The 67,550-nt window shown below is 52.5% G+C and overlaps 22 protein-coding genes across 22 annotated transcripts; 10 read left to right on the top strand and 12 right to left on the bottom strand.

Annotated features, from left to right (window-relative positions):
• Positions 1-178: 178 nt before the first annotated feature.
• On the bottom strand, positions 179-1,018 carry J4E86_006393 (uncharacterized protein; the record flags this gene model as incomplete). Its single annotated transcript, XM_051446922.1, has 2 exons — positions 179-412; positions 464-1,018. The coding sequence occupies 2 exons, from the start codon at positions 1,016-1,018 to the stop codon at positions 179-181; spliced, it is 789 nt and encodes a 262-aa protein (XP_051301407.1).
• Positions 1,019-2,883: 1,865 nt separating this feature from the next.
• Positions 2,884-5,388, top strand: J4E86_006392 (uncharacterized protein; the record flags this gene model as incomplete). Its single annotated transcript, XM_051446921.1, has 1 exon — positions 2,884-5,388. One exon carries the CDS (start codon positions 2,884-2,886, stop codon positions 5,386-5,388), a length of 2,505 nt encoding a protein of 834 aa, XP_051301406.1.
• A 586-nt stretch (positions 5,389-5,974) lies between these two features.
• Positions 5,975-7,206, bottom strand: J4E86_006391 (uncharacterized protein; the record flags this gene model as incomplete). Its single annotated transcript, XM_051446920.1, has 2 exons — positions 5,975-6,773; positions 6,833-7,206. The coding sequence occupies 2 exons, from the start codon at positions 7,204-7,206 to the stop codon at positions 5,975-5,977; spliced, it is 1,173 nt and encodes a 390-aa protein (XP_051301405.1).
• A 2,935-nt stretch (positions 7,207-10,141) lies between these two features.
• J4E86_006390 (uncharacterized protein) lies at positions 10,142-11,087 on the top strand (the record flags this gene model as incomplete). Its single annotated transcript, XM_051446919.1, has 2 exons — positions 10,142-10,245; positions 10,295-11,087. 2 exons carry the CDS (start codon positions 10,142-10,144, stop codon positions 11,085-11,087), a joined length of 897 nt encoding a protein of 298 aa, XP_051301404.1.
• A 3,000-nt stretch (positions 11,088-14,087) lies between these two features.
• On the top strand, positions 14,088-16,370 carry J4E86_006389 (uncharacterized protein; the record flags this gene model as incomplete). The annotated part of the gene is made up of 3 exons (XM_051446918.1): positions 14,088-14,382; positions 14,434-15,942; positions 15,994-16,370. The coding sequence occupies 3 exons, from the start codon at positions 14,088-14,090 to the stop codon at positions 16,368-16,370; spliced, it is 2,181 nt and encodes a 726-aa protein (XP_051301403.1).
• A 1,714-nt stretch (positions 16,371-18,084) lies between these two features.
• J4E86_006388 (uncharacterized protein) lies at positions 18,085-19,090 on the top strand (the record flags this gene model as incomplete). The annotated part of the gene is made up of 2 exons (XM_051446917.1): positions 18,085-18,800; positions 18,859-19,090. The coding sequence occupies 2 exons, from the start codon at positions 18,085-18,087 to the stop codon at positions 19,088-19,090; spliced, it is 948 nt and encodes a 315-aa protein (XP_051301402.1).
• A 3,632-nt stretch (positions 19,091-22,722) lies between these two features.
• J4E86_006387 (uncharacterized protein) lies at positions 22,723-24,560 on the bottom strand (the record flags this gene model as incomplete). The annotated part of the gene is made up of 5 exons (XM_051446916.1): positions 22,723-23,166; positions 23,218-23,368; positions 23,423-23,591; positions 23,646-24,312; positions 24,366-24,560. The coding sequence occupies 5 exons, from the start codon at positions 24,558-24,560 to the stop codon at positions 22,723-22,725; spliced, it is 1,626 nt and encodes a 541-aa protein (XP_051301401.1).
• Positions 24,561-29,849: 5,289 nt separating this feature from the next.
• Positions 29,850-30,531, bottom strand: J4E86_006386 (uncharacterized protein; the record flags this gene model as incomplete). The annotated part of the gene is made up of 2 exons (XM_051446915.1): positions 29,850-30,032; positions 30,130-30,531. 2 exons carry the CDS (start codon positions 30,529-30,531, stop codon positions 29,850-29,852), a joined length of 585 nt encoding a protein of 194 aa, XP_051301400.1.
• A 1,371-nt stretch (positions 30,532-31,902) lies between these two features.
• Positions 31,903-32,473, top strand: J4E86_006385 (uncharacterized protein; the record flags this gene model as incomplete). Its single annotated transcript, XM_051446914.1, has 2 exons — positions 31,903-31,944; positions 32,009-32,473. The coding sequence occupies 2 exons, from the start codon at positions 31,903-31,905 to the stop codon at positions 32,471-32,473; spliced, it is 507 nt and encodes a 168-aa protein (XP_051301399.1).
• Positions 32,474-33,515: 1,042 nt separating this feature from the next.
• Positions 33,516-34,322, bottom strand: J4E86_006384 (uncharacterized protein; the record flags this gene model as incomplete). The annotated part of the gene is made up of 1 exon (XM_051446913.1): positions 33,516-34,322. The coding sequence occupies one exon, from the start codon at positions 34,320-34,322 to the stop codon at positions 33,516-33,518; it is 807 nt and encodes a 268-aa protein (XP_051301398.1).
• A 3,454-nt stretch (positions 34,323-37,776) lies between these two features.
• Positions 37,777-39,768, bottom strand: J4E86_006383 (uncharacterized protein; the record flags this gene model as incomplete). Its single annotated transcript, XM_051446912.1, has 1 exon — positions 37,777-39,768. One exon carries the CDS (start codon positions 39,766-39,768, stop codon positions 37,777-37,779), a length of 1,992 nt encoding a protein of 663 aa, XP_051301397.1.
• Positions 39,769-40,783: 1,015 nt separating this feature from the next.
• J4E86_006382 (uncharacterized protein) lies at positions 40,784-41,225 on the bottom strand (the record flags this gene model as incomplete). Its single annotated transcript, XM_051446911.1, has 2 exons — positions 40,784-40,896; positions 40,961-41,225. 2 exons carry the CDS (start codon positions 41,223-41,225, stop codon positions 40,784-40,786), a joined length of 378 nt encoding a protein of 125 aa, XP_051301396.1.
• A 955-nt stretch (positions 41,226-42,180) lies between these two features.
• Positions 42,181-45,272, bottom strand: J4E86_006381 (uncharacterized protein; the record flags this gene model as incomplete). Its single annotated transcript, XM_051446910.1, has 3 exons — positions 42,181-44,582; positions 44,643-45,000; positions 45,063-45,272. The coding sequence occupies 3 exons, from the start codon at positions 45,270-45,272 to the stop codon at positions 42,181-42,183; spliced, it is 2,970 nt and encodes a 989-aa protein (XP_051301395.1).
• Positions 45,273-46,944: 1,672 nt separating this feature from the next.
• J4E86_006380 (uncharacterized protein) lies at positions 46,945-47,805 on the top strand (the record flags this gene model as incomplete). The annotated part of the gene is made up of 1 exon (XM_051446909.1): positions 46,945-47,805. One exon carries the CDS (start codon positions 46,945-46,947, stop codon positions 47,803-47,805), a length of 861 nt encoding a protein of 286 aa, XP_051301394.1.
• Positions 47,806-48,021: 216 nt separating this feature from the next.
• J4E86_006379 (uncharacterized protein) lies at positions 48,022-48,904 on the bottom strand (the record flags this gene model as incomplete). Its single annotated transcript, XM_051446908.1, has 3 exons — positions 48,022-48,331; positions 48,379-48,789; positions 48,840-48,904. 3 exons carry the CDS (start codon positions 48,902-48,904, stop codon positions 48,022-48,024), a joined length of 786 nt encoding a protein of 261 aa, XP_051301393.1.
• A 219-nt stretch (positions 48,905-49,123) lies between these two features.
• Positions 49,124-50,839, top strand: J4E86_006378 (uncharacterized protein; the record flags this gene model as incomplete). Its single annotated transcript, XM_051446907.1, has 3 exons — positions 49,124-49,202; positions 49,355-49,662; positions 49,709-50,839. The coding sequence occupies 3 exons, from the start codon at positions 49,124-49,126 to the stop codon at positions 50,837-50,839; spliced, it is 1,518 nt and encodes a 505-aa protein (XP_051301392.1).
• A 368-nt stretch (positions 50,840-51,207) lies between these two features.
• On the top strand, positions 51,208-52,271 carry J4E86_006377 (uncharacterized protein; the record flags this gene model as incomplete). Its single annotated transcript, XM_051446906.1, has 2 exons — positions 51,208-51,228; positions 51,276-52,271. The coding sequence occupies 2 exons, from the start codon at positions 51,208-51,210 to the stop codon at positions 52,269-52,271; spliced, it is 1,017 nt and encodes a 338-aa protein (XP_051301391.1).
• A 4,347-nt stretch (positions 52,272-56,618) lies between these two features.
• On the bottom strand, positions 56,619-58,325 carry J4E86_006376 (uncharacterized protein; the record flags this gene model as incomplete). The annotated part of the gene is made up of 1 exon (XM_051446905.1): positions 56,619-58,325. One exon carries the CDS (start codon positions 58,323-58,325, stop codon positions 56,619-56,621), a length of 1,707 nt encoding a protein of 568 aa, XP_051301390.1.
• Positions 58,326-60,736: 2,411 nt separating this feature from the next.
• On the top strand, positions 60,737-63,802 carry J4E86_006375 (uncharacterized protein; the record flags this gene model as incomplete). Its single annotated transcript, XM_051446904.1, has 1 exon — positions 60,737-63,802. One exon carries the CDS (start codon positions 60,737-60,739, stop codon positions 63,800-63,802), a length of 3,066 nt encoding a protein of 1,021 aa, XP_051301389.1.
• A 304-nt stretch (positions 63,803-64,106) lies between these two features.
• On the bottom strand, positions 64,107-64,793 carry J4E86_006374 (uncharacterized protein; the record flags this gene model as incomplete). The annotated part of the gene is made up of 3 exons (XM_051446903.1): positions 64,107-64,499; positions 64,601-64,657; positions 64,722-64,793. 3 exons carry the CDS (start codon positions 64,791-64,793, stop codon positions 64,107-64,109), a joined length of 522 nt encoding a protein of 173 aa, XP_051301388.1.
• Positions 64,794-65,364: 571 nt separating this feature from the next.
• J4E86_006373 (uncharacterized protein) lies at positions 65,365-66,042 on the top strand (the record flags this gene model as incomplete). Its single annotated transcript, XM_051446902.1, has 1 exon — positions 65,365-66,042. One exon carries the CDS (start codon positions 65,365-65,367, stop codon positions 66,040-66,042), a length of 678 nt encoding a protein of 225 aa, XP_051301387.1.
• A 196-nt stretch (positions 66,043-66,238) lies between these two features.
• On the bottom strand, positions 66,239-67,069 carry J4E86_006372 (uncharacterized protein; the record flags this gene model as incomplete). The annotated part of the gene is made up of 1 exon (XM_051446901.1): positions 66,239-67,069. One exon carries the CDS (start codon positions 67,067-67,069, stop codon positions 66,239-66,241), a length of 831 nt encoding a protein of 276 aa, XP_051301386.1.
• Positions 67,070-67,550: the final 481 nt, after the last annotated feature.

Raw genomic sequence — 67,550 nt, 5'->3', positions numbered from 1 at the left:
AGACGAGGTAGATGAGATACCGAGCGACAGAGAAACCGATCGTTGCGATTGAAGCACGGCGCCCTGCAACCTATAGACACGCACGAACTTGGGCTGAAATGGTTCCACATCATATTTCGTAGGCGTCGTTGCGATGGCGGCAAAACCTGGTGCAATGAAGTTCCCAAATCATCGTGTTTCAATACTGACCCATTTCAATATCTGAATTACTCTTCCGCGGCCCCACCTTTACTGTCGACCCTCCCTCCTCATCCATGTCGCCATCGCGATACATCCGCATTCTCCACTTCCAACAAGCCAGCGTCAAAGCAGTCAAAGGAACTGATATGACGAAATAAAGCCAGAGCTGTTTCGAGAGCACAAGGTTGCGAGACTCCGAGTCGAAATCGACGAGGTTCATGCCAAACATGGTCTGCAAGTCTTCAGCTGTATTCAGTCTTTATAGCTGCCATGGAACACTTACCGCAACGAATGAAAACGGGAGGTAAAATGACGTGACCAGGGTGATCGCTCTGATTGCGACAGAGTCCTCTCGTGCCGATCTGCCCATGTCGAACGTGTTCTTGCTCTGACTCAGGTTCAGTGTATCCAGCATCGACTGAGTAGTTGACTGGGCTCGCTTGTTCATGTATAGAACCTGACCTCTGTATGATGTGGCATCCTTGCGAAACTGGGTGAGTGCCGCTCTTATGACTACGGCAGTGTCATCTCTTCCTTTGCTCGCTCCAGAGAAGACATTGTTGGCTTCTTCGAGATCTCTCGTCAACCTTTCGAATGATGCTAGGATGGGCTCTAGCGGCAAGATGTTCTTCTCAATCGCACGGACTTCTTTCAGAGTTTCGAATGTAACCAAGGACTGTGTAAGCGACGTGCAGGCTGGCTTCATATCCTTTGTATCGGTCAGTGGATATTTCAAAATATTCTTATTATCGACGGGAGGACTCACTAGATGAAGAAGCTTAGCCTCGTGGTACTCAAGATAGTCACGCCAGGAGCTGAGATGTGTGGATATCAGCATTGAGTGGATCACCATAGGGGTTGACAGTAGCCTAAGTCTGGCTTGTGGTTGTTGTAGCACCTGGTGAAGGTAGCCCTTGAAGTGAGCAACCGGGCTTGGATGTATAATGAACACAACCGATCTTCCCCGCTTCCGCTCGACAAGATGGTAAATTCCTGTTTGTCGAATGCGCCATGGGCTTCCTGTTTTTACGGCTTTCATTTCAGAGTACTTGTATACCCAACCAAACTCTACAAAATTTGTTACGACCTCACATTTGGATGTCGATGAGGGTTGACATACCATAGCGATTTCCATTGAAATTTGATTGCGACGCGCTCGAAAACCCCTCTTCCGTGGGCAGGTACCGATCTTTGAAACACCCCAATATCTGAAGAAACCCAGGGCTGAGGTGGTAATGATCCATGAGAAGAGATATCATGTCGCTGCTAACGCCGAGAGGCGCGAATGTGTCTTTCTGGTGAACCTCACTACCAACATCATCAGTCTGAAGTCGAAACGACTTGAACCCACTCACTATATCTCCAAAACACTACCCTGCCCAAATGGACCGTTCGCGCCATCATCAAAGTAAGCCGACAGTTGCGAAGAGCTAGTAAAGCTATGAGTAGATGGAGTATGCGACACGTCACATGCGAAGCGAGTTACCTCGAGCAAGTGGCTGTCCTTGCGCTTCGAGAATAACTGGTGGCAGCCGAGAATGCGGGTCTGTATCTGTGATGTTGAAAAGACGAGTGCTTCAAGGTCATTTGCGCTGTTGTCGTCCTGCTGAGTGCTAGAAGACATATCGGAATCGTAGATTGCAGGGCGAGGCAAGGCTTTGCGCAGAGAAACTACGTGATGTGTACAACAAGTATGTGTTCGGTCCTAGCCTTCCCAAAGATGCGAAATGACTTTATCCAATCCTGCGGGAGCCCCGCACTGCCTCAACGGGCTGACAGGCACAGCGCCTCAGTCTTTTGCATCACTGCCAGAATGCCTCTCGTTAGCGTTCACCGGTCGCGAAAGCAATGGACGCATTGTATTACCTCCAGTCATCCTAATGATGTCAGCATACCTAGGTAGCGTTGTGAGCCGTTCTGGGCGACTTACCGCCGTCAAAAGCTTAGGAGCCTCAAACGTTAAATATTCCTCTCCAGCTCGTTGGATGTTGAAATTGATATTATCACCGAACTTGTTTTTGAGGAACCTTTGTAGCTTGTCACGGCTGTAATACCGTTGGAGGGCTTGCTGCTGTATCATGGCTTGGTGGTGGCGAAGCTGAGACAGGGCAGGATAGCATCTGCCTGCCGCTGGAGGACTTTATAACCTGCTGTATGTACAAGGCTGAGGTAAGATCGATTCGATCTCGATTAAGCCGAGGGATGTCTGCGCTGGCGCAAGCCCACCTGCATACATAGGTGAGTCCTGCTCATGATCTATACGCCGGTATAATGATGTCAAAATGCCCGCCTGCGGCTGGGCAGGCGGGTATTCGAAGGTGGGATAGTACATGCTGTGCCCAGGTGTCTTGCCTGCCGCGACGCCACGTTGCTGCGGATCGAGCCTTAGAAGTGGCGAGCCTGGCGACACGCGGGCGGCGGGGCCCCGCGCAACGCGGCCCCTTGGCGACGAAGGGATGACGCCGTTCACATGGGCGATGTTGCCTACAGCCCAGCAGCGTCTTGCTGCATCGCTGCCCCATAGTTCTGCTACGTCCTAAATCATACCCCAACTTCGCTGCCAGTGGCTCCCGTCTAGTAACAAGCTAACGAGTTTATTGTGGCCTCTCTCTGCGTTGCAGGGACCATCGCGCATGGCCGGTTCCACCAAGCGCATCTTTCCTGCATTCCGGCGCGGGTCCCGTCGCGTGCTACAATCGAAGAATGTTTGATAGTCGACTTGCTGGACAGGCCGGTTCGATGAGCACCAGGCCCAGTTTCTCAACGTCGCGGACCAGCGTGTCCATACCACGCAAAGTCCAGTGTGAGGAGCTGGCCCAGAAATTACAAGACGCTGTCGAACGTACTACCAAGGACATCTCAGCAGATGATGTGCAGCGCAGCGCCTTCTTGCCGAAACCCGACCTTGACCAGATACTCAACGATAGGTCGTTGGAGCTCTTGTTCACAGAGTTGGTCACTGAGACTTCTTCCTTCGGAGGTGGCGTGTTCTTACAAGCTAGTGCTACCAGTACTGCTGATGAAGAGAAGGGCTCAGATTCTGTAAATGACGACATGCAGGTGTTCATCAATAGTTGCATTGACGCAACGAAGCGCAAACTACCGGATGAATCATCCTGGAGAGCTCTACTTGCTCTGCTTTTGTACCAAAACAACAACGAATTGCTCTCGTTATTCGTGGAATGGATGGTCATTATGTTCGATCATCCTACAGCCAAGTCTGACAATCTTATACCGTCTGATGAATCGATACCGTTCACGAAGGCCACGCTCCAAGAATACAAAGTTCCAAACTGGTGCCACAGACTCATACTTCTGGATCAAGCATTATTCAAACCGATTATGATCAAGAAGCTGGAGCATCATGACATCACCACCAGCGAACGCTTACCTTTCATGGGCAGGTATCATCCCATCAAGAGCGGCTCTCAAGGCCAAGTGATCAAAGCTGAGATAGCACAATGCCACTGGGAGATCCGAGAGAACGATGACCAAGAAAACTCCGATTTCATACCTGGTAATCCGAATAGCACGAAACTCGTGGCTCTCAAAGTCTTCAAAGATCTGGAACCTATGCGCGATATGCCGGAGGCCACTCAGGACTTCAAGATTGAGCTCGGCATCTTGGAAGAACTCAGAACGTACAAGACTAAGCACAAAATGATAATGCTGCATTTGGGTAGTATTACGGAGCTCGACGGGACAGGAAGGCCGATCAGACACTCTATCATCTTCGAACTGGCAAGTTTCAGTCTGGGTGATCTCCTCAAAGACAGGAATCACCCTCAGGAGTCCGTCATACCGTCTCGTTTGCTTGCTAGCCTTGTGGACATTGTCGAAGCCTTAGAATGCTTGCATGATAAGCTCGAAACTCTCCATCTCGACATCAAACCTGACAACATCCTGATCTTCGAGACTCGTTCTGGTTCCGGAGACGAAGAGCAGTATGAACTGATCTGGAAGCTCAGCGATTTTGGCTTAGCTCGCAAGAAGGCTGCGAAAAAGCCAAAAGCTGGATCTACACAGACCTCGACAGCGACTTCTCGAGGATCCACTCTGCCTGCAACAAGACCGACCGGTCTATATCAAGCCCCGGAAATCCAAGAACAAGAAATTAGTCAAGCGGGTCGGGGTAGCGATGTCTGGTCCATAGGCTGTATCACGCTCACGGTACTTGCGTTCATATATGGTGGACCAAAGGAAGTCACAGACTTGGAAAGTTGCCTGATGGTCAGATTCCAGAATCTCGGCGGCAGGGAGCCTTTGTTTTACATAAGAAGCGACTCGTACCCATGGGGACACCGAGATTCACACATCTATCGCTATCTACAAAGTCGGGATCAGGACGTGGATGTGATACCTCACACAGCAGGACCGCTTCGTGCCGCTCTACACCCCAGTCTCATCGACTGGTCCAACCTGCTAGTCGAGGACTCCTACGCATATCGAACCGAGCAAAGGTTCGTGCTATATATACTCAATGTGATTATCGGTAAGGTTCTTCTGATCGATCGTAGCAGACGAATGGGAGCATCTGAGTTGCGCGACAGACTTGCCTACATTCAGCAAGAGTGGGAAAAGTACGATACCGCATCTGATCCCTATGTCTATCCGGATGCTTTGGCAGATCTGGATCCTGCACGAAGCAGCACCGTTGAGCAACCGCAAGGCCCAATAGTGACCACGCATCATGATCCGAATCAGGAACCGACTGGAAATGGAGCGCCACAAGGAGGCCTTACTCAGGAGCAAAATGCCCAGATGCAAGAAGAACTTTGCTCCGCCATTGAGCTAAACAATGCACCCAACGTGCGATTCCAGCTCGAACAAACCCCTGAGATATTAGGCCAGCTGTGCCCTCGCGCAGGGAGATACCCCATTCATGTGGCTTTGTTGAACAACGCCTATGAGACCCTCGATGTCCTTCTTGAAAAGGCGTCGCTCGAGATCACGAACCTGTCGTGTAAACGACGAACTGCGCTCGATCTCGCACTGGATTCGGGTAAGGCCGCAGCCCTTGACTGCATCCGAACTCATCGCAACAAGTTTGTCTTCCCGCCCGAGCTCTACAAAAGGCGCAAGGACGGTCTTGGGTCAGAAGCGAGAGAGATTGCGGATGATTTGTTTAATACCAAGAAAGCTGCGACTCCTGGAAAAGGGAAATCCTTTGGGTTCCGCAGAAGCAAGACATCTGATTCGTCTACATGACTTTGCGACAGGGGAGAAGAATCGCAAAATTGCTAGCGGTCAAAAAGAAACAGAATGCGATGTTGTTAGTCGTAGAGAAGGTATCGGCACGCGAGCCTTACACAGTGTCTCTCTTCCAGGGACCGCTGAAGACTTGCAGCAGCTAGATCGCAATATCAGGCTCAGGGCTCCAAAAAGATCTGCCTCCAAGCAAAGAGATGCGAGGCTCTCTTGCTTCAGCGCGCTGGTGTTGGTAATGCTGCATTGGCAAAAAGAAGTCAAAAGTGGTTACCTACCTAACTACTAATCCGCCGGTACACTGCTTGTATATGGCTGAGCGGACGGGAAGCCTAATTCTCAGTGTCCTGTGGTCGTATGTGAAAGAATGGGTTGATGGTTGGCCATATATTGTCGATTTCGCGGAAGCGGTGAAAAGAAACGAAATTCGGCGCTAGTCCTCGCTGCCATCACACCGCTTTTGCCCCTGCAACTTTGTAGGTCCAGTCGGTGATGCAGTGTAGGAAGATTGATAGATTCGGTTGCTCATATTATACCCATTTCTCTTTTATGATACATAGTCTTCTTGGCGTCCATATCCTTCCTCTAATTACTTCTGCAACACCGGCCATCCCTTGACGTACTTGATCGGATTCCATCCCAGAAACTTGAAGTTGTCTCGGTACAGCGGGTCGAATGTCGTGTTGACGTAATGGTAGTACAGCACATCGCTTCCACGGTAGTCGGAAATCACCGCCTGTCCTCCGGGTGCGTAGGTGTTGCCGTGACTGCCGTAGACCATGCTACCACCACCCTCGGCGAGATCCTTTCCATTACGGTCCACAAAAGGTCCGCGGGGCGACTTTGAGCGACCGACAAAGATGGTGTATTCAGCTCCAGGCGGGGGCAGCGCAGCAGGGTTGTAGCCACAGCACAAGCCCGCTGAGTACCAGAGGTAGTAGAAGCCCTGCTCTTTGTTGTAGTTGATATACGGTGCCTCTTCGGCGGATGCGCCGCCCCAGGAAAGAGACATGTTCGCGTACGCCTGCTCCTTAGTCGGTAGCGCGGGATCATAGGTATAGCTCAGCTGACGGGCAGTGGGGATCTTGACGGATTTGAGGTCCTTGGTCAACTCGAACTGCCAGAGGTTGGCCCACCAGGAGCCGTAGGAGAGGTAGCTTTTGCCGGTCTTGGCGTCTTGGATGAAAGCCGCGTCGATGGTGTTGGTCTTGCTTAGCGGGAATGGAGCGTCGGTGCTGTTGGAGGACACGACCATGCCGTGGTCAGTCCAGGACCCGTTTTGTAACGTCTTCGAGGTAGCAAGCCCAATGAATGACTCTGAGACGCCGAAGTCGGAGACGGTGTAATAGCAGTAGTAGGTATCGCCGACCTTGTGAACATCGGGGGCCCTGCATTATAGTGTTAGTACACAATTCCTTGTGGTATTTGCAAAGTAGCTGCTTCTTACCAAAGACGGTTTGCCTGAGCGGGATCATCAATGCTGCCAGGCGGCTCCAGAACTTGAGCGACAACCTCCCAGTACCCTTCCAGGCTGTTCTTCTTCGAAGCACGGGAGGTGGTTGCCAAGCCATGAGAGGAGAATGAGTAGTAATGGCCGTCTGGTCCGAGCACAACACTGGGGTCATGAATGTGGACACCACCAAGCGTGCCGTTCAAGTCCTGACCGGTGATCTTGCGAGGCGCGGGCCAGTAATCCCTGGAGTAGGGGTCTTTGACTGGTTTGGGCGAGTTGTAAGATGGCGAAGGGGCGGCGAAGGCCGGGGTGAAGACAGATGAGAACCCTAAGGCGAGAGCCGTTAGGCTGGCTTTAGTGGAGGACATCCTGGGTAGAAGGCGAGCTGGTGCGGAGATAAACCTCAGCGATGGTCGGGAAATCTCCTTGTCTTATATAGCATACCGCCATCCGTCTATGATGCAGATCTGTCTCTCGCGCCTGGGCAGATCTTGTGTGCCATGTGTGAGCGAATGGCGCCTCATGCTGCCCTTACAGCGAAACCCTTGTCGCGAACCACGATCCGTCCGGTCGGGTAGTCTGAGATGGGTAACGGTTCCTGGAAAGGGAAGGCAAAGAACCACTCTCCGCAAGTGACGTTGCAAAGGTGGAGATGGAGCCTTGGGGTAGGAAGTTTACGGGAGGCGGAGGATTTGGTTCGCTCGAATCAACGGCCAGCAAAACCTGCTAGTGGGGCCTAAAGTTGGCGACCTCTCGTCGTCTTTAGACCCTGACATTCGGAGAGCGCAGACGAGAACGGAATGCGCAGCAACGGCAGTATAATTTGCCAACGAGAGTCGGGATGTTGTGGGGAACGGGAGACAGGCTGGTCGCTACCTAGGTAGTCTTCTGTAGCCGCGAGGACCTCGCGACCTTGCCATTCCAATATCCCCATCTGATATCTTCCGGCCGAAAGCGGACTCGAGAACGGATAGCGATGTATGCAACGAAGCCTTGAAGTACAATCGGAATAAGCGAGAGGATAAGTTGTAGCGATTCTCCAGTGGTTTTCACGTGTTTGGAGATGCAGAGCGGATGGACTGTGTGGTGGGCACGGACCTTACACTAGCGGGATTTGTAGATCGATGCCAGTATGAGTCTGGCCGTGGCTGATTGATTCCCGGTCTTGTCACTCTACCATCACAAATCACCTCACGGGCATCGCATCGTTGCGACCACTCGATTCGGAAAGACCAGATATCACAGTTCACAGAAAGCTCAGAAATGTTTTTCGACCCTTCCAAGGTTCCGTCAGGTCGACCTAGGCAGGTAACGAGCACAAGTAGGTGGCCTCAGCCGAGTCCACCTACTCAGCCTTGAGGCCTACCTACTCAGCCTTAAAGACATGCATTGCGCCCCTTGTAGGAATGCACTAGTATAAAGCCTAACTGTAACATAAAGGCCAGCATCTATTGTGCTCTAAAATTATCTGTCAACTCGCCATTTGCATTTTGCGACACTTTAACATTACAGGCAGCATTCAGCATAAATGATATCGCTTTCCCTAAACTGCGCGATAACTAGACCCTTGACGTTGTTAACATCCTAGCCTTCTTAGGCGAGCATAACATCAAAGCTTGCAGCCAGCAGATCTGCATGTCGTAGACGTGCTTCCTACCACGACTAATACCCGCGCCTCAGGGTCTCCTTGCGCAACAACCAAGGAAACTTAAATCCAAAGAGGATACACTAGTAATAGGGATTTATACAGGCGTTACTAGGCCTAGCTTACACTATTTCAGTCAAATGTTATACACAGATTAGCCTGAGCTACTACTATTTACAACACGTGTAGTAAAGATATAGTAAGATACCAAGAACGAAGATAGAAGCCTTAGAAGACGTCTACTTCAACCAAGATTATTCGCGCCAATAAACACGATCGCTCTCTTTAGCTGCGCATTAAGCTTTAGACTAGTAGCATAGGCTCTTGTGCTTAGAGATGTAGTTGCACTTACTAGGATCCTAGTTATAAGTTTTACGACACCTCTACTCTGTGTTAGGATGCGTTAGACGCTATAGATTCTGCCTGTTATGCCGAAAAGTGCTGAATCGCTACTAGGTACAGTTGTTATCAAATCTCCAAACGGATCCTTTACGGTTGTGGAATGCGACGAGCAGATCGGGCGTCTTCTTTACTTCCACCCTGATACCATCGACTATGCGGTCAGCTCCTTCACGGGGCGAGGCTTGAGCGGGACCGCGGGCGGGCTTACCCTTGTGGGCTCCATTGTACTATTCGGTAATGCCGTATGGACAATGAAAGCAGCACTTGCTGTCACATATACGGTCTTAAATACTTTATATTGGATCGCCGCAATTCTTCCGCTCCGCTTGTCGTGGCACATCGATCTGGAATTAGATTCACCACAAACCAATAAACATGAATGCTGGACACGATGCCTTCAGACAACCATCTACACTACACAGAATATTGACTGGGCAAGGGAATGGGTGCCAAGGACTGATGTGTGGGACCAGTGGCTGGAAGAAGCACAACACATGAGTAAATGCGTGCAACGACCCGAAGACTGGGATGCGCTGGGAGCTATGATGGACCTCAAGGAAAGGCCAAAGATTCAACAGGAAGACTAGCTAGATATACAGTGTTATGTGGAAGAATAAGGGGGGTGATTCAGGCAATTGCGATATTGCTACGCGGGTAGAAGAGAATGAGCCTCGCGGTTGCTTGGTTTTCGCTACAACCCAAGAGCTTTTGAAACCATAGCTGACCCACGCTGATATGCTCTTGCAGGCAAGGGAGCTGGATAGACATCAAGATGTCCAGTAAGGCGGCTAGTATAGGCCAAACCAGGACCTAGGCGATGATCACGTACGACACCGGAATGGACAGTCGTATGATTAGCAATGTCCATGTCTATCTCGTATCAAAGTCCGGAGCGGGCCTTCGTCGGCCGATTACAACACTCCGTCATCGCTCGAGCCCTGCCAAGACACGACCCAAGATACTATACTATTAAACGTCGCGGACGCTAAGTGTCAAGAAATGAGTCTGTGACTAGTCTCATTAGTCAGTCGTATGTTCTCCCAATTGTGGACTGGTATTTAGCGGATTACGATACCCGGGTACCTATCTTCAGCATGGCAAGAATTTCGAGCTACGGAGGATCTACTGGAGGCTGGGCGGAGCTTGTCAGCCTCCAGATTGCGGAAATCGGAGATTAGTACAACTACGTGCCAGCTCCCTCAGTTTTCACGGTTTCCATTGTGAGTTGAATAACGGCGGTTGGGAAGTTCGTCACAATGGTGAACCCTACCTCAGTGCTCGTCGCAGCTTCCTTGCTCATCAACCCTCTTGTCGCGGCTTCGAGTGGAAACAACGAGTATGACGCGGAATACTCTCCCAAGTAATGCTATACCCGCAATCTTGCAGTCAACCATACTCATCTCCCACAGCTACTCAACACCAACCGCATACACCAACATAACATCCATCCTCGACAAAATCCTGGCACGCGGCTACCTAAAAGTCGGCACAACCGGAGACTACAAGCCCTTCTCCTATAAAGTAACAAACCAAACCGCACTTCCCGCCGCACCAGCCATCAACACCACGTACATCGGCGCCGATATCGACTTAGCGCAGTCGCTTTCCAACTCTCTCGGCCTCCCACGTCCAGTTGAGTTCGTTCCTACCATCTGGGCGAACATCACCACGGACCTCGTAGCACAGAAGTTCGATGTCGCTATGAGCGGCGTTAGCATCACCTTGGCTCGCGCACAGAAGGTCTTCTTCTCTACTGCGATTCAACGCGTGGGCAAGGCGGCCTGCGTGCGATGCGCGGATCTAGAAAAGTTCTCGTCGTTGGAGGCTATTGACACTGCGGGTGTCAAAGTCGCTGTTAACCCAGGCGGTACGAATGAAGCATTTGATCGCGCGAATTTGAAGGCTGCTACTATCGTTCTGGTGCAGGACAATAATGCTGTTTACAAAGCTGTTATGGATGGTGATGCCGATGCGATGATTAGCGATATCATCGAGGTTGAATTGCAGGTTCGGTTGCATCCTGATGTGCTCTGCATCGTCAACCCCAATGCGACTTTTACGTTTGAAGAGCTGGGTTATATGGTTGGACGGGATGTTGTGTGGAAACAGTATTTGGATATGTTTGTGCACATTCAGCTTGGAAGTGGTGGGTGGAATCGCACGTTGGAGAAGTGGATGTCGTATAAGTGGCCTTCGGTGTAGATGAGTGTGTGGAAGATAGCTATCGATGGCGAATACACAGAAAGCTGCTCAATCACGAAGGCCAGAAACGTAAGGTCGATAGACCAGGCGCAACAGGAAGCGGGTGGTAAAACCAAATATCAGATCTGGGATTGAATGATGATAGTGGTGGCTGCATTTGCGTCAGCACTAGAACTACCCATGCTTACTGCGCACTGCCTGTACCGTCACTCACTGGCCTATCAAAGCGCCTCTCAGTATCCTTACGCCACAGCGGTGGCCTTTTGGTGATGGCGGCGATGACGCATATCTGTGTCTGAGCTGGTCAACGAAACCTCCATCTTCGCATCATAACCCTCATTCGACGATAGCCATATTTTGGAGAGCGGTTGCAAATGGTCACCCAACAAACGCAAGAAGCTGCCCAGAATGACCCAGCACCTTTGCTCTGGCATGTATCCGTCAACAAAGACAGCAACTCCACCATTCTGTTCATACACGGCGCTTTCGTAGACGCCCACGACTGGGAACTGGTCGTACCCTACATCCAAGACTACCATCTTCTTCTCCCAGACTGCCCTGGACACGGTCACTCATCGCACATATCGTTCTCTATCGAGACATCCGCAGAGCATATCGCGCGTCTGATAGAGGCACAAGCTATCGGCGGTCGAGCCAACGTTGTTGGCCACAGTCTCGGTGCTTCTATCGCTGTCTGCCTTGCTGCGAACTACCCTCATGTCGTCGAATCGATGTTTATCTCTGGATACAGCGAAGCGCCTGTTTCCAAAGCTCCGCTACTACCTTACCTGCTCTGGGCCTCAAATCGCATTGAAAACGCTGTCCCACGACCTTGGATTCGCTGGCTCATGGACGGTACAGATCTCCGCCGCACAAATAGTCCTTCGCTATCGCTTTGTACACAGATTGCGCATACCGACGGCGTAGCGGCGCAACTTCGACCGTGGTCTGCACGAACATTGATCGTTGTCGCTAATAAGGGTGGGCTGGTCCCATCTAACGATAGCCCGGAGGCTGCTCGAAAACTCGCCAAGATGGGGAATGGGAATGATGCCACGACTCTTGCTTATACGCATCCAGGTATGAGGCATCCTTGGAATAGGCAGGCTCCTCGTCTGTGGGCAGAGACTGTTGTGGCGTGGGTTGAGGGGAAGGAGCTTCCAGCTGGCTTTGTGCCACTGTAGGCACTTCCAAGGTTAACGGGAAGGCACGTGATACTTCTGCTTCGCGTTGATAGCAGCGACAATTCACTGGTTGTAGAAGGTATAGCATGTGGTTGCGTAAGAAGAAGGCACGACCTTGGTCGCTAGCTCACGTGACAGAATGCATCTCAGTTGACGGTCATCGGTACCAGAGTGCACTATCATCACAGATCACCTCGATCTGTTGCGACCGACGGAACGGAGATGAGAGGTATAATCCAGAGCGCTATACCCAGGTAGTGAAGGAGCGACACTGGCGGGCGTATGAAATTGCACGTGAGATTGCACCAACATGGGCGGATGATCAGGCGCCCGAACCTGCATGGGAAAGATAGCAGGAAGTCGAATCGACGATGAAAACAGTGAGGACGTCTCTTCGTGAGGTTTGCACTTGGCTATAGTGTGGCGCGCAACCGTGGTGGCTGTTGTGTAGGTCTTGGTGGTCTCACTGTGCAGATGACGAGGGCGCCTGGCCACGGCTGATGTGACGGCTGGCGGGTGCTGGGGCTAGTGATCGGCTTAATCACGCAGCTCTCGCGGTCTCGAAGCCTTCAAAGTTTCTAGACCGCGCAACTACCAGACGCCGATCGCACAGCACAAACACAAAGACAGAAGGTGTAGAAGAGCTCCTCTTCTGACTGCAGCAAGTTTGTCTCCTTTCAAAGGGGTACTGTCATGACAACAAAGACAGATGCAGACTGTTGAACCACAACAAAAGTATTTCGGGCCTACAGTATACGAGGGAACGTCATCCCTCGAAGCAGCACTTGGTCTCTTTGGGCAGCTGCAGTGTTCAAATTCTCACCTAGTGGCCGAGCATCTATTTTTACCACCCTGGGGTGCTGCACAGCCACGCTGGCGCCGTCCATGGGGTCATCGGCGTAGGCTACCAAAGTGAATTTGATGATGATGAACTCCTATGATTCTGTGTGCACAAGAGATGATGATGGCGAGATAAGCTCTTTGTGCACGGCTTGAAGCTTCAGGCAGTTCTGCGACTCCGCATCGATGACACGATGGTTGACTTGGCGACGGCAACGGTCTCGAGCGGACCGGGGTAGTTTGATAGGCCCGCCTTGCACGGCAGCAGTCTTCAGCTGCCAGTATACGACAGTAGTGGTGTATTGGCGTGTGAGGGCAGCGTGTCTCGCAGTAGCAGCAGATAGTGATGACCTAGCGATAAAAAGCATTCCTTCCCCAGCTCGCGCAAGAGTCCCTGACAGCTCCCCAACGTCAACCCCATCTGCATCCCATCGTGTTCTCGAACGCGGCCCAACACCCATCATCCTTCGATAGCGTCGGATCCAGCGACTGCGCCATCGCGGAATTAATCGAGGCTAGCGCCGCGCGTCCCTTCCTGATTGGAGTGAACCCCCTTGGCTGTCGCCGCACGGTTTCAGAAGAGAGGCAGATTACCGGCTTCAGCGCCTCGTCCTCATTTCAACCACATCGCTCCCTCGTTCGTCAGTCGTTTCACTTTTGCGTCCCTCGTACCTGCCGACTCGACCCCAAACCCTCTTCCCGGCTCGCCGCTTCCTCGACGCGCCTTCCCTCTGGACGCTTGCCTTTGTTTACCGCTTTCCATCAGGCACGAGAAAGGTTGAACCTGCGGCCGACCCCCGTTTAATCTACTGCTTGTTTCTTTTGCTACACTCGCTTTTGTCAGCAAGCACCCGCGCATACCAACGTCGCCCGACCCTTCGCTGCTGCGACCGTCGCTCGCTGTCGACACCCGCACCTCGAGAACGCCCCCGGGCGCACAACACCGATAATGAGGCCCCACGCGACATACTCGGCCATGCTCGCACCTTTCATATTACTGGCATCGGCGCCACTGAGCGTACTGGCTGCCGACATTCTCAAGACCAACGGTTTCAGCTCCTGTCTGGAAGGCACAGGAGACATCAAGGTCAACAAGCTGAATATCGAGTTCGATCGTTCTATCAAGAAGGTCAAATTCGATGTGTCCGGCACCAATGAGGTTGAGCAGAAGGTCATGGCAATCCTCACTGTAAACGCATATGGCAGAGAGTTGTACAACAAAGAGTTCGACCCTTGCGATGGCGAATACAAGGTCGACCAGCTATGTCCAGGTACGCATATAGCGATGATATGCGCATAATGTACAAGCTAACATGTAGCAGTTCCCAAGGGCACCTTCGGCGCACAGGGCGAGCAGAGCATCCCCGACAGCATCATGTCCCAAATCCCCAGCATCGCCTTCAACATTCCCGACATCGACAGTCAAGCCAGGATGCAGCTCAAGGCCAAAGATGGAGGCAAGGACCTGGCCTGTATTACCTCTCAAGTCAGCAACGGACAATCACTTTCTACAGCAGGAGTACAATACATCGCCGCTGGAATTGCTGGAGCTGCCTTGGCTGTTACCGGTCTGGCTTCGCTCGCTGGCGCTGGACACCCTGGTGCGGCGCAGTCCAGTCCTACCTTCGGCGACGTCATCGGATGGTTCCAGGCCATGGCTTTGAACGGCATGATGAGCGCTGACGTCCCTGGTGTATACCGCAGCTGGTCCCAGAACTTTGCCTTTAGCACCGGTCTTATCTACTGGGAGGGAATGCAGCACTCCATCGACAACTTCCGTAAGAGCACCGGCGGCAACCTCACCCAGAGCAGTGTCGAATTTCTCAAGAACGCTACCCTCGTACACGTGGACCAGAACATGACCTTGACCAAGCGCAGCTTTGACGTCCTGTTCGCTCGCGATGAATTGAACACGAACGTCAACGATACTGCCGAAGAGGGAGGTGACAACAAGGTCATTGTCTACGCAAAGGACATGCAGGGCTTCATCCAGGAGTACACCATTCCTGACCGTAACGCCTTCATGACAGTGCTACTCATCTTCGCCATCATTATCGCTGCCATCACCGTTGGTATCCTCCTTTTCAAGGTCATTCTGGAGACATGGGCACTATTTGGCAGCTTCCCGAAAAAACTGACAAGCTTCCGTAAGCGATACTGGTGGACTCTGGCCAAGACGATTACCAACTTGATCCTCCTGCTTTACGGTATCTGGGTTCTCTACTGTGTCTACCAGTTCAAGAACGGAGACTCGTGGGCTGTCAAAACACTCGCTGGTGTCACTCTAGCTGCATTCACCGGAGTGTTGGCCTTCTTCACCTGGAAGATCTGGAGCACTGCGGACAAGTTCAAGAAGATGGAGGGAAAGCCCGACGCTCTCTACGAAGACAAAGAGATCTGGCGCAAGTACAGCATGTTCTACGAGAACTACAAGAAGAGCTACTGGTGGATCTTCGTACCGGCCATCATCTTCATGTTCGCTCGTGGTTGCGTTATCGCAGGAGCAGATGGCCACGGTCTCGCACAGGCTGCTGGTCAACTCATCGTCGAGTCGCTTCTCCTTGTCATGCTTCTCTGGGCTCGTCCGTACACGCTCAAGTCTAGCACCTGGATCAACATTACCATCTCGGTCGTTCGCGTCTTGTCGGTCGTCTGCATTTTGGTCTTCGTCGAAGAACTTGGCATGAGCCAGACCACTAAGACCGTCACCGGTCTGGTCCTTGTCGTTGTGCAGGCTTCCCTCACTGGTGTTCTTGCTATCCTCATTGCAGTTAACGCCATCATCATCTGCTGCAAGGAGAACCCTCACCGTAAGAAGAGAAAGGCAGCTGGTAAGTCTTCTCCACCCCCTGCTTGCCGACACCCTCTAACAGCCTCTGCAGAGAAAGCTCGTGACCTCGACACCCTTACTCCTCTCGACGCACGCAACTCGCTACTCATGGACCCCCAAGAGTACAAGCGAACCTCGCTTCCATCGCCGTTCGGTCCCCGCACCGCCGGCTACGACCGCGTTCCTCTCGCGGATCAGAACACCGCATACAACGGTCCCGGTGGTCGTTCATTCGGAGACGACCAAGGACACTTGCTCGCCGATGCATCCACATTCGGTCGCACAGCAACGCATGAGCGAAACTTGAGTCGCGAAAGCAGTCCCGGGCGCGAGGCGGATGTCGGCTTCCACCAACCACCCGGCTACGTGGCCAACGCGCCATGGCAGCCTCAACAACCACGAGGCCCTCCCGGCCCCTATGCCTACTAAGCCAGAGCGAAGACCTAAAGAAGCGAAACATCTCGCCATCTAGGCATAATCTCCTATTTGTTTTGTTCCTATGTCTGCATCGCGGTGGTCGCATTTGACAAACCATAGAGCGGTCAAACCATATCCTCAGTCATCTATCTCCCGCACACGGACCGGGCCATACCTGCGCTCCACGTCTGTGTATTTACGAATCTTTCCTTGTGTTCATCGAGTTTTTTTGTGTAAAGAAAGATCTGATACAAGCTCTTGTAATCTCATGCAAAGCGGTAAGCCTGGGGCTCGCGCACACATACCACTATCTTTTCTGCTATATCGTCAAGGTGGAGTGAAGGAGAAGAAGGCTGGAAAAGGGATGGAGTGAGGGGAGTTGGAAATGGAATGGGAACGGCAATGTGAACTAGGATGTAGCGAAAGATGTAAATATCAATACCCAACTGTTATATCGCTGTTTCATGTACCTCTCCGTGGTTGTGAGTGTTGCCTGCCCAGAGCATGCCATGTCTTGAGATCTTACTACACGCAGCTCGGCGGCACCTGGCCTAGAATCGTCCAGAGCACGTGCGATCCTAACTTTCGCCGATAAGCCCTGCAGGCAGAGAGCTACCCAGCCGGCCAGCTGAACACTCGCTGCAGTCCCAAAATGTTGGGACACACTTCGCATGCGCCACCCCTGAGCCAATACATCCTAGCGACGTACCTTGCCTGCGCTGCGACATGTAGTATCTGAATAAAAAGACGACGCAAAATTCTCGACAGCCCGACGCAGATTTGTACCTGCCGATCCCTCAGATCGCTCGATGTAAATCCTAATTCCATCACCCTCGTCCCACCTAAAAACCACGCTTTTCCCGGCGAACGCCTCCGGCAAAGTCGATCTCCCGAGAATTTACTTTGGGTCGTGCCTTGTCCCCTTTTGTGGCGCGGGCTTATGGGGCGCTTGTACCTGCGTCACGGCAGGCGTCACCACAAGTTCCAAAACCTACCTAGCACAACGCCACTACGCTTTTCTGAGCGGCGCGGCAGCAATCTAGCCGGCTCCCAAGATGCCGGTTTATCTCTTTTCGATAGATGCTAACAGCCATGGTGCAGGTGTAGCGTGGGTGGGCGGTGGGGTTATATTGTTATCTCCAGCCTCGTAGCGCACCTAGGCATCTTTTTTCTGAAGTACCTGAGTTCATGACGTTTGACGGCGTTGGAAGCTAACAAGTTTTTGACTCGTACGGGTATCTATTTGGGAAGAAAGGCCCTCGCTGTGTAGCTGATCGTTCGTTTCCTGTTCTCTTTTCCGGACTTTTCGACTTGTGTACGATACCCGGCTTGTTAATTGTCTCGCCTTGGCCCGGTTGCAAAGGCGCTTTTGTGGCTTGCGTAACGACTCGCTTTTGAGGTTTCTCCTGACAGCTTTGGAAATTTTCCTGGCTGAGCTGGCTAGAAGAGGTGGAAATTTCCTGGAAGGTATTCTTGCTTCGTTACCTACCTGATCGCCTCCTGCTGTCTACTTTGTCTTTGCCCATTGCGACGAGCAAAGAGGTATCTTGAGGTGTCCCTGAATAACGACACCCAATCGCACGGCGACCAGACAATCAGCAACGGACCCCTTCGCGGCCTATCTTCGTATCGCTGGTACCGAACACCAAGATCCACTTCCAAAAAAGTCGGATTTCACACATCGCTACGTCCGAGAGCACTTCACCACACGACCCTCACAGCAAAGATGCGACGAACCGCGCTTCTCAGCGCCGCAACGGTGCTGCTTACGAGCACAACCTCCACAACCGCACAATCCACGGCCTCAACATCGTCAAAACGCGGCCTCGTCTACGTCCCCTCCGATGACCACCCCGACGACGACAAGATCTGGACCACCGGTCCATCACCACCAACATGGTACTACAACTACCAAAAAGACCCCTCGTCCGCGTATAAAGATAACCCAGACATGCAATTCGTCCCCATGCTCTGGGGCGCCTCTGACAGCGACACCGGCACCCCATTCCTCGACTCCGTAAAGCAGCAGATCAAAGACGGAACGAACATAACCGCCGTCCTCGGCTTCAACGAGCCCGACGGCGGCCACAGCACCGGTGGCTCCAACCTCGCAGTCACCACCGCCGCCGCACGCTGGAAAGCCGAAATCGAGCCCCTCAAGGAACTCGGTATCAAACTGGGTGCCCCCGGTGTCACAGGCGCAGAATCCGGATGGCAGTGGTTAGAGAACTTCTTCAACGAGTGCGATGGCGGTTGTAACCCCGACTTCATCCCTGTGCATTGGTATGGCAATTTCGAGGGTATGATGAGCCATATTGGACGCGTTACGACGATGTGGCCGAATATGACGGTGTGGGTTACGGAGTATGGGTATCCGAATCAGCCGCTTGAGGAGACGCAGAGTTTTTATAATATGAGTGCGCAGAGCTTTGATAGTTGGCCGTGAGTATTCGTCTGATGTCGCTTTTGGTAGTGATAATGTTGGCTAATGCTGTTTCAGGAACATCACGCACTACTCCTACTTCGGCGCTTTCCGATCGGATGTCAGCAATGTGGGTGCGAACGCTGCGATGCTTACCCAGGACGGCGAGTTGACGGATATCGGATCGTGGTATATGGGCGGTGCGGCTACGAATAACATTCCTGAGGCTTCTGGTGCGTCGGCGGTGGGGGCTGCACCGGCTACCCTTGCTCTCAGCTTGGTGGCGACGTTGTTCTCGTTTCTTGCTTAAGGCTGCAAAGAGAGGCCTTTAGCTATTATGCTAACCAAGGTGTCTTTTGGGCGCAATGCTCATGCGGGTGTGAGAACACTGCTGCTTGCCCAGTCTGAAACGGCATGATGACGAAGTGCAGCTAGCTAGAAACGGCTCTCGTGGGGAACTATAGCATTGCGAAGGCGTTCAGGGTTCGAAATCGTTTAGACATCGTAATAGACCGGGTCTTCCCTATTAACAATGTGCTAAAGGACGTTATGAATATGGACTGTCCTTAGTGATCGGCCTTTCAGCAGACACTATTGTGTAAGGCTACTCAGAGTCTCTACCGGGTCAAGCGGGGACTTGATCCCGTGCAACACCGTATGAGCAGGCGAACCAATGTGTCATCAGACTCGCAACTGGAGGCAGATAATCGCAACGTCTGGGCTCATGGGCTGCATCCATGTGCCCATAAGACGGATAGAGGAGCATGGGGCGCAGCTGGGCCCGCAGATCGGCATCGCGGGGAAGGCCCGCATGTGCGGGCACCCAAACCTATGATCTATACATACATCACAGATTTGCACACGAACTCCAGGAGTGAGCACGGATAGTTCGCAGAATCTCTGAGTTACCCTAGCTTCCTTTTTCTAAGTTTTCCGACTACTTCTGCGACCGTTATCCTTAATGGTAATGTACAAGGCTGAGAGGCTGTAACCATCCCGAGGTCTGGTAGGGCTTCACCTACAAGGCTGGAAAAAGTAACTACCCATGCGAATTTGACAAGCCGCTCGAGACGAGAAAGTTCTGAATAGAGGGTGCATTCATCTATACCTAGGTACCGTGCGTTGAAGTTCCTCGAGCTGACCAGAGTAGGTATGCGCGGCAATGCATCCTGATCCTACAGGGCGGATGTCGACACGGCTTCAACAATTTTCAGTTGGATAGGCTGCGCGTTACGGCTTGACGCCACATCCACTCGATCGTCTTCAATCGTAGCCCCCACAGAGTGCGAGGCGCACTGCCACCCAAGAGAACGCGGCTCGTTGCGCCCTTTAATGGCCTGCCGTCCCCGCTCGCACATCCTGATTCTTCTCTCATTGCAACATGTCTTCCTTTGCGTCTGCCAGAAGTGATGACAGCGAAAATCACTCGGTCGAGCGTCCGCCAATCGCGTCACACCCGAAAGTTGACCGCAATGTTTATACTGCCATCAGTGTCTCTGATGAAGGGCCTTGTGACAAGGCTGAACGAGCCGAAGAATCTTCAGGCAGTCATCCATCCACCACGTCCGCTGCCCACTCAATCTTCCGCCGATTGCACTCGCGATGGGTTGATGGTTGGGCGGCAGAACTTATGAGCTGCGCATTGTCTATCATTGCGATGGCTTCTCTCGTGGCGACGCTTTGGTACTTCGATGGACGTGTCATCACGGAGATGCCGCTCAAGATCTCGATCAACACGTTAGTTGCCATCCTTGCTGGTATCACAAAGTCTTCCCTTTTGCTTCCAGTCGCGGAATGTAAGTAGCTTGAGCCTACGATTCCTGTACATAGAAGCTAATTTAATTAAGGCATTAGTCAGTCGAAGTGGTTGTGGTACTCAAAAGCACGCCGCTTAATCGACTTCGAAGGGTTTGACATTGCGAGTCGTGGGCCTTGGGGATCGTTGCTGCTCCTCTTTCGGTTAAAACACCGGTACGTCTTGACTAGTACTCTCGTCTTGGACATATCTAATTGTCTACTTCTAGACATGTCGCTGTACTTGGCGCATGGATCACCTTGCTTGCGCTAGCCATCGATCCTTTCACACAGCAGATCATTCATCCTGTAACGTGTGATAGAGCGGTCTTTGGGACTCTAGGAAAAGTTCCTCGTGCAATCAATCTAACTGGCGTTGATGAGACCATCTACGACCGTCAAGGTGTGGAGATGAGCATGCTGGCCAGCATATACACTGATCTCGTCGAGGGTGATCGGCCGATCGATGTGCAATGCCCTACGGGGAATTGTACATTTACGCAGAAATTAAATCCACACGTATCTTACCAGACTCTCGGCTTCGAGTCTGCGTGTGTCGATGTCTCCAAGGAAGTTCGAATGGAAAACTCTACGAAAAACCTCGAGGGAGTAAATCAGACATGGTCTATCCCTAGAATTACCACTAACGAGACCTTAAAACTGATACCGGATAATGCTTGGTCCGAACGATGGCCAGGTACCCTCTGGCGCATCGGTGATGAGACTAGGCTATTAGCTACAATGAATGATGATCACGGAAAGGTATATTTCCCAGAATATTGGACGGCGAAGCAAAACGAACCCCCGATCGTCAGCTTCACGACGCTGATGTTGAACGTCGACAGAAGTAACTGCGAGGGGGCTTTTTGTGGAACATCAACAGACGTGCCACTTGCCGTTGAGTGCAAATTCTGGCCGGCCATTCTCACTCTCAAATCGCGCATCGACTCGGCAGATCTATACGAGACCACCGTGGATTCTGAGCCCCTCAATTACCACGCATCACCAACCTACGACTATTACTACGACCGTTGGGACGCAATGCCTGCTCAGGTGCTACGTGACGGATTCTGGGAGCCATGCACCGGTTCGAGTTTGGAAACCCCAGACAAACCGGTCCTCAACATGACGTGGTATGCACGGGACTGCGTTTGGAACATCGATTGGCATGCAGTTGCCGGGATCCGTCAAACCTTCACACGAATGTACCAGAATCAGACTTTGTGGAATGGAACCATACCCGGAACCATAGGTGAAGCATGGCTCAAAAGTCTTTACCACAACGGGCAGTCCAATCTCTCTATAGTCGAGGAATATGCTAGTAAGATAGCTCGAGCGATGACTAAACAGACACGACGGATCAGGGCATCCATAGATCCAGAGTATGGCTTCGCTAAGGGGACTGTTATGGAGACGGCAACGTGCATTCAAGTTCGATGGGCCTGGATCATTTTTCCCACAAGCTTGATCGCATTCACGATGATCTTCCTCGCCACGACCATTTGGAAAACATGGAGGAGCGATGGGAGCGGCCGGCGCTACGGTATCTGGAAATCTTCAAGCCTGGCAGTGCTACTTGGTGGCTTGCAAGAAGAGGCGCGGGGAAGTGAGGTTCTAGAGAAGAAGAGTGACATGGAGCTCCGTGCGAAAGAACTGAAAGTCTCTTTGAGGCCTGTGGATGGTGGTTGGAGGTTGGGTAGATGAATGTAGAGGTACTACTGTGGTACAGGTGCTGCACATCCGCGGCAGCGGTCGAAGCTAAGTCATGATAATGATTACTAGTAAAATCTAGCAGCGTACAGATTCATTAGGACTACTCAATGGGCAATGAAAGCCTCCAGTCTCAAATGCTTGTGATGACGCAACTTCGCATTCGATACGACTCCGGTCTCAGTTCTGAATAATTCGTTTCGTATTCATGCACCAGGGCTCATATCTGCAGGGCATTGGCAGGACTGTTTACTAACGTGGATTTGTTTTCCTTTTTTGGTTCTCACCCGATGAAAGGGTCGCGTATCGCCTGCCGAGCTTGCGATGTCGTAAGAGCTGACGAAACACGCCAATGAAGATGCACCTCCGATGGAACGCTCAAACACAACGCCTGATCTTGATACTATGCTACGATGCAGACTCGAATCTTCTCACCTGTTACCTCTCTTCCTCCCCATGCTCGAGTGCGGCTGTAGGTACCTCAAACTTCTTGCGACCCCTAACAAACCAATCCACCATCGCAATGACCATGAATCCGATAAGAATCGGTGGCGCATAGTTCATTGTCAAGCTTGTCACCGGTCTTGATGCTGGGAACGATACAAAGATGATGATGTATACCAAGTAGACAATAGTGCAGAGCTTGATCGGAATGCTCCATCTGCCCAATTGAAAGGGCCCGTACTTCGGATGTTTACCGGCAAGCTGACGAGCCGTGAATAGCGAGATAGGGACGAGGTATGATACGTATAGCGCGATGGTAGGTAGGGATATGAGCGAATTGAAGGCGGCTGCGGAACCGAGGTTGATGAGCGATAGAAGGCAGCAGATGAAGCCAACTAGGAAGAGTGCGGGTATCGGAACTTGTAGCGTCGGATGGATCTAGAACTTTGTCAGTTCGATTCGATCACTCTGAGCATGGTCAAGACTCACGTAGGTGAAGTGCTGGTGAAAAGGAAGGCCTTTGTCGGATGCGAATCGCCAGACTAATCGAGCCACGGATGCAACGATGTTAAAGTTGCCAACCATGAGTTGAAGTCCCATCAAAACCGTCATCGCCGTTGATGCTGCCTTAGACCCTGTTCTTTTGCAGTATGTTAGTATTGAACGTGTGTCGCCACTCAGGTGGTGCACTTACGCGGAGTAGAAGACCTCCGTAATCGGCAAGATCGATTTCGCGACGGCTTCTTCATCACCAATGCAGAACATCAAGCAGATACAGAAAGCCACCATCATGATTGCGTTCAGAGAGGTTGCCAAGATCATAGCTTTGGGCACCCGCTTGCGAGGTTCTTTGGTCTCCTCGACTGTGGACTATGTTAGCACTGGGATTGGAGGTTGAGTTGGGTTGCGCAGCTTACTCATGTGGAGGACACCATCAAAACTGCTGATGGGATATGCTACAGCGAGCATGCCAATAGAGAATGCAACACCGGGATTTTCCCAACCGGCGTCCGTGTGCAGGGTCATGAAGACGTACTCGGGTGTACTGCGCTTCGCAAGCGTGCAGAGTGTCGCAACGATGGCCACGAAGAAGACAACGTGGAAAATGCCACCGATCGTTTCCAGATAGTTGATGATCTTTCGCAAGTAGAGGTTAAGAACTAGCGGAACAATGAGGAAAGCGATCAGAAACACCGTCGAGTGCCAGGCCTTTGGTTCGTAGCTTGGACTGTTGAAGATAATCAAGCCGGACAAGGTGTTCGACATGAAGGAGAAGGCGCCGGCGCAGCTGCAAATCCAGGCAATGACTGTGATCCAGCCCTGAATAAACCCCCAGAACTCGGGAGCGAATGAAGCGAAGCGCGCCGACCATCTGTACTGTGCACCTACGGTGGGGTCCATGGAGGCCATCTCCCCCAAAGCTGTAGCAACGAGGGTAGAGCCGACGCCAGCGATCATAGACCCCCAGACAAGCGCGGCAGGGCCACCATTGAGCCATGCAAGCTGGAATGACAAGCCAACAGCTTCCCATGCTACTTGGAGTGTGAAGCCAAAGTTGTTGATGGCGAGTTGGTTTATGTAGCGCTGAGAGAGAAATTAGCTGGCCAATCTTTGAGCAATGAATCGGTGGGACTTACTTGGAACCCGCCACTACTTGAGGAACCAGAGGGGAGAGTTTCATCCTTGCGTCTCTCCGTCTTCTCCCGTAGTCCATCGTGATAATCTGGAACGGTTGTCGTGACAAGCGTCTCATCCTTGTCCATATCGATGGAACGAGGAGAGGGTCGTAGAGATGCGTCGTGGTCGTGGGAAACCGTGAAAGTACGAAGCATTGTGAGTGGTAAGGGATTTCACTGGACATGGGGTTCAGAGGTTTTATCCTGGGGCTGACCACAAACGACCATTAGAGCCGACCTCTTGTTGAGCGGCATAGATCCTGACATTTGCGAAGCGAGCTGCAGTATACTTCCTGTTTACGTCCCATGCCCGGGCGTATCTCAGGATTCCAACTTGACTCATGTAGTCAAGCTCCAGAAGCAGACCTAGCCAGTCGCCAAAGAGACAGTGGGGATCGCAGGATGCCTACGCCGCAAGTCTGCATCGACGCGAGGTGTCTAAAACAGTTCGTTGGGGTAGAAGCTGCGTTCGAATGTTACCTTGGATGTGCACTGACAGGGTTCTTTACTTCCAGGTCCCCTCTTAACAGCCCTCCCCATTCTCTCCATGCAACATATAGATTGCTAGCCGATAGTACCTAGGTACTATTGAGGCTCGACAACCGCACTCTATCAGTGGAAGAGATGCCTAGGTAGCAGAGCACTAATTGAAGGATTGGTGTTTTTGCGCGCGCGGTACAGCAGCTCGCCTGTCGACAGACACGGAATCTCATTATCAAATGGCGTTAGTAGCTGCGGCTCGCAGCTCTTTGTCTTCTTCGGATCTGAGGCGGCGTAAAAGAAGCATTGCCGTGCGGGTGGGGGAACAGCAACGGCACGGGCCTGACCCTCCCGAGGTCTTGATGGAAATTAGCCCGGGCCTTTAACCTCATTAGGGTCTTGGCGCAGTATTACCGCTAACCGCTCTTCGCCGTCGCTTCAATCATCACTCCACCTTCCTTCCGGGCTTCGCGCTCGAGCTTCATTCATCACTTCTCGCATCGCAAGGAATTTAGGATGTGTACATGAACAGATTTGGAGTCTACATCGAAGTCAGGTCGCCTACTTCGCATGTTCTCACTCATGGATGTTAATGTAGGCTGCAGACCTGTTCAATCTTTTCCTACGTTGACGGTACTCTACTGCTTTCATCAACCTCGCTTCAAGCCGCGCGCGGCGGCGGGCGCCCAGCCGCTCGGTTCCTGTGGATGCACACCCAAGTCACACTCGAGCGATGCGACCTGCCTTTCGCCATCACGCCCACCCTGGTAGGCCGCGTAGGTGGGCATCTATGGCCTTACTGAGACCTTTGCATCGTCCATGATACTCTTGTGCAAGCCATACAGTAAGTTTGCTTTGAGTAGCATCATATACTTTACGCCTCGGCTAATTGACCTCTGACAGCTATCACTCAGTATAAAGGAAGGAACAGAGATGAGGCCTCGAAGGAGTATCTCGCAGGCGACACCGCCTACCGCCATGTCCCTTATAAGTCTCTCTGACGTGATCATCGAAGTCGGCACGGGCTCTGAGCAATATCATTCCTACTGCGCCTCATAGTCGCGTATGAGATGAGGCTCCTAAGAGCGGCGGCGACTCTCTTATCATAGGCACCTGTTTTATGCGAGCAGGGTACTGCCCGCCAACTCCTATGTTGGCTATCAGCGAGAAGGATTTTGCTCCTGCCGTGCCTGCACGAATGAACGCCCGAATGAACCCAGTGAGCTGGTCGTGAGGAAGGACATTTAGTATGAGTGATCTTAGACGTCAGCGTTTCGGTCGTGCCAACTCCAACACTACTTCGTCGCTCTATCATGGCTGGCACGATTCAACCCATAGCCGCACTCACGGCCGAAGACCATGGCCCGATCAACACGATTGTCTCCATCGTTCTTCCAGTTACAAGTATCCTCATCGCAACTGTCCGCATGGCAATGCGGCGGCAAAAGTTCCATCAGCTCGAGTCTGATGACATCGTGTTTGGTGCAGGACTTGTAAGAATTCATATCTCAACTTCCTGTACTCACTTTGCTAACCAAGCTCAGTGTTTTGGTGTCTTCACGTCCATCCTGTCTCACTTCTGCGTCCGAGCAGGCCTGGGCAGACACCAGGATACGCTTGATGACAAGCAAACGGCCCATTACTTCAAGGTAAACAGTTGTATTAGGGGCTGCGGACTTTACTAAACATATACTTATAGCTTTTTTGGACCGCACAAATCTCGGGCGTCATTGCTCTCGCTCTCGCTAAACTATCGCTCGTTGTTCTGTTCCAACGCATCGCTCCAAAACAAGTCGGGCCTAAAGCTACCAGATGGCTTATACCTATGGTCGCTGTCTACACACTACTCTCTCTCTTTCTGATCGCCTTCCAATGCCAGCTACCACAACCTTGGATACTTAGTCCGAAGACTTGCTCTACACATGGCAACGTGTACTATCCGATCACGATCTTTAACATATTAAGCGACACTATACTTGCTTTCTGGATCTTTCCACTTATCCGGGGTGTTCAAATGAAAGCCCATACCAAATCCATTGTATTTTGGCTGTTCGGATCGCGTTTACTCATTTGCGTCGTGGATATTGGACGAATGGTAGTCATTCACAAAGCTCTTCAGCTAGAGGATCAAACACGTAAGGAGCCATGTTCTCATCAGAGCATATCGCTAATCACATCCCAGGATCGCAATTGAGATGGGCCGTAATGGATCAAATCGTTGTTCACCTTTCGATCAATCACGCTACACTACCTCGTATCCAGACCTTCCTCTCGCATCTACAAATCGGCGGTATGAGCACGCATATGGGAGCAAGTCGGGGTGGTATACGGACGACGTCCAAGGGTAGAAGCAGCGCCGCCAAAACCACTCAGGACGACTTGAAAGTGGGGCGGACCTCCGATAAAGCTTGGAACTCATTATGCAACCGTTTCACCGGGAGTGTCAACAGAACGCCTAGCATCTCTGAAGAGCCTCTTCGTCATCAGCACGGCATTGAGCTATCCACAATCGTATACTCCGGGAAGGACGACGCTACACACAGGAATGTGGAGCAGAGTCGATCAGCAGCGACATCGTTATCGAGCTCTAGGGAGGGCTTGACTAGAGAAGACATCGCAGGCTCGCTAGGGGGTGTGAGGGTGCAAAAGGAGTTTCATGTGGTTTATGACCAAATGTGATACGCAGCCTGAGTGACGCGTTTCAAAAGGCTCTCGCATCATATGCATTTATCAAAATATCACGATTTCTCCGTCCGCTTCATGACCAAAAGAAATGACCAACAGAGATGATCTCGCAAGCGACACTTCAAGTATGAGTCGAGATGGCCTATCTAGGGTTTTGCGCAGCGGAGACATTATACTCGCGACGACCAAACAGGAACGTACGTCCCCTTCCATCCAGTCCACATCTTCGCCTCATCCGCACCAGCTACGGGCTCTGCAATCTCTACAAGATTTGCATCGAGTACATCCCGACAGTCATCTTGCTCCGCATTCCTAGCCCAATCAATGGGCTTCTCTCCACCCCTGTCAAGCGCATCTTTGTTCGCCCCATAATGGAGCAGCAGCTTGACACAGTCCACATAGCCTTCTGCTGAAGCAGTATGCAGTGGACTAACATTGTCAAAATCGCATTTGTTGACGTCCGCACCCGCCTCTAATAGTGCGCGAATGACCGACAGTTGGTCACGACACACGGCTCCATGCAGCGCAGTACCTCCGTATCGACTTCCTGGGACGTTCAAGTCTACTCCTTGGTGGATGATATGCTGACATACGTGGAGCAACCCGAAAGATGCTGCATAGTACAAAGCGGTTGCATGCTTTGGGTATGAAGACCAACTACTGCCGGCCGAGGAAGACCCGGCGTTCAAAGTTTGGATCCAGGACATGAACGCTTCGTGATTGGACGGAGAAAAGAACGCAAGAACCTTTTCTTCATGCTGGATTGATGCTTTCTCTGGAGTTTCAGCTGCCCGTAGATAGTATGTCCAGGATGTGGTCGCATGGCGTAGGAAAGGGTAGTGTTCCAAGCGTGCAGCGAAATCGTCCTTAGATGTTGAAGGGCCGCTCTGAAAGCTCCGGAAAGAGAGATAGGTAAGGCAGTCCAAAGCAAGTTCGCGATAGCTTGCTGTTCGATTGAGCGCAAAGCCTGTCGCAGGGCCGTTGCGAATGTCTTGTGAAAGCAGATAGTCTTTCACAGAAAGGTGAGCGAGACGAACATGGCCTGGCCCATTCGTTGAGACTGTGATTAGACTGCCGCAAACAGCAATTATCTCTTCTGCGCTGCTTAGGCACGAGTCTTCATCCAGCTCTTCGCAGTCATGTTCAATAGCGATAGCAGAGTGAAGCTCCTCTAGTGTGACTGGCAACACCGTGAACGAGAGCCAAAGTAGGACTTTGCGAACGATGGGTGTATCAGCGGCGGAAACTCTCATTAGTATGCTTTCATATATCTGTCCGAGCTCCTGTGGGAGGTGCTGGAGAGTGGTCCGGATATCGCGGACGGTTCGAAGCGCAGATACTTGATCAAGACTGCACTGAACCAATCGAAACCTGTAGTGTTACTATCATGTGACGCAAGTTCATGAAATAGGCACTTACATTCCACAAGATCTTCCATGTAAACATACACTAATCTCATCCCTCACAGATGGTTTCAGTCGTAACAAACTTCGATCAGTTTGTAGTCTGTGGTCGATATACGTTTTGATGTCTTCATCGACCTCTCTTGTCCAGCCTTCCATCTGAATGAGCTCGAATGAAGCCAGTGCATCCTGGATATCGAGCTCATGCCGACTCGTAAGGAAGATGCTAATATTCTTTCCCAGGCTCTGGAGATAAGCCATGGATGACAATAACTCCTTCCGCTGAACGCATTCGTCAATCGCATCGACTAGCAAGATGATTCTTCTCGACGCGGAAAGCAAACATAGCATATCTCTCAGCAAGGCCATGGATGGCCGTTTGTTCGAATGGCGACTATGATCAAAAGCAGCCTCTAACTCGTCATAGCTGGCTCCGGTTTGGGAACATATCTGCGCGACCAAAGAGCCTAGAATATTAGTGGGGTCATGTGCTTCGGCCTTGCGGAAGTCGCAATAGAAGAACGCCGCCAACGTGGGTTGCGGCAAAGAAGGCAATAAACTCTCGAGAGACTGGATGACGTTTGCGCTTCGGTCAAGTTAGATGTTGCATACTCGAGAGTTCAACACATACTCACAAAAGGATAGTTTTGCCAGACCCAGCTAAGCGAAGATGTCAGCACGGCCACTTCTGATGTCACAACGTTACATACGAAAGCCGCTCAGCCATAGTCCAGCATTGCCAGAGACAGACCAGGCTTGAAACACCTTCGACTCGATGAACCAGCCGCCTGTTCCAGTTTTCCTTGCAGAAGCGGCTGCTTCATGGCTCTCCCACGGCGTCACTGGAGCAAGCCAATGTGTAAGAGCTCGAGATCGATCATCTGTGCGCATCAGCTGCTGAAAGTTGCACGTTATAAAGAGGCATACCTAGTTCTGCGCTCTCTATCCTAGTGAGGAGCTTGGAAACATTGCCATGCACATGGGCCGTGGTCTCGTTCAGAGAGATGGTCATCTTCCTGATGTCAAGGAGCAGAGCTCTACAAGGCTTGATGAGCTGAGTCTGAGATGAGTGATGAAGTGGGGGCAGCCTACGTCTCATCTGCGGTCAACGCTAGAAGTATAGTGCTTTTGCACCGCTCTATTCTTTCTAGACAAACTTTCGCGTCACCTTCTTTCAGCTGCCAGCCCATAACCTGGGCGAACACTCGCGCTTTCGCCAACAGAGTTGACCTTCCAGAAGTCTGCTTGCCGGAGCTGATCTTCTTCTCTAGATCCAATAGCTCTTGGAGGCAGCGACTTAACGGGCTGGTCTCGGACTCGCATAGTAGTTGGAATGTACGGAAACGTGCTGTGTCGGACTCTTTTGATGTGTCGAGTGCGCGGCAGACCTGTTCTAAGCTCTCCAACACATTTCGAAGGTCTCTTATCTCGTCGATGGTTCTGGTGAGGGACCAAGGACTCTGCTTGAGAGCTGAACGGACTTCGTAGCATATTGTTATAATGGAGCTGGCGACCTGTAATACCGTAATCACGTTTGCGGTAACACTGAGAGGGTCCATAGTCGTTCAATGGCAATGCTTTGCTCAGCGACGATCACGGAAGGCCTATATGAGCTCGGTGGCGTTGCACCTGTTGTGGCGCAGTCCAACAACGTGCTAACCTCCAGGCTGAGCGAGGCATCATATCAGAAAGACACTTTCTTGCTATAGACACCAAGGCTGAAAGAGCCTTAGGCTGCAGTACTTGCATCGCCGACACTGCCAAGGCGCCAGGCGCGCGTAGTGGAGTATGCATGGGACAGCCGTTCCGTCGTCGAGTGCACACCGATCAGCGATCGAATGTCGAACATACAGCGAAGCTTGTATGACGTCGCGCATCGTTTGCGCAGGCTGGTGGATGCGCCATCAAGCGCGCAATAGTTGAAACGGGCAGGAAGTGTTGGTGCACTGCCCGCGAAGACCACGCGAAAGAAGCCGGAGCGCACGATGCAGATCGCAATTACCCACATCTGCGGGGGCCATTCCGCATCTACCCACCTGCGTATCGCGAACAGACACACGTTGCAAAGGCGAACATGTCAACTGCACCCACTTCGTACTGTCTATGGATACAGCTCCACTTAGCTAATCTTTTGAGACCTGCTCTCATACCTGGTCTCGCTCACATGTCTAGGTGCTTTGCCGCCAATGCTGAAAAATCGCAATCATCTTCCCAGCTACCGCCTGCATGGCTGGAAGGTTGCATTGCCCAGGCGGTTTCGATAAGCCTCTTAGAACGGAACGGGCCTGATAAACCCAGGATCAACGCCACCTGGGCATGGATTCATCAGCTGGCTCAGCTCGATATGACCTCGGAAAGAGGAAAGCTCTGGTGATCATGCCGTCACATGCATGACTTTTATCCATCACCTACAGGCCGGCAGATACTCGAGAGCAGATCAGACCTTATAGCTGCGTGCGCACAAAGCCAAAATATGAAATTTCACGACCGGAATCATGTCATGGATATGCGCAGAGCCTGGAAAGTATCCAACTAGATTGTGGACAGATTATTGATCTGGACTGGGTAGCAACTTTGACTTTCTCTGAGCAGACTACATCCGACGCGAGTATGCAGCAACTGTACGGTCACCCTCGTCTGGTGAAGCGAGGGATGGGAGAGCTGCAACGATATCCAATCAGCTCCACACCACCTTCCCGTGTGCCTCCCCCTTTGGCAAGCTTGCGAAGTGCATAATATCTGTTGAGATCCTGCTCCGCTCTTGGTACCTGGCATGACCTAGATCCACATCTTTTGCACGAGCGAATACGCATTCTCTAAGAATGACACCGTCTAACAAAAGAGTCCATGATGGTGGTAAAACGAACAGCAATAAGAAAGCACACAAGCGTTCCAAGCTGGATGACGATTCTCAAGACCATGTGGACACGATGGCGGGTGCGGACGAACAAGACAATGAGACAGCTTATCAGGTGAGCTGACTTCGCCTTTGTATCGCTAGTTGTCAATGTCTCATCGATAATCTGACCGCCCTAGACTCCAAACAAGGCATCAGACTCCCGCGACCCACGCGATACGCGTCAACGACCAAGACTAAATCGCCATGACTCGCGACTATCGGCTATCTTTGCTCCGAAAGCGACCGGCATCGGTGAAGCAAAAGCTTCCTCTCCACCACAAAAGGTCGGGACCTCTTTGCCAAAATTGAGGAGGTATCAGAGGATTCAGCCGACTGCAGTCAAGAGCATAGAAAACCAAGGTATTCGAAACCCTGCCGGTGGTGAGAAGCCCACTAAGACGAAGTCACGGATGCTGAACGCCCTCAAAAAGCTCGAAGACACATACGAAAACTCATCCATTGGGTCTAAGCAGGTCCGCATGCTTATCGTCAAGCCAGGACAAGAATATGACGACATCAACGCAATCCTACAGGTCGTTGATGAAGATCAACTTGGGAACGATGATTATTGCTATGAAGCTCTCTCGTATCACTGGGGCTAGACATTGGCCCCACAGCTGCACCACGGCTTGTAACACTCCCCGTCTTGGATTCTAGCTGCAGAGGACGGGTCTTATGGAGCGGGCGAGGCAGTATTCAGGGGCCGCAAAGCCGGTGACAGCCTTGTAGGCGGTGTACAACGCTTCTGGGCGCAGTACTCAGATCGTTCAATTCGGGGACGGCGATGCTCGAGAGTGGTCACCAAGTCCCAAGTCAGGTCCACGGCTCTCCGTCTTCCCACAAGACAATTCGTTGACAGTATCTGGCTATCTTATCGGGACAGTGAATTGGAGCTCACCTCCGATACGATCCAGCCTTATTCCGCAACGAGGCCTGGAAAAGCTGGGATGGACTTACCGAGATGCGTCGGCAAACAAGCCAGCGCCCGATCAACTTCGCCGTACTTTGGTCGCCGGTCGTGGACCCAACGGCTCAGACGTACCGACGTATTACTCTCGAGCTTGCAACTACTGCCTACTTAACGAGACTCCTAACGGCGATATTGATACGACCGACCTATTGCGCGCAGATGAATCTGTATCACCGCAGAGCATTGTCAAAGACTACTTGGAGCATGTCCGAGCGGTGACCTCCAACAGGGTAATCCTTCAAGGGAGGTCGACTATTCCAGCCGGCTCGCCACCTTCGCACTCAATCCCGACATCGCCAATTTCACCAACTTCGGTGAGAACTTCCGAGGATCTCGTAGGACTCGGCCCGTTAGACACCACAAAGGACGATGTCATTGCGATCTTATATGGGTGCAGCGTACCTGTCATTCTTCGTCGGTCAGGTAGCTATAATCGACCACAGGGGTACAGATTTCTTGGGGAAGCCTACATCGATGGTAAAATGGATGCGGAGTGCACGTCGGAAGGGCATGAGTTGATGGAATTTGTGTTGCACTGAAGGCAACCATGACACTCTCCCAGGTGCGCTTGTAAGAGTCAAGAACATATTATCACTTTCATACCGCAGTTCACGTAGTATTCCAACCGCAACACAAGATCAAACCTGTGGTATACAGCCTTGTTCGAGTACAAACTACATCATGCCAGATCCTAGCGCCTGCTCTCCATTTGCTGCATTTATAGCATTAAGTGCCATGACCGCCGCGAACTGAACAACTCTCGAGTGGTTTAATACCTGTAGCAACCGCGCTTTCCACTCCGACCACCGCTCCAAACTCATCGCTTCACCACCCAACGCATATGTTTTCTCCCCTTCTTCTGCGCCCTGTCGAAACCGCTTCCCACACCCACGGAGCCACGCCGCCGCAGCCGGCACCTCGAAATCCAGCAGCGCGTCTTTCTTCAGAGAATCCTCAATGACTTCATATCCCCAGTCAATAGGAATACCCGCAAGCCCCTCGAATACCAACCGCGCTTCAACCTCAGCCCTTCTCACGTGCTCTTTGCGTAATACGTCACGTTGTGGCCCACTCGCCTTCTCCGCATCCATTTTCCAGCTTCCGGATCGATAACCGATGTCGTACCATCGATTGGCAAAATATGGGAAGCCTTTCCAAAGCTTCGCTTGGGGCCTCTGCGCTGGCTCGACAGCCTCAAAGTCGGGTTCTTCGAGCTTCTCAATGGCGCGCAGTAGAGATATCAAGGGCTCTTCACGGCTGGGACTATCGCCGGGTTGGTCTACAAGAGCGTCGATTAGGAGGACTTGTAGACGAGCTATATCGTTTTTAGGGGAGGCTGAAGTTACTACCTGGCGCGTGATAGTCTGAGCTGCTTCCGCTGCGGTGGTCTTTTCATATAGGTAGTTTTTCAGAGCCTCTACTTCCTGAGGATGATTTTCCTGTTCGGGGGCAAGTTTGGAAGTAAACCAATCGTCCGACATGATGTTGTGCGTTGATATTGGATATGTGTCGATACAGCGAATAGAACAAGCTGTCTTTGGAGTGTGGTGTTGTATGGGAAGTCTGTCTCACAGCCCTCCAACAACTTATACCTAGGTATGGTTGTCACGAGTTATATTGGGTACTCTGACGTCACACACACACGTACCTGTGAGAATTTCGGAAGCTAGATCAGAGCGCATGTTGGACTCTAATACACCACTTTGCCCACGATGGAACAGAAACTTGAGCCTCTGCAGATGAAGGCGTTATGTTGGCGAATCCACGGGTGCTGGTGACACGGAGTTACCTAGGTAACGTTAATTCCCGCATTCTCACAAAGTCACTGCGACCGGTGAGGATAGCAGTACAGTAAGCACGGGGATATATTCAGAAGATGAGGCTGAGCAGACCATTGGCGTTGCAGGATAGGCACTCTACCTAAGTTCCTAGGCAGACTACAGCTGGGCATGAACCAAGATGCGGCCCGCTCGCTTCTGCTCGGCCCCCGCGACCCAACACGCGGCGAATGCTCGAGATGCATTTCCCTACCTGGCAAATGTCTGGCGCGGCTGGGGCGCAGTTCGAGCGGGAAGGGGAAAGTGTGGCGGAGTTCCAGGTCCGAGATAAGATCATACCTAGGTAGGTAACAATTAAAACCCCATGGGCGTTCAGATGCTTTGTGATGCCACTACAACGCGACACAAGATTCACTATTCATACGCCATGTATGAATCTCCGTATAGGGAAGAGCGTTCGGGCGTGGGTGTCGACCCTGGAGGGATCCGGCTATTTGAAAGGTGCGAGCTGGGCACGTGGCTATGACGTCATTGCAGCCTTGTAATTGTTGCTAACCAGCGTAGGGAGCCCACGGACGAGCAAAACAGTGACTACAGCATTGATACTATTCGTGAATCACGTACTAGCTCAACTAAACCGGAGAGCTTTGCCACGAGCAATGGAAATGAATCGCACGACGACGACTTCTTGCTTTTAACCCGATCCGCGGTGTTTCAGCCTCGGCGGCCGGCCAGGCGACCATTTTTGACGGGATGGCGACCCGGAGCAGTCTTGTCGCTCGTAGGAGCGATAATAGTCACCATCTTCAACATCGTCGTCACAATATGGGTATGGAAGAACCCTGAAAACGTCATTGAAAGAACCATCGGAACATTGAGCATTGGTAACTGCGGACGGACAAGAAGATTGAACGTCAGAATTCATCTACTCGTCAACATCCTCAGCACACTACTGTTATGCGCAAGCAACTATTGCATGCAGGTCCTCAGCGCCCCCAATAGGGTAGAGCTTGACCGGGCTCATGCGAAACGAGTATGGCTGCACATCGGGGTACCAAACTTGCGCAACTTCAGACACATTGGACGCAGTAGATTAGCCGTCTGGCTTCTACTGCTCTGCACCTCTGTGCCACTCCACCTGTTTTTCAATTCAGTGGTCTTCGCCAAACTTCAGGCCAACAACTACGCGGTCCTTCCTATCACAGATGATTGGTTCCATGGAGCGCCATATGACACGTCCAACTTTAAGAACCTCACGAAAGGTATTACCGAGGACATGGTGCTAGAGATGGACAAATATCGGCCCAATCTTTCTGATGTCGTCTATCTAAGAAAGGACGGCACGATGCCGAGATACAAGAATATCAGCACGTCGGATTGCTTTACCCAGTACGACAACCATTACGTCTCTGGAGTGGGTAACGTTTATCTGGTGCAAGACTACCCTACAGTGTGGCGGAATAACACAACGTGGCAACTGTGGCGTAACCCCAACACGTCGTATTTTGTTTGGGATGACATTAATTCCCCGTCAGATCGTATAGACCGGAAATCGCCGCACAAACTCGACCTTACGCCCACAACGCAGAGACTACCCGAAATAGCCTCACCAGAGATTTATCCATCGAACACGTGGCGCTGTCCTTCCCATGTAGTCAAGGGCTGCGATGTTCGGAGTCGCTATGAAGTGCCGCACAATCGGTCAGATTGGCGACCTTACGGCAATCGAATCAATCATTGCATAGTCGAGCAAGTCGAAGAATTCTGTAAACTACAGTTCAGCTTCTCTATCGCACTGGCTGTCATACTTTCAAACATTGTCAAGGTGGCCTGTATAGCTGCGACGCTCTTCATCTGTGGAGACCATGCTCCTCTTGTTACGGTGGGCGATGTAGTGGCGACATATCTCGATGAGCCAGATCCGACAACCCGCAATCGCTGTCTATATTCCAGACAGCTTATCGAGTCTCTTTGGGAAAAAGAGGGTAAGCCCCAACAACCAGCGCGGAAATCCATTCCCCAAAGATACAATGCAAAAGAGGAGAGGTGGAGGAAGGCTCCTAGTGAGAGCAGATGGATCTGGACATACGCAACGTAAGTCAGCAGACCTTGACCCACGATCTAAGCTTATCATGCCCGGGCCAGTTATTTCGCCGTCTTCGTTTTCGGCATTCCAAGTCTTTACTATTCTCTCGTGGGTATGCCCTCGGACCCACGCGAACTATGGCAAATTGGTTTTGGCACCGTAAACGGCGCCAACCTGTTCAGCTCCAACCTTCCGCTCGTAGGTAGTATTATGCTTGCAAACACACCACAAGTACTACTGTCCTACTTTTACCTAGCCTTTAACGCACTTTATACGAACATGCTTGTCGCACACGAATGGGCCTCGTATCTGAACGAGCGCAAACCCCTTCGGGTCACCTCTCCGCGTGGAGGACAGCGAGATACCCATTGGCTTAATGTGCCGTTTCGATATGCGATCCCCATGACGATTATCTCTGGCCTCTTCCATTGGCTCGCTTCCCAGAGTGTCTTCATGGTCCGCATTTCCATCACGGATCAAACGCGACAACCTGTAAACCAGATCTCGACAGTCGGATATTCGCCAATGGCCATAATCTTGACGCTTGTCATCGCGACCATCATCGCAGGTTTCGGGGCAGTGCTCCCGTGTTTCAAATACCCTGCTGGTATTCCTCTGGCTGCAAGCTGCTCCGTGGCTATTAGCGCTGCATGCCATCCTCCTATGGTGGACCAGGATGCGAGCCTGCGGCCTGTGCAGTGGGGTGCTTCTACACATTCAGGGTGGGACAGCTATCGCCAGGAGACAGTTGGTCATTGTAGCTTCTCGAGCTTGCCAGTTGAGTTACCAATATCTGGACGGTTATATGCATAGGTTGGCGAAAGTGCTTCCAAAGTTGTCCATGCGGGGACTTCGGGAAGGACAAAGGGATTAGGTTGGGTGAGCGACGCGCTGACATCGGCCCACTTTTGCGCGTTCTGGGGCATCGCCGGACTATGACTAATTAGGCTAGCGGATGAATCACATTAGTTACCGCCGACCCGCGCGAAGTTGCATCAAATCGTCTCTTCAACACCAGTTTGGTAGCCCCACAGTCATCATCTTCAATTTCCCACTCCACTATTGTGAGCGCTACGTACTACTGCGACCATCCCGAACAATGATCTGCGAAATCTTCTCTGCTAATGCATAGATGGTGCTTTGAGGATGGCCAGGCGGCAGGAAAGGGAAAATACTGGCGTCCACAACGCGAAGCCCATCTACCCCGAAAACCTTGGCCTCAGAGTCGACGACGTCCATCTCATCGGCCCGCTCGCGAACACCATCTCTGAGTACGCTCTTGCCCATTCGGCAGGTCGAAGAGGCGTGCCATACTGTGATCGCGCTGTCTCGGATGACTGCAAGAATCTGTTCGTCGCTGTCCTTGTCGAGGCCTGGGTATGCTTCACTACCCATGTATTCTAGCTGTGATGCGACATCTTTTGTCGCAAAAACTTCGCGCATCCTACGGTACCAGGCGATAGCGAGCTCCTGATCGGCTGGATCAGACAGCCAGTTTGGGTTGATGGCCGGCGCAGCGAGTGGATTTGCCGATTTGAGTGTAATGTTGCCTCGCGACAGCGGTGCTACCATGGCTCCAAGAATACTGACATACTTCCTGCCGTTCAGAGGCTGTTGCGCCAGGGGATAACGAAAGTTCCCTGCGTACGCGTCGGCAGCGATGTATTCCACCTCGGGCCAGTCGTCAGGAAAGGATTCCAGGGCATCCAGAGTGCTTTGGCTGAGTTTGTCGCGAATTCCTTCGACCTTCGACAATTTTTCCCAGCCCAGTATGTCAGCCGCATACGTGAGTAGACCCTTGGCTTTCGTCGTGTACTCGACAAGCGCGTTGACCAATTCCAAAGGTCTGAGAAGTATGGAACCTACAGTCTTGAACTTGACGGAGTATGAAGGACCAAAGAGAACGTGATCCCACATGTTCTGACCAACACCTGGGGCTGAAACGATCTGGTCGATGCCATACTCCAAAAGCTGGTCAGTCGGACCGACGCCCGAGAGCATGAGTAGTTGAGGAGACTGAAGCGTTCCAGCACTCACTATCACCTCGTGACGAGCCTTTATCGTATACTTTGCCAGTCCAACAAGGGCTGACACCTCGACTCCATTTGCTTTAGGCCTGGCAGAGGATTTGTCGAACAAGACTCGCCGCGCTTGCGTATGGGTGAACACCTTGAGATTGCGTGAGGCCTCGGTATTGGCTTGTACGGCGTGTATATAAGCAACCGACGAGCTTCGCGTCTGATCGCGTGACCGGATGGTACTCTGCGACCATTGGTACCCGAGCAACTTCCCGTTGTTGAAGTCAGTGTTCTCCTGGATACCGAAGGCCTTGAAAGCCTTCTCGAGGTATGATGCCCAGATCGAAATCCAGTTTCCGTAGCCAACCTGCACAGGTCCACCGCTATTTGAAAAGCTGGATGCATCGTAAGTGGTCGTGATGTTGTCAAGCGAACGCTCTCCGGGGGCAGTAAAGGTCACTGCTTTGTTGAAGAATGGGGTAAGGTTTGCCATGGTATAGCTCTGGTCACCAACAGCATCCGCCCACATCTGGTAGCTTGCCGTGGTGCCGCGGTGGTACACCATGAAGTTCAAGGCACTGCTTCCACCCAAGCATTTGCCGCGAGCATAGTGGATCCGGCGATTGTTCAGTTGCGGCTGTGGCTCCGTAGCGAAACCCCAGTCTGTCGTCGGTACCATGTCGGCGAGGCTCGCTCCGACTCCAAAGAAGGATCCTGCTGGAGTGGTGCCCAAGACCGGCTTCGCGATCTCGTAAAAGCCTCCAGCTTCGATGATAGCAACGCTGAAGCCTGCCTCGGCTAGTCTTACGCCAACTCCAGCACCTGCCGTCCCTCCTCCAACGACGACATAGTCAAAGGTTTGCTCGCCGCCTAGTATTCCGCCGATAGCACCAAGTGTACCATCAATCAATCCATCCCCCTGAAGACCGGATCCAATGGTCTCGAGAATAGGGTCGAGAATGGGGTTGCCGGTTTGTGCGAGTGTTGATGCGACAAGGGAAAACAAGGCTGCTCGCCTTGTAAGAAGTCGCGAAAGCGGCGCCATGGTAGTGGGATGAAAGAACTCCTCCGCGGACACAATGGTCTATGGGGGAACCAGTTATTAACATTTTACCCACATTTGACGTGCGCCATCTGCGTTCTCTAGTCGTTCGGCCGTGCATCAAACTCAATTTTTACTGTCGACTAGGCAAAGCGAGTTGTTGTACGGCCACCCTCGGCGCTGTGGGCAGCGAGTCACGCTGATTTCCCCCTGGACCCATGTGCGAATCAGGGCCGTCCCTAGCGCGTGCTTTGTTCTAGCAAGCGCTATACCACTAGAAGCCGCCTCCATGTCTATCGTATGGAGAAATACACGCCTATGAAGGAGATTTGTTCATGGGACAGACTTGCAGCGAATGTGTCTAATGACTCTTCATGATGCCGTTCAGTTATCGCCATGCGCGCATTCTGCTCGCGAATCTGGGTGGCAAGATCGACCCCTAGGCTCTGGCACGTGTGCGTCCCGAGGCTTTTGATGATCGATTTTCGTCGATCTTTCTACAAAGTTGCCTTAGTCGGCAATGCTAAGACGCCGTCCACTTCTAAAGCTAGAACTACCTCTTCGGCCCACTTGCAAGTTGAACGAACCAAAACAGACACTTTGTCGGCCCGCGCCCAAGGTCTTGCGCATCATCGAGCATCGCCGAGAAATGCCTAACTAGTTCAAGTTCAGGGGACAATCTGCATTGTTCACCTCAGGCTTGAGGGAAGTCGCTACTCGCAATCATACCGTAAGTACAACCTCAATATTCAGCCCGAACTAGCACCAGTCCGCAGTCAAAGTCAAAGGCGCAATTACCTGACACGAGGGGAAATCTGAACAGGTCTGCCGACTACAGTAACATAAGAGCATGCAAAGTAGGCGAACTAACGTTGATGTAGAGTGTTCTGAACTTCCCCAGGTTGACGTGCAATCTATTCTTTCTCAACTTCTGCCAACGTACTTCTACTCAACATGACTTCTTATGTCCCCCATCTTCTCCGCCTTCCAACGCATACTCGAAATACCCATCGCCAATCTAAGCAACACGAGCATTAACAGGAATAACAGCATGCCCACTCCTGGGAACCTCGCCCTCTCCATACACGACCTGCTGATTCGGCTTCTCGATAGTCTGGTGAACCTTCATAGCTACAATCACATCGCACATTAGCCTCAATTCCTTTCATCCCATCTTCGTGCGACAACAACTTACTCAGACCATCGCGCTGGGGCTCAAGCGTGAAAGTGTCCGGGGTGCACTGGACGCCGTACACTTGGCCCTTCTCAACCCATGTGCACTTGGATTCGAGACCATCGGGGTATTCTTCGTCAACGTAGACGGCCGTGATTTCGAAGGAGACAACTTGTTGGCTGACGTCTTTGTACGAGCGGGTTACGTTCCAGGCGGCTTGGATGGGGTTGCTGGCGCTGACTGCGGCCGCGAGGGCGAGGGTGATGGCAGGGAGGGTGAAGCGCATTTTGGCGGTTGGTATGGGTTTGATAGTTTGTTGGTTGGTGTTGGGTGAGTTAGTTCGGACTTGAGATGAAGGCGTGGGTGGATGGCAGTGTGGTGAGGATGCTGTGGTTATATATTACAACCCCTCGTATTTCGACGTCAGAAGTATCCACGTTACTTCGTAACCTCAAGGTCGAGCTCGGTGGTATGTGCGTTGGGTTGACTAACGGGCTGTCGATACGAAGACATGGTGGGATGGATACATGGGTACCATTGTCAAGAGACGGTGAGGATGCGTGTTCATACTTGGCACCTACAAAGATGGCGGTCAGATCGATTAGTCCATTGGAAGCAATGGACAACGTTAATCGAGCCCTTCGGCGAACGCCAAAGAACCTGACGTGCAGCTGCAACAGATCTCTTGATGACTGGTATCATCGGAACAGTTCAAGAAAGCAAGCGACGCCATCACCGCTGCTAAGCATTCGCGGAAGATACGGATGCTGCGGGGACCTGCAGAGAGCGTTATTCCCCTCATACACATATGGCAAAGCGCGAAACATATCTGCTCATCGGATTAGTGATCAGACCCAGGTTTGATCCTTTAAATAGGACTTGCCAAAGTAGCCGGCCCGATAGAACGAATGATTACTCCAGAGAGTCTTTCCTGATAGTAGGTCGGTCCACGGCTCAAAGAGACGTTCCGGGTGCCGTATCCCGACCCACATACATGCGCCACTCCCGTGACGCCACATGGCGGTGACAGTGTCTTCTACTCTTCTGCAAGCTCCAATTGATTGAACCGTGGTATTTGGAGAAGCGATACCGTTCATCCGCAGCAAAGTCGCGTTTAAAAGATATTGTCTGATTTCGTTTTCAAACATAGTATCTACACGAATGAGTCTACACAGCAATAGCCACAAGAAGAACAAACACATATGGACTTCCCCCCATGCACCGCCAGCTCAGCCTCCTACCTAAAGCCTCAACTCCCACAGGCTCTCCTCATCGCCTTTGCCGCTACTCTTGCCAGCACTAGAAACCATAGTCATCTCCGGCTCCTTGGTCGTCGAAGACGAAGTCGGTGTAGGTTTAACCACCGTTGGGGCAGGCCAGTTGAAACCTGAAGACATGGCTTTCGACGAAGTTGTCATCGATGCGGTACTCGAAGCACTAGAGGAAGTAGACGCTGATGCCGTGCTCGAACGAGGCGGCCAGTTGAATCCAGAAGACCAAGCCTTAGACGAAGAAGTAGTCTTCGACGAGGTAGAAGCCGGCGCAGTACTCGAAGGCTTCGGCCAATTAAACCCGGAACTCCAAGCACTAGAGCTCGTGCCATACCATTGCACATCCACATCAATAGAAGCCTCCCGTCCTCCCCTCGCCTCAACCTTCTGCCCCTCCTTCTCAGGCCCCACGTAATCCATCTGGTAATCGCGCTGCGCTCCAGCTTCATCCGCACCCAGCAGCGCCGCCGAGTACGCCAGATACCACGTACGACTCGCGCCGCCATCAAGCTGCTCGTTGAAGTTGGGGTTGGCGAAGAAGTCGTATGAAGCTTGTGGGTCGAAGAGCGCTTGGTTGGCTTTGAGGATGCTCTTCCACCCACCTTGGACTTGCTCGGCGCGGCCGTTGCTGAAGTACGTGTCCCATTCTTCTTGCACGAATTGACGGCGACGAGTGTATGCGGAGGAGGGGTTCAGTGGGATCATGTGGATGCCCTCGATGTATTCAATGTTTCCGCCGAAGTATGTGGTGTGGTCGATTTTGTTCTCGAAGAGGATGCCGGTGGCTTTGTTCTTGATGAAGCCGGCGGGTTGGTTCTTGTTGTCGGCTTCCATGAGGAAGTAGTTCTTGATACTGCGGGCTTGGACGGCGAGTTGTAAGTTACCGCGAGCCTCCATATTCGCGTCCTGGATTATTCGGCCCCACATCTTGAGCGCGTAGGTGGCGAAGGTGTCTTCCGAGGTGGATTCTTGGTCTTTACCGTCGCCGGATTCGTAGAGACCTTTTGCCCAGGAGTGGCCATGGAACCAGTCGAAGGATCGCTGGAAAGGGAATTCCGAGTCGCTTACGGGATTTGCAAAGTCGCGGACTAGGTTGTTGACCCAGGCTTTGTTGCTGCCTTCGTCGAGCCATGTGGGATCGAGATGGCCGATGACGGCAGCGGTGTATACGAAGTACCCGTAGTGGAAGTGGTGATCGTTGTATAGCGTGTTTCCAAAATCCAAGCCCAGGTCTCCGGAGTAGCTGGCGCGCGACACAACACCCTTCCAGACCTGATCATAGACGAGTGGCTCAGGCTGCGTATTGTTGACGAAGACATTGAAAGCGTCCTTGAGGCGGCCTAGACCAGCAGAAGCATATTGGCTGTTGCCTGTCATGCTGTTCATTGTGTAGATGATGGCAGCGAACTTGGCCAGACCTTTGCCGGAGTAGTACATGCTGTTCAGTGAGGTCTGCGGAATCATGTTCTGGCTTAGCTCAGCTATGCCAGCTTGGTTGATGAGCGCGAGGGCCTGTGCGTTCAGATTAATGTTCTCCGAGCCCCCAGCTGCACTGGGGTTCTTGGCCCATGGGGCAAAACCAATACTGTCTGGCAGATCGTTCTCCACCATCGTCATTTTGTCGGCAACAATAGCTCGTGCAAAGCCCTTCGTCGTGGTGACTAATGTGATGTCTTTCAAGGCGGCCGCAGTTTGTTGATCGAACGACTCGACATGATGAGGTAGCGCGTACATCAGCAACGGTCGCTCTGTTGCACCGCCTTTGGCCCAGCTTATTGTGTAACTTCCGAAAGCCCCGTTGACATTCCCAGATATACTGGCATTGACTGGGTATACCCCGGCGCTATTGTCGAATATACCCTCTACTGCCGTGCCTGATGGATTCTTGGTGACTTGGATCTTGCCAACGAAATCGGAAGGGCCGGTGATGGTCTCGCTATTCTCCAACACAAAGGGTGGTGTACCAACAGACCCATCCGAAGTGGCATAAAGAAGCCAGTGTGATCCATCGTTGAGTACGATCCGATACTTGTGCGTGATACCATTGACCAGCGCAACGTATTCCAGGGACAGGAAGAAGACAGTGGTCTTGATCACTGGTGTCGCTCTGTCGTAAACGGCTGTCATCATGCCCATGCCCTGAACAACAGGAAGAGACATCATGATGCGAGTACCCTGGAGGTTGTTTGGTCTCAAATTCACATATGTGGAGAAGGCCCCCAAGCGTGAAAGCGAGAGATAAGTATCGGCCTTTAGTTCTTTTGCGGACAGTATGATGTGTTGGATACCGAGCGGTGAGATGAAGAAGCGAGTGTCATCAGCATTTGGAACAAAGGCAAATTTGTCCCGAGTCGTGTGACTAATGGCAATACCTGCGATGAAAAGATGTTCATGTCAGTATGCGCCCAACATCCGCGTACATTTGTACGTACCGTTTGGGCCACCATCGCTTCGGCGAGCCCACGATAGAGAGTAAGGGTGTGTCCAGGTCGGGAAAGATTGGCTGCCAAGGAAGAAGTTGGCATAGAACTTGTTCGTCTGAGCCGGTACGTCTCTGTCATCGATGTTCTGTCTCTGAACGGGGTGGTCCGCTCTGGAAGGGATAGCCGACGGAATTACTGCGCTCGCAATAGATTGGAAGATGTTTGACGAAGCTGGATTGAAAGGTGCTGTGGGACCAGGCTCAAGAGGCGTTTCATCGGGGCACAGTGGCTTGGTGGCTGTTGTAATTCCTGGGCCGTCGACTGGATCTTTGGTGGGACCACCTGAAGGAAGGCCCGTCAAAAAGCTCTGGTGATTGTCAGCTTCTACATGTTCAGGGATGTTGCGCAATCTGTAGAATCGTAACGTACGCCAGTATTGGATGGTTCCACAGTGGGAGAAGCCGACTGCAACGACGTGATAGCTGTACTATAACTTGTAGTGACCGACACATCTGTCAAGGTGATCTCGCGAGCTGCAACCTTAGCTGGATCTCTTCTTGCTGCTTCTCCAGCTGGCAGACTACGGACTGAAGATGAGAGATAGAACAATGCCAGAAGGAAGGGTGTCAGCTTCGCCATGCTGACAGCCGAAGGTATATGAGTGAATGCCAAGTTAAGACAGGGATGGTACTCCAAACAAGGTAAAGTACACGAATGTCCTCGCTATGTAGGTTTGATGAAGGAATGTTTCGAGCGATGGACAGTGACCCGGTAAAGACTGCCTTGCTTCCGGGAGAGGCAAGCTATATAACCTGGGAAAGTAAGCCATGAGCCACAGGACCCGTAGGGTTAATTACCGGGACATGGTCGTCCATATTCAGTATAGGAAGGTCGGTTTGCTCATCTAAGACATCGACCTAAGATGTGAAGGGTGGATACTCCAAACGCGGGGAGATTACCCAAGTGAGTTCCTCGGAAAGTACATGCACTCGCCTGGTAGCACACAGGGCTCTCGGGTACCTGAAGCCTCACCCCACCAAAGGTCTCGCGACCAGCTCATCGGATGCTCGAGCACACAAATCGACCGTGGCGCCCGGGTCGTCCCATAATGCTTTGACTAGTAACCCTTAACATATGATGATATACGTTCTTGCCTCAGACAACGGATCTGTGGAGTTGTGGTAGTCGATGAGAGTAGGGCTGTACGGCTCAATAGCGGTAGGAGTACACACATCGAGAAGCTACACGTTTGTCAGTAGATGCATACAGTATAGTTTCCATAAATGTGGTATCGTGGATCCTTCGCATGACCAAACAACGTGCCCCTAACATTTCCAGGCCTATTCGAGGGTTGGTAAGGAAGAGCCAGAGCCCGGCGCATATCTCCTAAAGCGTTTGTGGGTGGTTCCGAATGATAGCAAGGTGCGCGCGAGGCTGACTGCCCCGACGGTAGACGTAAGACCATATACTCTTGGTAGAAGAGAAGAGGGATGGGAAGGTTGCACCTGACCTGCGTGTTTGACACAGTATTTCCCAACTAGGTGTGGTACTTCAGCCGCATGATCATCAGGGCAAGGTATGTTGATTGAGATGTGTGAAGAAGATGATGTAGGGATCTGAAGTCTTGTCAAGTAAAGTGGCAGTGCTACTATGTATCCTATAGCTGGAGTCCGTCCGTCCAAGAGGTTTGGCATCGTCGCAGCACGCTCGTGATGCAATCCTCGGTGCGGCTCGACATATCCAACAGATGCAGATGCTGCGGACATGGCTGGGAAATGACCGGGCGCAAGAAGCGTCAAACACGAGATCTCAGACTACCGGAGCCAGCGCCGGGGTCTCGGTTGTCGGTCTCGAGACCACGGTGGGACACGCGCCATCCGTCCCTGTGGGGAATTCTGCAGTGTGACAAGCGCACATGGTGGAGAGACGAGGCTGGTGTGCACTCATGGATATCTCAAAAGGCTTCCCCGGAGGTTGCGCATGTTTTCCAGGCTTTTGCATAATGTGTGGCAAAGCTATGATGGCAGAATGGTGCAGATTGGTGATGCACAGAAGGGTGGCGAAGATCACATGCAAGAAACACATCGGAGATGCTGCCCCTTAGCCCCGTCGAAGTGCACGGCCACAGGTACTTTGACGTCATGAACATCGACGCCACTTCCTCGATCAGACGATGCTACTACGTTCACATACACTGTAACAACCCTCAATCTACTCACATATAAGCTGTACTACCTCAAATCAAAGACATTGCCTCCAACGAAATACGAAGAAACTCCCTTCACTCTCTATACCACCTCAACCCTCCACAATGGCAACCTCACATCCCAACGAGCCACCACCTAGCTACGAAGCCGCCATCTTCGACGCCGAACCCTCCCAAGGCATCCACCGTGTCTCTACCGACGGCCCTGCAGCCCGCACCGAACGCAATGGTATCCCACCCGAGCGCCGCCGCTCAATGGAAGACGAGATGCGCGCGCTCCCTGATGGTTGGGTCCGTAGTTTCGACCCCGAGACCTCGCACCAATTCTTCGTCGACACCAAAGCCGATCCTCCACGTAGCATATGGACACACCCCTACGACGACGAGCAGTACCTCAACACTTTAACCCCCGAAGAGCGCAAGAAGCACACGCGCATGCACCGAACCATGACACTGGAGGACCTCACAGCTGAGGACTCCGATGCGGAAGACCAACTCCCTCCGCGACCTACATCGAAGGGTAAAGGCGCTGCGGCCCCGGGAGAACCAACAGGCATACACAAGTTTTCACGGAAGCTGAAGGACAAGATCACAGGTCAGACGCATGAGCAGCGTGAGAAGTCTCGCTCTCAGCGGGCGGAGCAGGAACGGCAGGCGTATCTCCAACATCTGCGTACAAGACAGGCTCTGATACGTGCTATGGAGACGGGGCAGCCGCAGTTGCTGGGCAAGGACCGTCAGGGCAGGGATGTTTATATCGAGCCGCCTCATGGGCCCTATGCTCCGAGGGGAGCTTATGGATATAATCCTTATGGTGCACGCCAGTTTGGAAATCCTGGTGTGAGGTATATGCGTCCTGCTGGGCCGTACGGTAGGCCGTATGGGTACGGTTATGGTGGTGGTGCTGGTCTGCCTATCGCAGCTGGTTTCCTCGGTGGCGCTATGCTGGGTGGTGCGTTGTTCTAGTGACGGAAAGCATGGAGACTCTGACGAGTTTCCTCTTTGTACATGAAATATCCCTAGTAACGATTGACGAATAACAATGATTGCATCACCGTTTTTCTGCTCGTGAATAAGCATGTAGTCTATCATTGTATAGTCCAAATTGCTGAGGCGAAAACATGGGGTATCATATTGCAGCTCCTAGCCTAACTTCAAATCACAATCTTAACCATTTCCAGATCACCTCAAACCAGATATATCCCTCGACATGGAAGTAACACGATCCTCAAGCTCCTTCTTCTTCTTCTCAAGTTGACGCGTCTCCTCTTCCTCTCGCCGAAGATCTTCCTCAGTCAGCACGACTACTGGCTCGGGCTCCTCTTCGAGCTCATCCATATCTTCCTCCGCGTAGTCACCTCGTGAGCGGTTCAGCTTGCCGAGCTCAGCTTGTTGTTCGGCAAGTCGGTTTTCGTAGTACTCTAGCGAAGCGGAGACTTGGGCGTGTCGTTGGCGCATGGCTGCGATTTTGTCGTGGACGCCGGGTATGGGGCTATAGTAGGTCAGCTAGAGATACCAGATTCGTAGTTCTCGACGTACTAGACTCCAAGAAGCTTCTCGGCGCCTTCTAAAAGAGACTCCACGTCAATCTCGTTCTTGTTGCTGCCGTTGTACATTCTGTAGCCGAGACCTGAGCCTGCGCCTCCTCCACCGCCTCGGCGTATCCTCTCTACTAGCTCATTGCCGAGAACTGCTGCTACAGCCGTGTTACGTCTGGGTGCTCGTACGGCATTTGCACCGCCGCCGCCTGTGCTGGTGCTGCTGCCTCCATTGGGGTTGAAGATGGTGTTGCGCCTGTTGGTAGACGGAGCTGGTTCGGCATGCTTCGGGGCTGCGGGTGGCGGAGGAACGGAGAATAGCGCGCGTTCGTGAAGTTCGGTGTCTCGAATCAAGCTCGTGATATCGTGGTTTTGCAGTAACGCGTTGGTAAAGATCTTGGGCGGGGCGAACCTGGGGGTGTTCAGTCGGAAGCTATCGAGGGTGAAGGGCAGGAGACCCACGGCAACTCTGCAATTGACGCTGCGCAGAGCGAGATCTGCTCTAGGTGTGCGTCCAGAAGCGCCATGCCGATATAGAGTGTATATCGAGTATACTGGGGTGACGCGGGGGTCAACAAGGGCGCGTCGGTGCTCGATAACTATTCCCCGATGTTCCGCCGCGCTGGCGTCAGTGAAGCTGGGAGCTCAACCTCCGCAAAGCATCAACACCACCCTCACCACCCACCACTACCCCCAATAAACACCGCACCTTCCGCCCCTCCACCTACACGTCAAGAGCGACCATCATGGCGGACAGCATGGAAGGCGTCGTCGTCGAGGGCGAGCAGCCCAAAACCGAGAACGTCGAGCAGAAGGCGATTGCTGGTAAGTAGTCAACATGCCTTTTACCTCAAAGTGCCCCTGTACCAACTGCACCACCTCGTGGCCGGTCCGCAAGATGTGCCCCAACCACATCATCGCCACCGAGGTTGCGGCGTGCAAGTATCTGTACCAGCGTGCTGATCCGACGACGACAGACATCCGCAGCAACTTTGTGCTCCTCGAGCGAGCCGTCGCCCAGTTTGATACCCGCTTCACCCTACGCGCTCTCCGCTCCATATCGTCGCTCCGCAAGAGACTCACCGACCGCGTGCTATGCTCCGTCATCATCCTTACGTACTCGCCCAACAACGCCACGGCGCGCAACTTCATCGAGTACATTGGCATGGACGGCGAGGCAATACAGAGCGTCGTCTCCCAGTACAAGGAGGAGGTGCAACTTAACAAGAATAACACCAAGGAGCCTCTGCCCGAGGTGGACGTATACATAGCCATTCTGATACAGGTATGTTTGGTGACAGTAGCAACAATGCCAGTTCTGACAAGCGCAGGTATATCTCTACGATCAGAAGGAGTTTGAAGAGGGCGCCGAGTTCGCCGAGACGCTGGTAGACAAGATCCGAGAGCTCAACAGGCGGACGCTGGACTCGTTAGCAGCCAAGGCCTACTTCTACTTCTCCCTCTTCCACGAGGAGATGGACCCCAAGCCCCCGTCCAAGCAGTCGCCCGTCATCAACATCCGCGGAAAGCTGCTCGCCGCCCTCCGAAGCGCCGTGCTCAGGAAAGACCCCGACACGCAGGCGTCCGTCACCACCTTGCTGCTCCGAAACTACCTCTCGACCGCCGACATCACACAAGCCGATCTCCTCGTTGCGCAGACACAATTCCCACCAAACGCCCCCAACAATCAGGTCGCGAGGTACCTGTACTACCTTGGTCGTATACGGGCTATCCAGCTGTCTTACACTGAGGCACACGAGCACTTGATCAGCGCCACCCGCAAGTCGCCTTCTGCCCACTGCGCAACTGGCTTCTACCAAGCCTCGATGAAGCTCCTGGTAGTTGTTGAGCTGCTGATGGGTGACATTCCCGAGCGCGACGTCTTCAGCCAGCCCCGTCTGGAGCGTGCCATGGAGCCCTACTTCCGCTTGGTCCAGGCAGTCCGTGTCGGTGACCTACAGGGTTTCCTCAAGGTTGTACAGACATCCTCTTCAGTCTTCCACCGTGACGGCACCTACACTCTCATTCTTCGTCTGCGCCAAAACGTCATCAAGACCGGTATCCGCATGTTGTCGCTTTCATACTCGCGCATCTCGCTCCGTGACATCTGCATCCGCCTGGGCCTTGAGAGCGAGGAGTCTGCCGAGTACATTGTTGCCAAGGCTATCCGCGACGGAGTCATAGAGGCTTCAATTGATCACGAGAAGGGTTTCATGCAGACCAAGGTCGCTGGCGACATCTATGCAACCCGCGAGCCTGGTGAGGCATTCCACGAGCGCATTCGGGCGTGCTTGACCCTGCACGACGAGTGCGTCAAGGCCATGCGCTACCCCATGAACCAACATCGTCTGGAGCTCAAGAACGCTCAGGAGGCACGCGAGAGAGAACGCGAGTTGGCCAAGGAGATTCAAGATGGCGACATTGACGAGGACGATGCGGCTGGAGACTTTGAAGGCTTGTAGAGGTATTACAGCTCGGACGATTATTCCGTGAGCATGTAAGATAGCCGCGTGTGTGCTGGCATTGATAGAAGTTTCCGACAATGTGGGACACACATCTTAATGATGCATGAATAGACCAGGTCCGAGACGTCATGACACATTATCGAATCCCCGTGACATGTGACAGTGCAGATGCTACAAGAGTCGCTAATCTGACGGACGGATCCATGCAGCGCATCCACGCGAGTACTAGGCCAGTTGCAGCAAGATTCCGTGAAAGGTCCCCGCAGCTTGATCCAAGGCCCAACGCTCCCGCCCCACAGCAGCTCAGCTTCCCAACGTCACTACGCGATTGCCCGCGCGTCTCCTCGCCGTTTGATCATCCCACCATGTTCCACTGCCGCAGCCATGTAAGTCGTATCCCACAGGGTAACGCGCCCCTCGACGTACCCCCCAGCCCGAGAACGCGTCCCTAATGCCGTCCCTCAGGATTGACGTACCCCGGCGACTCCGGCGCGCCATCCTCCTCAACGACCTCGCCCTCGTCCAACGCATCATCCGCAACAACCACAAGTACCTGCGCAACCCGGACTTTGACGACCGCTCCAACACGTCCCTGCACCTTGCGGCTAAACATGGCTTCACGACCATTGCCGAGTTCCTCGTCGACGCCGGCCACGAAGACGGCATGATATCGCGGAACAACGATTGGGAAACACCCCTCATGCTTGCGGCTTCGGCGGGTAAAGAGGAATGCGGCGTTTACCTCGCCAAACGCTTCCCTGAGGCTGTGGATTGGAAGAATAAATCTGGGCTCGATGCTCTCATGCTGGCGTGTCAGTCCGGCGCTGGGACGCTGCATCTCATTCCCACGCTCATCCTCCACGGACCGAATCTACTCTCCGCGAGCGATTTACAGGGCAATACCGCGCTGCATCATGCGTCTGCGGCGGGGGAATTGAAGGCCCTGAGGATGTTACTGCAATACGGCGCGAATCCGCTGGCGAGCAATAGTTATAGTTGGACACCGGTTCATTACTCCGCTACCAGCGCTGCAGAAGCGTATTTCAAAACGCTCATCATCGAGTTTGAGAAGAAGAAGGCAGAGGGGAAACGCGCGGTTAAAGAGAGGGAACGCCAGCGGACGGCAGGTGTCAGGCTGGTTACTGATACTGAGGGGCTGGGCAGTCCGGGTGGCGTGGTTATGCAGGGGAGTGCTGCGACGGCGGCGGGTGGTGGAGGCGGTGCCGTGGAAAGACAAAGTCTAGAGAGACAGAGTATGGATAGACAGCGCGCGAGGGATGATGCGGCGATTGCGGGACTCCCGGCGCCGGGCGTGATGGATTGGAGTCCGGTGGAGAGGAGAAGGGCTATGACGCCTACGGAGGGGAGAGGTTGGACTTTTACGCCTGATGGGTTTAGGCCGAGGGCGGAGACGGGGGAGAGTATTTAGGGGTGCGTTGGCTTTGAACTTTGGCGTTGAGTACAGGCATCCGTTAAGGAGCATTGGAGTGGATATCTTGTGCTATGGCGTTGTAGGCATGTGGTCTGGGTACTTGTACGATCAAGTTTATTTGTTCTTATCTCTACCAACACCTTTGGTCTTTCTTGCTCATTGCAAAACCTGTGGTTTTCTTACACCATGTCCTCCAAACCTCTGGAGTTCACAAGTCTGCGAAACAGAATCAGGCATGGTACGCCAAAGCAAACTGAACCCTATCGAGGAAAAGCCCCATCTCTTCTCTATCCCCTCCTCCAACCCCTCCTCATCTCTGCTCCCTCCTCCAAGTCTCCGCCCCATCACAGGCCCTCACCCCCCTCTCGTCTCCTGCTCTCCTCTCCCATGCCCGCCTCGCCGCTCCTCCATCTGCAACCCAGCATCCGTTCCCATTCCCTCCCCCATCTCTACCCCCCTCACCACTCCCATTCCCATCCCCACCATTCTCATCCTTAAAAACATTCCTCCACCCCCCACACCCCACCTTCGCATCCGCATTCCCCATCCTCTCCCTCCCTTCCAACCACCGACACGCCGGCCAGTGATACGTACTGTATTCTTTCCCGTAGAAACGCTCGTGGACGCAGCCTGCACATTTGTGTTGGTAGATGAGTGCGTCGAAGAGCTGGGAAGGGTATTGGCCTGGTTGAGTGGAGAGGCCGGGGGGACGGGTCGGGGCCTTGTATGTGTGTTCACTAGGTATGATCGGTTGGTTTGATGGTGATGGTTGTTGGTGTTGGAGATTTGGTTGGAGAGTTGGCTGGAGAGTTGGCTGGGGATACTGCACTGGAGGTACAGGGCGACACGGAATCTGCTGGGTCGGTAAAGTCGGTGTTGGACAAGTGAGTTGTGGTATGTATGAACCTGGGCGCAGAAGGTGGGATGGTATCTGGCGGGTGGGTGGCGGGGGCGCTGGGTAGCTTGTTTGTGGACTGAAAAGATGTGGATGCGTGCGGATGGTCGGCGGTGGTGGGGGTGTCTCGAGGACGAGAAATGGCGATCCGGAGGCCACCATGGTGGGTGCGTGGGTAGTGTAATGTCTTGTATGGCTGGGTTAAGAGCGTGTTTGATACGAGTCGCTTGAGGAAGAAACGATAGTTTGAAGATGTGGTTAGGTGATGAAGTTTTTCGCTGAATGGGGGATGCATATTGAGACAGCATTCTGCGTCATTGTGCTTTCCTGCTGTTTCCAGTTACGCGCGGTAGCGAAGGAAGGCTTGGTTCGATATCAGCGAGGTAGGTAGAGACAATATAACGGAAACTGCGATGAGTGCCATCTCAGTGGTCAGTTATCCAAAGGATACGTCAGATCCAGAATAGCAGAATCGCACACGTGGATCAGATGATGGTTCTCTCGGTACTTGCAGGCTGGATTGGTGACAGCAGCCTCCTGATTCGCCGCCGCGAGTACAATTCTCACTGTGGGGAGTTTGTCGTTGTCGCCTTACCAAGGTCCGCGTAGAAGCTACTCGCGATTCTCTGTGCAGCCATGATCAGCAGACCAAAGGTGATTAGGAAACGAGCATCGTTGTACACGCCATAACGGGAAGTTGCGTTGTTCGTGAATGTATCGTGCATCTGGCACAGAAAGCCGTGTCGACAGATATCAACGAACGCGATATAAATTTTCCATCGTGATGCAAGAGATGGTGAGTGGAGTGGAGCATGGAGAAGCGACCCATGAATGGTAGAACATTGCTAGCCTTAACTTCATTGGGAGTAGTCGCTGCCTCTTCCAATCATCAGTATCACCTGGCCACGAGGCCGCTCGCTCACTTCTTGTTCAGCATACCTAGGTATTCGACATCTTGCGGATATATCGCGAATAACAAGCCTTAGGTCCCCGAGTACTGTGTAGATGGTCTGCACTGCATATGATACATACCCAGCCAGCCTTTGCGACATCGTCTCGAGGCCGCTGAACGATCAGTTTGCGATCCTGCCCAGTTGGTCGTTTTTGCGTTACACATCTCTCACATCTATAAACAATACTCAGTGGTGAATGTGGATGCCCTGCTTCACATCAGCTTCGCCAAAGCTCGAAGACTTATGGCCGCCTACGAGACTCGCATGCGATACCTGAGGTTGTCCACGCTATCGATTCCTTGCACTTCTCCGCCACGCTCGCACCAAATAGCGTAACTTATACGAGATGTAACTTGGCGTTGCGCATGCCATTTGACATACTTGAACATGTAATAGCGACATCCGTACGCAACCCTGCACATCCACATTACTTCGCGACAACACGCGTGTCCAAAGCATCTCGAGCTCTTTCCTCATCACACCCCCGAAATGCTTGGCAAGATCTACAATCTTCCCGTCGCATCACCGGAGTAGCCCATCTCAAGTCGCCACATGAGAAGTCCCGAAGAACACATTGTTCTACTACGCCGTCTACCTGCTCGAAGTGCATCTCCGTCTTCGCGAGCCCAGTCTTGTCGGCGTGCATGATCGCTGGGCCTTCTAATATCGTAGCACACTGAATGCTGCGTACAATCTGGGCCAGAGAAATCAGTATTCATGTGTATATCAGATCAGTCAAGTATAGTTCCACGTTCAACTGAGACAAAAATTGGACACGAAAAAGTCGAACAGGGGCCGTCCTCACAGCACTCACGAATACCATGGCATCCATATGACACAGCGTAGAGACGTGCAGCATGAGCAAGGAGAAGAAAAGTACAGTTTCCGCAATACCCTACCCCTATCGTGTCGACCTGACCTCTTCACGATATCTGATCTCTCAGTAACACCCAAAGACGCTCAATCGACCCCGTATTCCTACTCTGTCCACTGAACCGCGTACTTGCAATGACATGAACACCGCATTCTGACCGCACTGAGATTGAGCCTTCCATAAGAAGGGAATGCATGTCAGTATCAGGATGAGGTCGTAGGATGGATAAGGGTAGGGTGTGGGGTGTCAGGGAAGACAGGAGACCCTTCGAACGGTACATGACAACAGTGGAGGTTGATGGCTACATGACATTCCCGAGTTGCATATAATAGCATAGGGACTCATGTAGCCTTTGTGGGGTATCCGGGTAGGCTGACGGCCCCTCGAATGCGGCATGATGGCAAGGAGGCTTGACGGCTACATCACATTCACATATTGCAGATGACGTATTGTGGAGTTATGTAGCCCGTGTGGGACGAAGAATGAGACACGAGACCGCTGGGACAAGGCATACCGACCGCAATGTCTGACGACTACACAACACTCCCTCATCACAAACGGTACATCGTCCACTTATGTAGCCTTTGAAGGGTAAAGAAGTAGATAGGAGACCTCTCGGACAGGGCACGATAAGGCGTGTTTCCTGGCGGCGGCATGACGCTGTTACATCGCAAATAATGTATCATAGAACTACGTAGCCTGTGTAGGGTAACTGGTAGATGAGAATGACTTCCTTATACGGATGATGACGGGGAAGGCTGGTGGCTAGATGACACCCTCGTGTCACGAATGATGGATCGTAGACCTATGTATCCTGTGTGGGTCAACTGGCTAAGTAACAATGACTTTCTGGGACGGGTGATCACGGGCAAGGCTGGTGGCTACATGACACTCTTACGTCACGAAGGGTAGATCGTAGATCCATGTAGTTAGTATGGGGAAATCAGATATGTCACATTGACCCTCTTGGACGGGTGATGAGTATGAAGCGTTAGGGCTACATCACACGGGCTGGTCACAACTGATGAGATCGTGGGCCCATATGGTCGGTATGGTGTCGTCAGATGTGTAATAGCGTCCCTCTTGAACAGGTGATGAGGGTGAAGCGCAAGGGCTACATCATACTAGCACATCGCAACTGATGAGATCGTGAACCCATGTAGTCTGCACGCCTTATCGCTTTTCGAGCTGTCTTCACTGAGAACAGGGCAGAGAAAGTGTAATATTGTGTGTTTTGTGGTTTGCATTTCATGATAACTAACTAATGTGAAGTCCGTAAAGCACGCAGAAAAAAGTCATATGTAATCCCAGAAACTCCAAGTGAGAGCCAAAGCAATCTCAGAAACACCCCGATGAAAAGTCAAAATGATCCCAGAAACGCCGTGAACAAGTAAAAGTCAAAAACGCCCTCGCTCCATGCTAGACCGGTATTTCCCTGTCCGCCCTTTGATGCATGCCCCATGGTCGCTTGTCGTAAAGGTGAGAGTAACGCCGTGTGAATGCCCGCCCAATGCCGATGCTCGCCGTAAAAGTTCATGAAGCCGTTGTTGTGGTATGTACTGTGGTGTCGAGTGTGGTAGTGTCGTGATACGATGAGAGCGGACTAGAGACGTTCCTGCTGCTCAAAGATAGCGGTAGTCTGGTGCGCGAGACCTGCGGTTGCGACCGCGAGGGTTGACGGGCTGCCTGTCGTACGCATCGTTGGGGTCTTGCTGCCCTTGTGCCTGGCCCTGCGCGTTGCCCCATTGTCCTTGTCCTTGTCCTTGTGCCTGCGCTTGTCCGCCCCATCCGTACTGTTGCTGCTGAGGTTGTTGCTGGCCGTACTGTTGACCGTACTGCTGCTGGCCGCCGTAGCCGAAGTTCTGCTGGGGATACCATTGCTGTTGCGGCATCTGCTGCTGTTGCTGCGGCTGGAAGCCCATCTGGTAGCCGTTCTGGAAGTTGTTCGGGAAGCCCATCTGCTGAGGCATACCCATTGGCATAGGCATACCCATCGGCATTCCCATGGCGCCCATCGGTGTGTTCTTGAGCATCTCCATCTGTTGTATAAAGTCTTGTTCCATCTTCGAGGCGGGGTCGGCAGCTTGACGCATGGCTTTCGGCGCGGTGGGAGGTTTGATGTCTGTCGGAGGCTCTTTGCGCTTCTTTGAAGAGGTTGAGTCAGTATCGGAGACTTCGTCAGCCGCTGCGGTAGTAGTAGCAGTGGCGGAAGCAGTTGTATCGTCATTTGCGACAGAGGGAGATGCGGTGTCAGTAGCATTGGATTGATTAACTGATTCATTTGTTGAAGCGACTGCCTTTGCTGCCTTGTCCTTCTCTGCCTTCTCTGCGTCGTATGCCTTGAGAGACTTGACCATGTCGTCGTCAGCAACGAGATCATCCATCAGAACATCCTCCTTTGAACAGTTTGGACAAATCAAGTCCCCATCTGCTAGCGCGTTGTCGATGCATTCTCGACAGTATGTCTTGCCGCAGCAAGGAGTTTTGACTGGGTCGACAAATCTTTGATTGTCGAGCGGACATTGCAGACCGCGTTCAGCAAGCTCTTTGCTTGCTGCATCAGCGTTGGCGGCTTGTTGGCGAGATAGGCTGGTCTTTTCTTGGAATTTGTTCCAAGTCTTTGTATCTGCCATGACCTGAACATACTCTCCGTCGGCGTTCAACATGATGCCCTTTGCAGCCTCTTCGTCGACTGGCTTTTCAACTTTCTTCAAGAAAGATTGAGGAATTCCAGTAGTACGTTTGGCTTGGAAAACGGGCTTGAAATCGGGATCGTCGTTTGTTGGGCAGGCTTGGATCCAGTGGCCCTTGATATTGCAGCGGCGGCAAACATAGCCGGGAGGCGGGGGATGTGAAGGGACAACAACATTCTTGGAGTTGTTTTTTCGATAAACTGGTTTTGCGTTCGAAAGTGCCTCTTTCTGTGCATCCCAGGCAATTGCTGATTCGGCCAAGAATGCGGCTTCAGGATCTTCTGCATTTTCGAGATGTCCACTACGTAGAGAGGGGACTGGCTTAGATTGTGAAGAAATTGCGCGCGAAGGCGCTTTGCCGGTGACGTAGCGGGCTGCTCGGCCTTGTCCTCTTGGAGCAGGGCGCCGAATTGCGATTATTGTGGATGAGCGCGGAATTAAAGTGGTGTCGTCCTTGAGCTCAGAATTGGGTTCATCTTGCGGGAAAATGTGCAAGTTGAAATCGGAGCCATCGCCCAGGCCGCTTGCGCTGATGATCTCCTTCTTGAGCTCGAAAACGCTCAGATCGGTGCCGTTGAAGATAATGCGCTCGCTTTCCCTTGAATTCTTGAACTTGTAGAAGATTGATGAAGTCATTGTTGTGATTTGTGGTGTGGCTTCACGGGTGGGGTCTGGTGAGAGAAGAGTGTAGAGTTGATGGAGGAGAGCGGAGTTCAGAACGCGAGTTATTGCTCCGCACGCACAGGCCACTCCCGCGCACAGGCCCCTGAACGCGTCGATTTGCCGGCGCTACCTTGGTACACCGCCACACCCCTGACCCCTCCGAACCACAAACCTACCAATAATGTATTTTTGTATAATCCTACCAGATTTTCGCTTTGCAGACTACAGCGTATCAACACATTTCAAATCTCGATTAATAATACACTGATGTTCGTCACAGCCCGCCATACGGTTGAGTCAGAGAACAGGCCTGCAGCCTACATCAAGTTGAAAACTAGCAACTTGTATCGTCCAAGGTCGATGTAGGCTCTAGGCTGTTCAGCTTTTGCGTTGAGCAAGGCGCCTCAAGGTCTGGCTATGTGGAGTCTATAGCAAATACTCAAACTTGGGTTCACTCCATGCGCAGGAAAACCGGAGCATCCTGCAGCCTACGTGGGTCTCAGAACGAAAGTCTTGTGATATCTCGATGCAACGTAGGCGCCTGGGTCTTTGAGTACTCCCATCTGCTCTAGGCGGCGTCCAGCTTCTTCCTGGAATGAGCTGGATTCCAGGTTACTAATATTCTAAAGATAGCTACAGCCCTCCGAGCGGTTGGACCGAACCTGGACACCCGGCAGCCTACATTGGTCTTGGAACAAAGTTTGGTAGACTCCTGAGTCATCGACTTTCTTCACAGCCGTTCAATTGATTGGACTGAATCTGGACACCCTGCAGCCTACATCGGTCCTGAGATGAAAGTCTGCAAACTGCTAATACAATGTGGACTCCTGGGTCATTGACTTCCATCACCTACTATAGGTGGATGTTCAGCCCTTTCCTGGACTGAGGTATATTCTTGATGATTCATTCTCTAAAGATAGTCACATCCTTTCAAACGGTTGAACCGGAACTGAAAGGCCTTAGGTCATCCATGATACCAGGATCTGATATCAGCTTCGAGGAAGAGACTTCGCTTTTGGCTCAGACTGGAACCTGGTCGTGGTTCGGGCGGGAGCATTCCAGCCAGAGATATCCCAAGTATAGTCGAGCATTTCTGGCTTACAAAGACCAGACTAGACCCTGGAGGTGTTCGGCATATCATCGGAGGGAGAAGCGCAACCAACAGTCACTTGAGCGTACTCAGATCCTCCATTTTGTTTGGGTCCCGTCGGCCTAGATCTCCGAGCCATTGATATCTTCCGTAATGCGTGCGCAAAACCACCCCCAAGCAAGAGATATCGCAAGCGTTCTAGACGATACCAAGTAAGGGCAGCTTGGGCGGGTCGTCAGAACAACAACTTCGATGAGCAGTACTCTAGAGGCAGTCACAGGCTCCACTCAATCGAAAGTTTTGGTTCGCAGAAAGCCCAGTGACTTTCAAACTCTGCAACGCCTATCATGGTCATACGACGGGGCACTCCCGAACGAGCATATCCCAACCACTTGTGACTCTGCAAACCCGAAGTATGAACGCCTTCAACATATTAAAGGATTTCAGATGCCGACCGATCATCACACGAGGACGTTGAGATGGCTGTATCAATTGGTTCGTTTGCGACGTGCTGTCCGAAGGCTTTCATCGGAGAGTTGGCCGTTCAATGCGTCTACAGGTGGGTGGGTGACACCGAGACCCTGACAGGTGACATGCGGCGAAAGTTTCCATCCTTATGTTGAACAACTGAACCGATATTGCAAAGCTAGTCATGATCATGTGATACGTCTTTGATGCGGATGCATATGCGTTCCTGAAACAATGCGCGATTGACGGGTGAATGATGTCACCTCTAGAGTGCAGTCAGCGGTTTCAGGCTTCACGAAGTATTAGTCGCAGTCTTTCAGCAGTCGAACCAGCTAGTGATCCCTATTGTTCACTTCAATGTTCATGATGAATCTTTTGTGTAACCGACGACCTTTGTTGATGCTTCAACACCTCCGGGCGGAGTCTGACGTTCGCGATGGCACTAGGGACCGGGGACCGTGGCGCATGCAGCTGCAGGGCTCTTCGTGCACTTTCATCCTTGGCCGATCGAAAGCCATTCCGTACTCATCAATTGCCTTTTGCCTTTCTTGTTTGCGCCTTCTACATTTAATTCACAGCAGCCGCATCGCGCCTGCTTCCTTTGTTTACGCGCGTCATCCCGATTGGCATGCTGCTTGGCCGAGTCTCACTCGCCGCCTGCAAACGAAGCTTCCTTGCGACACCTTCACGCACCCTACCGTTGTCCGCATCACGCCCGCGCTCCCTCTTTCACACGCCGCACCTCACGAGGCTGTCTAGCTTTAGCGCACACCCCCTCGGCAAACGCTCCCTCCACACGTCGCCGCCTATAAATTCTTCGCTGCCAATGGAACAAAATGGCACAAGCAAGCGCAAGCAACCGCCAACCTCGCCCGCAACCGACCGCCCAAACAAGCAGATCAAGCCCGAATTAGACTCGCACACCTCAAACGGCGTCATGTCGCACTCGCCCGACCTGGAGGAGCCCATGGACGATGCGCGCAGCGAGTACAGCGCCCACAGCTCCCCCGACGCCCTCGCAGCGTCGGCGCACATCACCGCCGTCACCGGGCAGGACACGGCAGAATGGCAGCGGACGATAGAGAACGTGGTCAAGAGCGTCGTGTCGATACACTTCTGCCAGACGTGTTCGTTCGACACGGACCCGGCCATCAGCTCAGAGGCGACGGGCTTTGTCGTCGACGCCGAGAAGGGCTACATCCTCACCAACAGGCATGTTGTCGGCGCCGGCCCCTTCATCGGCTACTGCATATTCGACAACCACGAGGAGTGCGACGTCCACCCCGTCTACCGCGACCCCGTCCACGACTTCGGTATTCTGCGCTTCGACCCCAAGAAGATCAAGTACATGCCCGTCACCGCCCTCAAACTGCGCCCCGATAACGCCAAAGTCGGTGTCGAGATTCGCGTTGTCGGTAACGATGCGGGAGAGAAGCTCAGTATCTTGTCGGGTGTCATCAGTCGGCTGGATCGCAATGCGCCCGAATACGGCGAAGGCTACTCCGACTTCAACACCAACTACATCCAGGCGGCGGCTGCAGCGAGTGGAGGTTCTTCTGGTAGTCCTGTCGTGGACCGCGACGGATTTGCTGTTGCGCTGCAGGCCGGTGGACGTGCTGACGGTGCTGCGACCGACTACTTCCTGCCGCTAGACCGACCGCTACGTGCTCTCGAGCTCATCCGCCAAAGCCAACATGTCACCAGAGGCACCATTCAGACTCAGTGGATACTCAAGCCATTCGACGAGTGCAGGCGGTTAGGTCTCTCGCCTGAGCTGGAGAAGGAGATCCGCACTCAGTTCCCTAAGGAGACAGGCATGCTCGTAGCTGAGGTCGTCCTTCCTCAAGGGCCCGCATCTACCAAGGTCGAAGAAGGTGATCTTCTCCTGCGCGTCAACGGAGAGTTGCTTACACAGTTCGTCCGACTCGATGCGATCCTTGACGACAACGTTGGCAAGACCATCTCTGTGACCATACAACGTGCTGGAGAGAATATGGATGTCGAGCTAGACGTTGGCGACCTACATGCCATCACCCCCGACAAGTTCGTGTCCGTCGCCGGCGCTTCGTTCCACGACCTCTCATACCAGCAAGCGCGTCTTTACGCTATCTCGCTCAAGAACGCAGGTGTATACGTCTGTGAGGCAGCGGGCTCCTTTAGGTTCGCTGACGGCTACACATCAGGGTGGTTGATTCAGGAAGTTGACAACCAGCCAACACCCGACCTTGACACTTTCATCCAAGTCATGAAGAAGATCCCCGATCGCAAGCGAGTGGTTATGATGTACAAGCATCTGCGCGATCTGCACACTGCGAACACTAGTATTACTTCTGTCGACAGGCATTGGCATGCAAAGATTCGGGTAGCAACACGTAATGACGAAACTGGCCTGTGGGACTTCAAGCCCCTCGCCGATGCCATTCCATCTGTGCCCCCAGTTCCTCGCCGTGCGAACTTCGTCAAGATGAGCTCAAGCTACCCTGAGGCTGTAGACATTGTCCGCAGCTTTGTCCGCGTTCATGTCTCTATGCCCATTAAGCTAGACGGCTTTCCTAAGATGAACAAACAGGGTTACGGTCTTGTTGTCGACGCTGAACAGGGTCTCGTTCTCGTCTCAAGAGCAATCCTGCCATATGACCTTTGCGACATCTCGTTGATCATCGCTGACAGCATTTTTGTCGATGCCAAGGTTGTCTTCATGCACCCTCTGCAGAACTATGCCATCGTCAAGTACGATGCTTCCCTTGTCAACGCCCCTGTAAAGACACCCAAGTTTGCCACCGACTTCATCAAGAAGGGAGCCGAAACCATCTTCTTCGGCATCAACCAGAACTTCCGACCTGTAGTAGCAAAGACTGTCGTCACTGATATCACCACAGTCGCGATTCCAGCGAGCGCAATAACACCGAGATACCGCGCGACCAACTTTGACGCCATCACCGTGGACACCAACCAAGCTTCGCATAGTGGCTCTGGTGTGCTCGTCGCGGAGGATGGCACCGTTCAGGCCCTCTGGCTTTCATACCTGGGCGAGCGCACATCACACAGCGGCAAGGACGTTGAGTACCACCTCGGTCTTGCGACACCCAACCTTCTACCAGTGCTCAACGAGATCCGCGGCGGTAATACACCCAAGCTACGTATCTTGAACGTCGAGTTCCAGACTGTCCAGATGAGTCAAGCCCGCGTGATGGGCGTCTCAGAGGAATGGATTGAGAAGACCGAGACAGCCGACCCAGAGCGCCATCAGCTCTTCATGGTTCGCAAGGTCGACTCCGGCCACGGCGACGGTCTCAACGAAGGTGATGTCCTACTCACCCTCAACGGCAAGCTCGTCACCCGCTCCCCCGATCTGGACGTCATGTACAACAACGAGTTCCTCGACGCCGTCGTCGTGCGCAAGCGCGAGGAGAAGACCATCAAAGTCTCCACCGTCGCAACCGAAGACCTCGAAACCGACCGCCTCGTCAGCTTCTGCGGCGCCACCTTCCACCGCCCCCACCAAGCCGTGCGCCAACAAATCAGCAAAATCCACTCTGACGTCTACATCTCGTCGCGCGCCCGCGGCTCCCCAGCCTACATGTACGGCCTCGCGCCCACCAACTTTGTCACTCACGTCAACAACGTGCCCACGCCCAACCTCTCCGAGTTCCTCACCGAGATCAAGAAGATCAAGGATAACGAGTATTTCCGCATGAAGGTTATGACGTTTGATAATGTGCCGTGGGTTGCGACGATGAAGAAGAATGAACATTACTTCCCTACTATTGAGCATGTTAAGGATGCGAGTCAGCCGTTGGGCTGGAAGAAGATTATTCATGAGTGTGGGGATGGGGGGGCGAGGGAGGAGATGGGGCCGGATGAGTTGGAGGCTGAGGCTGGGGAGGAGTAGATGGTTCTGTTGGAGAAGAGGGATGGGTGTGAGATGTGTAAGATGTAGCGTATGGACGAGAGAGGGAATAGAGTATCATGCATTCAATCATCTGGATTCATTCCCAGACGTGTTCTTTGAATCTCTCTTCGTGTGACAAATGACCCCAGTCCCAATCCAGTTCCTTCCCCAAATTGGGAAGAAGAACACAGCCCTTCTCAGACTAACTATGCCCCTAGTGGAGCCTGCCGTGTGGATCACTCAATCTCATATCTTCTGATAGACGTCCCCAACGCATGCTTGCATAGCGCAGAGTGAGTATCCCTCAAACATCCTCCTCAAGCATCTCTTCATCTACAAGACCCTCCTCTTCCTTGACCTCCTCCTTTACCTCAACCTTCTTCTTGCGACCCCGGGGCGTAGCTTTCTTCTTTGGAGAACCATCTGCCTCACCACCATCCCCAACCTTCCCATCCTCACCACCATGACCAGCACCAGCGTCAAGGTCAGCCTTGCTCTTCCGCTTCTTAGGAGTAGCTTTGGGCTTGGCCTTGAGCTTCTCGGGCGTAGCAGCAGCGTCACCTCCAGCAGCAGTAGGAGGTGGACCAAAGGCCTGGCCGTTCTTGATCTTGGTAATATCGTCTTTGTGCTTCTCCTTGAGGCGCACGAGGAGTTTCTTGCAGGAGATGATGGAGCGGCCTGCGGGGATGGGCGCGTTCTGTTGGGTTGTTAGTTTTGGGATACGTTGATGGGTGCGGATTTGGGGTCTGAGTTGGTAGCTCCTGGGTGGCAGGTAGTGCGATAAGGAGGGGCACTCACGCCGATCTTTGCATCGATCTTGCCTTCGTTCTCACAGAGGACGATGAGGTAGGCTATCTGTGGTATGGTTAGCTGGTGCGATTGGGATTGGGTGCCCAGGTGGGGTGTGGAGGGAACATACTTTCTCGCCTTCAGACCAGGCGGCACCGCTTGCGCCGGTTTTGTTGGGGGCTTTGGGGTCGGTGTCGGACATTTTGGGGATGTTTTCTGGGGGTTTTTGGTGGGTTATGTGAAGATGTTCAACGATTCTGGCGTAGAAGTGGATGTGGTGTGGAAAACTTGGTTAAGAGCAGGAGGAGGTGGTGAGGTAGATATGGGGATGGAGGATGGGGAAATCGGCAGCTTTGAACTCACCTTCACGTCGCATTTGCGATGAAGTGAGCCCGTTCGTCCTTGGTAGGGAAGTGAACGGTGAGGTGAGGTGACGGCGTGCACCTCTGAACATAACAGCTAACCTTGAATCATGGTGAACTGGGCTATCTACGTGCGCTCTGAGAGGCAGTGCTGGATCTTGCTGTTCGCGTTAAGATAGCATGATTTTTGCAGAAGTCGTCTATAACTCCATTCTTGAGATGATTCGTCTCCTTTTTAAGGTAGAGTCTGGCACTGATGTTCAGCCCACCTCCAGGGCTGGAGCGCCGTCATTTCGTCAGCCAATCTACTTGCAGCACTAGTCCCCGTCTAGCTTAGCACCACAGCCATCTACTCCAGAGCTGTTCTCGTCTTCATTTCACGCCTTCGGTTTCTATCCCACGAACACGACGATGCTCGAGATAGCCTGCTTCAACGCTACTTCTGCCATCGCGGCAGCGCAAGCCGGCGCTGATCGCATCGAGCTGTGTGCCGACTACGCAGCTGGCGGGGTAACGCCTTCCCTCTCCACGCTGCAGGATGTACGGAAGAAAGTCAAGATCCCGATCAATGTTATGATCCGGCCACGAGGAGGCGACTTCAACTACTCCGACGAAGAGTTTGAGCTTATGAAGAAAGAGATAGAGATGCTTAAGCCTTTTGCTAGCGGTTTCGTTTTTGGCATCTTGATGGTCAATCGACGTGTAGACCCCACTCGTAATCGCGACCTGGTCGAGATTGCTGCTCCGCTTCCTTGCACGTTCCATCGGGCCATTGACGAAACAGACGATCTAGAGGAAGCCGTGGAGGCCGTTGAGAACTGCGGTTTCAAGAGCATCTTGACAAGTGGCGGATATAAGACCGCAGCGGAAGGAGCTACTGCTCTTCATCTCTTGCACTTCTTTCGGCCCAATAAGGTCTCGTTGATTGTTGGAGGCGGGGTCAGAAGCACCAATGTTGAGGATCTCAAGAGGAGGACCACATTAAAATGGTTTCACTCCGCAGCCATCACAACGCCTGGAGAAGATGTTGACGCCGAGGAAGTGAGAAAGATAAAGGATGTGTTGTCAAAACTCAAATGGAAGGCATGAGACGCGGACATGAAGGGTACGATATTATTCATTAAGCGTGGCGCATCAATACTGGGCTGCCACAGGATGTATACGACATGCATGTGCTAAGACTCCAGCGGGTATCATCCATTCGGGATTGCCTCGATTACAACTCCCGAGGCTCCTCCATTCAAACAGTTCACTGCGACGTGTATGACTCCCGAAAGCAAACTGCTCACAAAAGCGCGTATAGCAAAGCACCGACCACCGACATTCCAAAGGATCTTGTTGTGTCGACAGACACTTGTCGGGCGGCTCCAGTAGATTGCGGCGAGGCATCGGAAGCTTCAGGAGTTTGTGTCACAACGTTGGTCTTAGCGGCGATCGTTGTGGCTTGCGTAACAGTGGTAGCGGGTACGGTGGTTTTGACCTCTACTCCACTGACAGTCGCCGTCTCGACAGTCTCCGCGACAGTTGTCGGCGCCGAGTATGTGACGGCGGGGACAGTGGTGGTGTAGACGATGACCTTTCCGAGTTCTGTGACCGGGACCGCTCCACCAACACCAGTACCGGTGTACTGTGCAGGGACTGAAAGGGTCGAAGTGTTTGGCTTCTCAGCCTCGTTGTTCGCGTAGATGTTGGCGCTCTGACCGTCCTTTGTGTAATCTCCGTTGACGAGATTGACATCGGTGCCGCCGGAGCTGTAGGTTCCGGCAGCGACGTTTCCGTAAGATCCGTCTGGGAACTGGAAGTTGGTGGTGAACTTGTCGTAGCACATGGGGATGTTGATGTTCTTCACGTTGACACAGTCTAGGCTCTGACGGCAACCGAAACCGTCCGCACGTCCGTGTACAGATCGCTTGTCGAAAGAGATGCCCTGGATCGACGAGAGAATGTCGGTATAAAGCGAGCTGAGCTCTGTGCCGACTGCTGGTGGAGTTGTGCCTGTCGCTCCTTGCGGCTGGCATGCCTCGTAAGGGTCGTCGTTCGTGGCTTTCGCCATGGAGTCGAATGGCGACGCAGTTGCGACGGCCGCAAGAGCGAGGGAGAAGAACTTCAGAGACATGTTGTAGTGTGGTGTGTCGTGGGAGTAGTAGAACTTCTGGTACCGAGCGATGATTATAGGTATTACACGATTGTTACACTGTGTAGTACTGAATGACCAACGACTTTCAACAAGAGTAACGAATGGCAAACGCAGGCGCGCGAATGGAAAAGCGAGTGACGGAAGGATACGACAGAGTATCTGCCAAGGGTCAGAGGGGCACCCCGAGTCTATATACTGACTGTGCCCATATCGCTTGCTAACAGGGTTTAATCAGGCTCGATCTTACAGCCGAACTAGCCAACAGGCACCATGCGCTTTACAACTGGCGGCGCGCCACAATGCGATAGGACGTTTACCAACTGCCTGGGATCTGTTATCCGTTGGGCGATCATGTGTTCATCCCCCAAGACCTTGCCCAGGGGCGGCCCTCGTATTGGATTTCCACAGGATTGGCTGCCATACACACACACACACACACACACACACACACACACCCCCA

The sequence above is a fragment of the Alternaria arbusti genome (assembly GCF_024043155.1).
Source record: "Alternaria arbusti strain BMP 1465 chromosome Unknown scaffold_8, whole genome shotgun sequence".
NCBI classification, from domain to species: domain Eukaryota; kingdom Fungi; phylum Ascomycota; class Dothideomycetes; order Pleosporales; family Pleosporaceae; genus Alternaria; species Alternaria arbusti.
Note: the sequence above shows the minus strand (reverse complement) of the source record. Positions and strands in the feature narration are given on the sequence as shown.